General features: G+C 34.0%; 1 protein-coding gene across 1 annotated transcript; it reads right to left on the bottom strand.

The window, feature by feature from the left end:
• Positions 1–19460: 19460 nt before the first annotated feature.
• On the bottom strand, positions 19461–63995 carry MMP20 (matrix metallopeptidase 20). Its single transcript, XM_074304401.1, has 10 exons — positions 63838–63995; positions 56401–56648; positions 51553–51701; positions 50259–50384; positions 47696–47857; positions 46835–46976; positions 35664–35800; positions 33609–33765; positions 22696–22799; positions 19461–20064 (listed from the first exon to the last, which is right to left on the bottom strand). The coding sequence occupies exons 1-10, from the start codon at positions 63961–63963 to the stop codon at positions 19964–19966; spliced, it is 1452 nt and encodes a 483-aa protein (XP_074160502.1). The 5' UTR covers positions 63964–63995; the 3' UTR covers positions 19461–19963.
• Positions 63996–72089: the final 8094 nt, after the last annotated feature.

Below are 72089 nucleotides of genomic sequence, written 5' to 3'. Positions count from 1 at the left end.
AAAATAGATTCAATGGGTTGGTGGGATCATAAAAACTAAAGCATTTGAATAGTTGATATGTGGAAAGGGGACTAAACTCGTTCTGTTTGTTCACAGAAAGAAAAACAGGAGCAACGAATAGAGTTGCAAAGGTGTCATATGATGTTACAAAATTTTTTTTATTGAAACTGTGGATTCCTTCGAAAGGTACTGAAGGGCCACTGGGGGCCTTCAAGATGAGTCTGGATAACTACTTGTCTGATATGTTGCAGAGGGATTTCCTTTTATGCATAGATTGAATTAGAGCTGAGCTTCCTTCTAACTTTCATATTCCATAAGTCTCCATTTCTTTGGATATATTCCTCATTGCATTTTCTACTTTTTTCTACTTTATTATTTGTCCTCTTTAATTCTTTGTTGAGAGCTCTGATTTCTGACCTAATTTCATTCTATTTTATTAAAAAAAAATATTTGTCTTTTAAAATATTCCTGAGTCTTTCTATTGTTCTACAATATCTTTGTAGTCTACACAATTCTCTTTTATCCAAGAGTTTTTGGTTCATTTTTCTATAATAATTGCTCAATGTGTTCTGGCCTTTCTTTGTCTTTTTTTTTTTCTCACTAATATTGTTTTGTTTTTATGAGTCTCTCTCTATTGGCTTATTTTCTAATTTATTCTCAAGTTTTCTTCTCAAAACTTGTGGTTTTCTACCTTTTCTCATCTATTTTCCAAATTACTTTTAAAATCTTTCTAGCTGGATGGATCTTCAATGTATCTTTATCCTTTGGCATCCTGTACTGTGGGCATCAGGTTATAGCCTAGGACCCTTCCTAGGATTGATTTCAGGTGGGTTCCTAATCCCCTTTTCTTCATTTTAAGAAGTTTTAAGCAGCTCTGTACTTCCCTGTCCTCTGTCCTTTAAAGGGGTTTCTCTTTACTTCAAGTGGTTGGGTGAATTAGGATCTGTTGTTTAAGGACCAAGAAGTAACCTCTTAGTCAGAAGTAACCTGTCAGTCAGATCCTGAAGCAAAAACTTGCAAGTTTGATTACATGGCTGTTCCCATTGTGGTTGAAGGCTGGGAGTGTTGAGTGGTAAATATTATTACATTGTGAGGTTTTTGCCTCATGAGGATTTTCTTTCTTCCTAACTTTTAGATTCTGCTCCAGTAAATCTAGTCTGTATTTGGTGCCTGATTACTTTTTTCCTGAAGTATTTACTTTTGAGGAAGTTTGTGGAAAACAGCTATTAGATCATCATGTGATCTGCAAATCAGTTTTTAGATTACAACCTGTTTGTATGTTGGATACTGATTAAATTTGATTTAATTAACATAGTTGTGGTCTGGTGTCCTTTGTCTCTTAAGGTCTATTGAGTTTTAATTGCCTCAAGCATCTTGGCACAATAAAATGGAAGTTAGTCATAAGGTTATGTTGTGAAACTTCAGACACATTCTGAAGGGGGTGATTCTGTCTTTGGCAGGGTTGTTCAAAAACATATAAGAATAGAGAGAACTTCCTATGATGCCACGTGACTAAGCAGAATTCTTGGTACAATAAATACATTACAAAAACAGTTAACAATTATTTAAGAAGGAAAGTGACAAGTTTAACCTAACTTCATAAATTAAACAATTTATTTATTTATTTATTTTTCTTTTCTGGCCCTAGGAGAATTTTTCAGTCCCTCACATTTAAAACACACATACAATTATATGTAAAAATATGTTTAAAAAACTTTTTTTTATCATTGTGAGTTCCTTACATATGCAATCATGTAAAACATTTCTATATTATTTATTTAGTCTAAAAAGATTTGAAAAAAAGAAAAATAACAAAAATAAGAAAGTGAAAAATAGCAGGCTTTTGTCTATTTTCAACTGATATCAATTCTTTCTCATCATTTGTCCTTTGGGATTGTTTTGGATTGTTGTATTACTGAGATAAGCCAAGACATTCATATTTCTTCAATGAATAATACTACTTTCAGCGTGAACAATATTCTCCTTGTTCTGTTAACTTCTCTTTCCATCAGTTCATGTGAATCTTTCCAGGTTTTTCTGAAATCATCCTGCTTGTCATTTGGTATAGCATAATAACATTCAATTACAGTCATATACCACAACTTGTTTAGGCATTTCTTAATTGACGGACATTTCTTTGATGTCCAATTCTTAGTCATCACAAAAAGAGCTGCTATAAATATTTTTGTACAAATAAGTCCTTTTTTTGTCTAAAAACTGCCTGCTCATATCCTTTGACTATCCTAGTTGAAGAATGACTTGTATTTTTATAAATTTGATTCAGTTCTCTAATATTTGAGAAAAGAGGCTTTTATCATAGATACTTATAAAAAAATTCCCCTCCCCAGTTTTCTGCAAAAACTTTTTAATTTTATGTAATCAAAATGTCTTACATTTTGTAATGCTCTTTATATTTTCTTCAGTTTTGAATCCTTCCCTTTCTCATTTATCTGATAAATAAACTATTTTATATTTTTCTAATTTGTTTATGGTATTATTCTTTATATGTAATACATGTATCCATTTTGACTTTATTTTGGTATACAGTATGAGATATTGTTCTATAGATTTTGCTGTTTTCTAGTTTTCCCAGTAGTTTTTGCAAATAAAGAGTTTTTGTTCCAAAGCGTGGATCTTTTGGCTATCATCTATTAGTTATTATAGCCATTTAGTATAATATAATATATACCTAATCTATTCCACTGTTCCATCACTCTGTTTCTTAGCTAATACCAGATGGTTTCGGTAAGAATCATTTCATTATATAGTTTGAAATCTGGTATGGCTGGACCATTTTCCTTCACATTCTCCTCCCCACCATTAATTCCCCTAATATCCTTGATTTTATTCTTCCAGATGAATTTTGTTACTATTTTTTCTAGCCCTATACAATTTTTTTTGAAAGTTTGTTATGGCACTAAATTAATAGATTAATTTAGGCAGAATGGTATTTTTATGATATTGGCTTGGCCTATCCATGAGTAATTCATATTTTTCCAGTTGTTTCATCTGACTTTATTTGTATAAAAACTGTTTTTTAATTGTATTCATATTTGTCTTGGCAGTATTTTATATTATCTACAATTATTTTAAATTTTTAAAATTTTTAAAAATTAAATTATTTTAAATAAAATTTCTTTGTATCTTTTTGCTGGAACTCACATTTATTTTTAAGTGGCTTTAAAAAAAATCTGGAGATGATCCAAAGAAGGATTATCAGGGTAGCAAAAGGCCTTCAGATCATGCCATATGAGAATCAGTGGAAAGAACTAGTCAGGTTTATCTTGGATATGAGAAGAGATATGAGTGCTGTATTGAAATGTACAAAAGGGTTTCATCCCCTTCTGGATCATTGCTTTATTGTAACAGAGGGTATTTCATAACTCAATGAAACTATGAACTATGTCATGCAGAGTTAGCCAAGATAGGTCATATTAGAGAGTTCAGATAAATAGTCAGATCTTTGGAGAAGAGAGGAATTTATGTTCAAAGAAGAACTAGAAAATATTATGAAAGGTAAAATGGATAACTTTGATTATATTAAATTAAAAGTTTTTGCACAAACAAATCCAACAGGGACAAGATTAAAAGAGAAATACAAAGCTGGGAAAAAATCTTTACAGCCAGTATTTCTAATAAAGGTCTCATTTCTAAAATATATAAAGAACTGTTTCAAATTTATAAGAATACAAGTCATTCCACAACTGATATTTGATCAAAGGGCATGAACAGACAATTTTCAGATTATAAAATTAAAGCCCTTTATATTTATATGAAAAAATGCTCTAAATCACTATTGATGAGAGAAATACAAATTAAAACAACTCTGAGGCACCACCTCACACCTCTCAGATTACCTAAAATGACAGGAAAAGATAATGATAAATGTTGGAGGGGATGTGGGAAAACTGGGACACTAATGCATTGTTGGTAAAGTTGTAAAATGATTTAATCATTCTGGAGAGCAATTTGGAACTATGTCCAAAGGGTTATAAAACTGGTGCATACTCTTTGATCCAACAGTGCCATTACTGGGTCTATATCCCAAGGAAATCATAAAGGAGGGAAAAGGACCCACATGTGCAAAAAAAGTTTGTAGTAGCAATTTTTGTGATAGCCAAGAATTGGAAAATGAATAGATGCCCATCAATTGGAGAATGGCTGCACATATTGTGGTATATAAAGATAATGGAATATTATGGTTCTATAAAAAATGATGAACAAACTGATTTTAGAAAGGCCTGGAAAAATTACATGAGCTGATGCTGAATGAAACAAGCAGAACCAGGAATACAATGAATTCATTCAGCAATGAATTTGCAATGATAAACTATGAAAGACTTGGTTCTTCTCAGTGGTTCAGTGATCCAAAACAATCCCAATAAACTTTGGACAGAAAATGTCATCTGTATTTAAAAACACAACTAAGAAGACTGAATGTAAATCAACACATGCTATGTTCACTTCTTTTTTCTGTTTTTTTAAAATCGCTTTCATGTTTTTTTCCTTTTGCTTCAATTTTTCTCTCCTAACATGATTCATAAAGCAAAGTGTATTAAAAATGAATAAATTTACTAGAGAATGAAAAAAAAATCACTAGTCATACTAAATATTCTTTTTCAATAATCCAAAAGGCAACTCTACTGATGGACATCACCAGATGCTTAATATCAAATCATAATCAGATTGATTATGAGCTTTTCAGCTAAAGGTGAAAAAGTTGTATATGCTCAGTTAAAATAAGACCTAGAACTAAAAAGGGCTCAGATCATGAGGTTTTTACTGCAAAAATTAGACTTAAATTGAAGAAAGGAAAAACCAACAGATCACATGAATATGACCTAAATAACATCCCTTAAGAATTTGAAATGGAAGTGGGATGAATAGATTTAAGGGATTAGACCTGGTAAAGGGAGAGCTGAAGAACCATAAATAGAAGATTAAAATATTATACAGGTGACAGCAAACAAAAAGAAGAGGAAGAAAACAAAATGATGAGGTCTTTTTCTTTTTATTTGTTTTAAAATTAAATACATTTTTCAATTATTTATACACAATTAATTTTTTAAAAAAGCCTGATTGTCAATTCATATTAAGGGTGTAGGCCACTAAAGCACACAAATAATTTTTCATATAAACCTTTCTTAATTATAGATCTCTTTTCTTTGCTCACACGGTTGAGAGTTTAAACTCAAATATAAGGCTGTATATTTATTCCTTTAAATCTTAATTAAATCATTTCCATGTTCTATCTTAATATTATGTTGCATTCTGAGAATATAATTCAATAACTGTACCATCTATGCCTTATGTAGATCATTGATGAATATTTTAAATAGCACAGGGGACTGGATGAATCAGTCTTCTATTATATTTTCTGAACCTTCTATTATGTTTTACAAGAACATGAAGGGAGATCTAGCTGTATTTTTTAATAGGTTTTTTCATGCCTGGAATGAACTCTTTCTTCATCTGAGGCTAGATGACCTCCTGTAACAGATCATAGGCTCCTAAAGTTAGAACTGAAAAAAACAAAAGGAGGCCACTTAATTCAACTCTTATTTTGTAGCTGAGGAAACTGAGACTTAAAGTAATTAAGTGACTTATCCTCAGCTACATGGGTAATGTCCGAGGTGACATCTAAATGCAGGCATTCCATGTGTTAGTTTCAACACTTTATGTCACTAAAATACTCTATTTCTCTGTTGTGAAAGGCATTTCTAATTAGAAATGGGATGTTTTTTTAAACAGAGGACCTTGGAGCTTCCCTCTAATCCTAAATGTATATAATTCTATCATTCTTTAGAAAGGAGATGAGAAAGATAAGAAAAAAAAAGGGAAGGGTAGACACAAAAGTGGGGTGTATGTCCTAAAGTAGTTTATACATGTGTATTTATTGCCTATTTTGCATCAGCTGACAAAGAAGAATAAGCAGAGGTTTTGCCCATGATGAACTTCCTAGAAGTGTAACAGGGAAAACAATGAACAGTGATCCAGCAGCAGAAAGAATAAGAATGTCATTTTCCTTCTTCCTTGCTATTCCCCATCTGTCCATCTATATTTAGCTTAATTTCAAGCACTACTCCAAACCTTTCCCATTCTTCATCCCTTATAGAGTCAATTAGGTTCACACTGAATAATACCAGACAATTTAAAGAAGGATTCAGATAAAGAAATTGAAAGGCTTGGTGTCTGGTACAGGGGGCATCTACTACCAAAATATGCTGATAAGGCTGAAATAAAGGAATAAAAAAAACCTGATCCCTGATCTTATCCAAGTCAAAGTAGATTGTTTAAAAAACAAAAACTAACAAACAATAACAACAGTAAAATTTTGCAGCTAGATAGATTTGAGTTCAAATCTAGCCTCAAGCACTTATTGTGTAACCCTGAGCAAGTTACTTAACCTCTAATTATCATAGTTTCCTCATGTATAAAATACAGTACCAACTTCTCAAGGTTGTTGTGAGAATCAAATAAGATAATTATAAAGCTCTTAGAACAGCGCCTGGCACATATCATGTTCTATATAAATATTAGTTACATTATATTATAGCTGTTTGAGTCATCCTAAAAAGATTACAGTTCAGCTGTATAGTTGGATTAAGCCTGAGGATAAAGGAATTACACTGGTTGGGCAAGAAGGATCAGGGAAGGGATTTCAGGAATAGAATTTCATTGAGCTCCTGAGCCTCATAGATATTGGGGGCAGGGTTCCTCCCTTGGGAAAACAATGCCTGTTGAAATTTGCCTTGAGCTTTTTATTTACAAAATATATGCATGGGTAATTTTTTAACATTGATCCTTGCAAAACCTTCTGTTCCAAATTTTCCCCTCCTCCCCCCCACCCCTTCCCCTAGATGGCAGGTAGTCCAATACATGTTAAACATGTTAAAATATATGCTAAATCTAATATATGTATATATATAGTTATACAATTATCTTGCTGCACAAGAAAAATTGGATCAAGAAGGAAAAAAAAACTGAGAAAGAAAACAAAATTTTGTAATGCTGAAGAAACTGAGCAAGATAGAAATTAGAGAATATTTATAATTTATTAAATGGGAGAGATTTACTGAGACCAAATGGATCCATGGTTTGGTCCTAGGGCTGAAAGAGACTATCGTCTCCAAGAATCCAGCAGTGAATGTGAAATACAAGATTCTTTTATAGTATTACAAGAACAATGACATAATGGGGGAGGTACCTGGATGGAGATGACCTAATGGGGGGAGGAATCTAGAATGAGGATGACATAATGGAGGCAGCCATAATGGAAGGAGGTATTGGGGAGGCTGATATTCTAATGATGTCTAAAATGGATAAAGACCTTTATCCCATCAAACATTAAGAGGGAATGAGTATAGCCTAAGGTCTAAGATATAAGATTTTTATCCTATCAAACATTAAGAGAGAACAGTTATAACCTAAGGCAGAGTAACTAAATGGGACAATTAGAGAAACTGGGTCAGGACATTAAAAGAGAACTGTGGCACAAAAATGCAAACTAACAACAACAGAGAGAGTGAAAATGCTATGTTGTGATCCATATTCAGTTCCCACCGTTCTCTCTCTGGGTGTTGATGGCTCTCTTCATCACTGAATAATTGGAACTAGTTTGAATCATCTCACTATTGAAGAGAGCCATGCCCATCAAAATTGATCATCATATAGTCTTGTTGTTGTTGTGTATAATGAACTCCTGGTTCTACTCATTTCACTCAGCATCAGTTCATGTAAGTCTCTTCAGGTCTCTCTGAAATCATCCTGCTGGTCGTTTCTTAAAGAACAATAATATTTCATAACATTCAGATACCGTAGTTTATTTAACCATTCTCCAATTGATGAGCATCCATTCAATTTCCAGTTCCTTACCACTACAAAAAGGGCTGCCTTTCTCTCTTTGGGATATAAGCTCAGTAGAAACACTGCTGGCTTAAAAGGTATGCAGTTTGATAACTTTGTGAGCATAGTTCCAAATTATGAGCTTGTTTCTTATAGCCCTTAGGTTATAGCCCTTAGCCCTTTCACTCATCTGTCATGTTACATCAAAAGAAAGAGATAAGCAAGCATGGAATGGTGAAAAGAGAAAAGGACTTGGAATCAAATGATACAGACTTCAAGTTCTGTCCCTTACTGGTAATATAGCAATAGGCAGGTTCTTTATTTATTAGCTTGGGACAACTATGCTTATACTTCCTTTACTTCTAGTCCCACACAAATTCTTATTCTCTCCCTCTCCCTCTCCTTCTCCCTTTCCGTTTCCCTCTTCTTCTCCTTCTCCCTCTCCCTCTTCCTTTTCCCTCTTTGGCATAGCTGCCTGTCAGGACCTCCTACCTGCTGAGAAGACATCCTTTTCTCAGAGTTAACCCCTCTTTATCTCTCTGCCAGGATTTCTCTTCTAGACCTTTACTTTTCTGTCAGGACCTTGCCATTGAGGAAATTAGCTTCCTAGCAAAAACTGATTTCTCAGTGCCAATAAACTTCTTTTTGCCAGTCTAACTTTTTGGGTTTGTAAATTTTTTTTGCAAAGGACCTGCACTGACCAGAAGGGGTTCCCACAACTCTCTGCCCTGTGCCAAACCTCATCATTTGGATCCCTGACTGGAAATCTGAAGGGATCTGAACCTCATCAGTCATATCTATTCAGTGAGGTTTGTCCTGAGACCTTTTGGCAGTCAATCAATGAGAATCAGGGTAGTTTTGGTTTATAGTCTAACCTATTTGTCCAACTTTTTGGTGCTATTACATTTTCTTTCTATCAACTCAATTGGCTCAGGGTCAACAATTCTCAAACAAACCATGTTCATTCTGTAATGCCAGAGAAACTGAGCAAGATAGAGATTAAAGAACAATTTAATAATTTATTTAATGGAGAGATTTACTGGGACCAAGTGGATTCATGTTTGGTCCCCGGGCTGAATGAGACTATTGTCTCCAAGAATCCAGCTGTGAATGACCCACCAGAGTACCTTTGACCACTGTGCTTAGCAGTGTGAACTCTACCCGGCTCGCCTCCTCTGAGGCCTTCAAAGGTCTCTGGCCACAATCTCTTGAATCTATAGCTTAATAACCGGTAGCGCACTCAAGAACAACCACGTGTAATCTTAAAAGCCTTTATTATACCTACTCACATAATGCCCTAACTGATGCCCTGACTTGTTGGTTCCCGAGTGAACACCTGGTCAGAAGACCCACGTGTTCACTACCAAAACCCTTACCTCTTTTGGCTATCCATCTTGGCTTGGCCACCCAGGCTAGGAAGCCAGGGTGAAGAACGCCAGGTTAAAGAGTATAAAAAAATACAAGATTCTTTTATAGAGTAACAAGAACGATGACCTAATGATTTATGTACTTAGATGGGGATGACCTAATGGGTGAGGCACCTGGGATAACATAATTGAGGGAGGTACTGGAGAGGCTCCTAATATTCTAATGATGTCTAAAATGGATAGACCTTTTCCCATCAAACTTTAAGAGGGAATGATTATAGACTAAGGTCTAAGATATAAGACCTTTATCGATTAAGAGGGAATGGTTATAACCTGAGGCAGAGTAACTGAATAGGACAATTAGGGAAATTGGGTCAGGACATTAAAAGAAAACTGTGGCACAACAATTCTTTCCTCCATACTCTTTCTGTTCCTGCATGTTCCTCCTAGGAAGGTCTTCTCTACCTCTTAGCCTAATCTTCAATGCCTAAGTCAAGACCCACTTCTTCTAGAGGGCCTTTTCCAATCCTTTCAATTAAAATCAACCTCTTTCTGGAGCATTTGAGGCTTTCTGGTACCCAACAGGTTGCTAACAGGCCTTGAGTCTATATTATATGAGGAATTATTGAAGGAAATAGGGATTTTTATCCTAGATTAAAAAAAAAAAGTTAAAGGTGGTTCATGATAGCTGTCTTCAAGTATATAAAGGCATAAAATGTAAAAGAGGGGTCAAACTTTTCTGTTTTTGTTCCAAAGGCTAGAGTCAGGAAAAAAGTGTGGAAGGTACAAAGAAGAATCAGGAGCGACTTTCGAACAATCAGAACTATCTCAAGGCAGAATAATATGATTTGAGAGATGAAATATTCCTCCTGGTTGGAGATCTCAAAGCAAAAGATGGATGTCTGCTTGTTGGATTTATTAGAATGGCTATTCCTTTTTGAATATAACTTGGACTAGATGGATGACATCCATTCCAACTTCCAAATTCTGTGATTCTGTTGTCATTTAAGAATATATCTAACTTTTTATTTCTATACATTTCTTTTGAAGTATAAAATGCCCTCTCTCTTTCTCTCTTAATCTGAGAACATATAATAGCCAGTAAGAACAAAATAAAATAAAACTTCAGTTAAAGTGATTGGAGGGGTAGGAATAGGATGGATTTCCACTTTTCCCTTGATTGTTTTGGAACTATCCAGTCACAGATCAGACAGGGTGATTTCCCATTGTCTATTTGGGAGTATAAGGTTTAAAGACTGAGAACCTAGTACAGGACAAAGAACTGTATAACACAAATATTCATTAAGTTGAATTGAGAGCTCTGTTTGTAATTGGTAAAAGTCAATAGATCAGTGAGGAGCTGGGTAGTAAACCCCTAGCCTTTGCCCTGAAGCCTGATAGAAGCTGGGAGGGACTGGGGAAATAACTTGTCTCTTTGTAACCAGTCAGTAATTTATATTTTACCAGGACTACTGGAGTAGTAGCTGCCAGCTGCCAAATTTCATCCATAGTTGACCCTAACCCTTTTTCCTAGCAACATACCAGAAGATATTACTCATCCTCAAGAGGCCCAGTTCTTGAAAACCTTACACTTCCCAGATGTCTTTGCTCTAGAAACAACTCAGCAAGCACCTGGCACTATGAAAATGGGTTTGACCTGCTCGGGCAAAGACTGGATACTCCTATTTAAAAGGGCTAGGTTTTCAGCTTATTCTTACTAATAGGCAAAGTACAGATTCAGAATCCTAGATCTAGAGTTGGAAGGGAATTAGGAACCATCTATTATTTTACAAATGAGAAAACTGAGACCCAGAGAAATTGTTATTTATTTTTCTCTTTGATGTTATTTTCAATCTATCATACACCCCCACACACCCCCAATGCTTCCCCCATGAAATTTGTAAAGTTGTTTACACATTTTCTCTCTAGTTAAATGGCAAATTTCTTGAGAGCAGGGGATGTTTTTTAATCTTCCTTGCATCCCTACAGTTTAGCACAATGTCTGGCACATAGTAGGTATTTTAATAAATGCTTGTTATTATTGAAATATCACATATGTGATAGGTAGCACTGGCAGCCATTTTATCTCCATGGGAAAGAATTCTTCAGCCAGTCTCTTTGGCTTCTTCACTTTTTAGAGACTTTTATAACCCCTCACATATTTATAGCCTCAAAGGTAAGCATTAATTTTAGTGCTTGCACTTGGACATTAGAGCTCTCTATGGAAGTAATTCTTTAGATATTCTAAGCACTGAGATGCTGGGAGTATCCCTAAAATCAGAACTCAAACAGAAGAGAATCAGAGAAAAGAAAGAGAAATGAAGCAGCAGGTAAAAATTAAAAATATCAGAAATGAATTTTTTTTCACAAACTTTTTCTAATTTAGGACTTTAATATAGTACTGGAGAAACTGAGGCAAGACAGAGATTAGAGAGGGTTTTTAATATTTAAATAGTGGAGAGTAGGACTGGCAAACTGTATCAGCTAGCTGGATGGATGAGACTTTTGTCTCAAAGCATCCAATGATGAGCAAGGGATTCCAGAAACTCTTATAGGGCTCTAGCGATCAGGGAAACAAAGGCAAGGCAGGGTAGAGTACTGGTGAGCAGAAAGGACCATAACTTTTCAGTTCTGACAGGTTGGGGGTGAAGAAGAAAGAATCATGAATTCTAATAAGTGAAGAAGCTAGAGACAGGATGTCTGAGTCAGAAAGTAACCAAGTGTTTGAGATAAACCACCTGGAGTTTTGTGACTCTTTGGAATGCTAGAGTGGCCAGAACTCCCAGCCCTAATTATCTCAGTCCTAATGGTCAGGAAGTGGGGTGGGATTGCCACCAGGGAAACTGAAGCAGAACAGTTCAGGGAAACTGAGTTAGGACAATTCAGGGAAACTGAAGCAGGGAAACTGAGGCATAAAAAGAGGACCTTAGAGATCCTCTAGTTCAATGTTAGAAATGAGGACATTGAAGCCCAGAAAAATTATTTTGCTTGCTCAAAGTCAGATAAGATAAAAGTGGCAGAAATGGTATTTGAACCCCAGATCTTCTGATGTAGCACACCTAGATCTGTTTTCTCTACTGGAGTAACGCTTGTTTCAAGAACTAAGTGAAACTTTGATTAGGAAACATAAAACTATATGCAACTTATTTTGTTTTAGTTTGCATGCAAAATTTGAGCCAAATGGATGTTATCCCAAATCTTCTGACAATTTTGTGATCAAAATGGGAAGCCTTTTATGTAGCATGTGAACATAGTACATGGAAAGGTTAAAATTTTTAGGCAAATTTTTACCATTTCTTTATTTTAGAGATACCTTTTCAGGAAAGGGTCAGTGTTGTAGTTACCTTAAGACAGTAGTTTCCAATGTTTATATAGCAATGCACTCTTTCCTTTTAATGTAATTAAATTAATTAATTTATTAACAAAATATCATTTTGTGTTTCTTTCCATCATTTTTCCTAAGGCAATTTATGCAACTAACTTTCTTAGCTCATATTTTTTTCAAATATATGTTTACTGTGATTTTTGTAATAACATAAAAAGGAATATAAAATATACATCAAAACAAGCATTCTTATTGTTCTTTTGTATATATACCCTTTTGGAAATCTGATGAAGCTTATGGATTCCTTCTCAGAATAATGTTTTTAAATGGAGAAAATATATAGAATTACAAAGGAAACCTGTATATCAGTGTTTGAGTTAGTCTGGAGTGTATATTTCCCTGGGGAAGATTTCTCCTGTAGGCTATATTGAGTGCTTCCATGGGTCTTGGGAACATAAACCCCAAGGGATTTGAGCAATAATGACTCACCAGGCCAGTGTCAACTGCATTCTTAACAATACTTTTTGTGTTCTTCCCCATTCTTTTGGGAGTGCCAGAGTCATGGGACCATGGTAGTTAGAGGTTGTGGGTCCCATAAATCTTGTGCCTGAGTTTAGGGAGTGGGAGAGGTAGTTGTTAGGTTAGATAAGAATATTATTCCCCTATCTGTGCCAAATGTTTGACTGGAAAAGGGCACCAGTTTCTAGTGGCCATTTGTATGGATTTTTAATCATTGTATATCCTATGAGAAATAGTTGGTGTAGGTGTAATTTTCATTTTATAAAAGAGGAAAATGAGACACATAGACTAAATAATTTTCCCATAATTTTACATAGAATTAGCTACAGAATGAAGGCTAGGATTATGGCTTTTGGATTTTTGCAGCAGTGCTCTGGCATTCTAGGAAGGATCCAGTTCTCTTCAGTCTTGCTGACTGGTCATTATTGAAGGAATCTGTCTCATTTTTGATCTGACCTAGGGGCTTTTATTTTTGGCATCAGTCTTTCACCATCTTCTAAACTTTCACTGAGATTTAAAACCCAAAGTAGAAGTACAAAATCTCTTTTACTCCATCTTCTTGAATCTAAACACCTCCTTACTATTGGAAAACTGTTTCATCCAATTGCTCCTTGTTTTTTCTCTCCATGTTACTGTCACCATTACTGTCACCACATTTAGATGCTTTATTTTGGCCTATTATGGCATTTTCAATTTTTTTGTCTTTTCATCCCTGCCATCAAGCACAAGAGAATATTTCCTAAAATTTGCATATAAATTGAGAAATAATACATTATGGTATGGCAGTTAGAAGTATATAGAAAGAAATCAATTTAATCTATTTAGCAAAGGTATTCTCAAACTATGCTAGCTTTTTTCTTTTCTTTGCAAGAGAATGGAGAATTCCAGTCTTTGTTTTAATATATAGTGTTTGATAACTAGGATATTCTAGATTAAATTCAGTAGGCTATTCTATGATCTGTACCACATTTTCATATAATTAGGAAGTTGAAGGGAGGACAGGTTGGGGTAACAGGCTGATTAAAGTCTTCCTTTTCTCTTCCTTAATCATTGACTCATTTTCCCTATCATTCAAGAAAGTTAAGGAAATAGTTAAAATGAAACATCAATAAGTCAAAGTAAGATAGCACCAGTCATCTGGAACTCCCCAAAGACAATTTTCTTTGTGCAATAGAGTCAGCAGAGTACTTGTGGCCTATTTGTTACTGTATATTGAAAACACTAGTGCAACCTCCACTACTCTCATCTTAAGAAGAAACATTTGTGTTAAATGAAATGTATTTTAACTTTGCTACATTTGCTCATTTTTACTTAATAGTTTCTTTTGAAATAAGGAAGCTGAGTAGGTTAGTGAATAGATTGCTGCACATGTAGTCATGTTCAAATCCAGCTTTAGATACTTAATAGCTGTGTAAAACTGGGCAAGTATTTAACCTCTCAGATTTAGTTTCCTCATCTCTAAAATGAGGATAATAATAGCACCTACTGCTCAGTGTTTTAAAGATAAAATATTGTTAAAACCATTTTTCAAGCCTTGAAGTACTACATGAATGCTAGTTATTAGTATTACTATGAATCTAATAATAATTATTCTTAATAGTTTATAATTGCTTATAACCTCTTAGCTGGCCTTTCAAAAATTCAAGTTTTGGGTTTTTTCTTTTCTTTTCTTTTTTTTTTTTCTGCTACTTCTTGACTTTTTTTGAAAAGCCTCCTTCCTCCCCCTCACCTTTCTTTAAGACAATAGTAGTTTCAGGGCAGCTAGGTGGTGCAGTGGATAGAATTCTGGCTATGGAGTTGGGAGGATTTGAATTCAAATCTGACCTTAGACACACTTAACATTTCCTAGCTATGTGATCTTGGGCAGGTCACTTAACCCCAATTGCCTCACAAGAGGGGAAAAAAAGGATAATAGTAAAAAACAATAGTTTATTTCGAAGTCATCTTCAGAATAAAATTATTACATTGAACAGGCTTCCCATTCTGAGATAACAGCCACCTCCCACAGTTACTGGATTTGTGTCACCGTTAGGCTAGTCATGAGAAATTTCCCAACATAGGTCTTTCTTCAGATAAGTCACCTGTATTAAGGGTGACTGAGGGTGTTAAATTTGTGCCATTGATGAGATATACAGAAAATTCATCATGAGTTCAGAAACTCTTAATGAGTTCCACCATGTACATCTTGATTAAAACAGAGCATTTCTTTTATGTAACCAAAGGACATTTACCCTCAAATTACACTATGCTGAACATGTATGGTTACCAAAGTTTGCTGGAGTGCTGTTTCCAAAAATTCTTTTCTGCTCACCTGCCTGCCTTTCCTCTACAGACATAAGAGCTAATGAAGTTTCATTGCAGAATCAGAAATATTAGAGGTAGTCCAGTATCTTGGGATCCAAACAACTGTGTTTTGTTCTTCCCTAAATCTCAGTTGGATATCTGATTTTGTATTGGTTTCTGTCTTCACTTTCTAGTGACATTTTGGCAACACATCACCTAGTCATTTAATTGGATATCACTCACTGCTAAATATTAAAGGAAAAACAAAAGAGATGGCTAATCTCTCCATCCTTGGAAATTATCCTCCTATACATGGGATACTGCCCTTGTGTCCACCTCCATGTTGAGGTCATATTATTAAGCCATTTATTGACTTTATTTGAAGGAGTTTTTTTTTTTTAAAGAATTTAATTTCTTTACTATTTACAACATATTGGTATATGCTCTTACTCTTTCTCTTGAGTACTCAAAATGAGATGATAAAGTGTTACTTATAATCATGTTTCTTATTACCCTGGAACCTAGGATAAACTGGCTCTGCTGAATCCATGACTGACATTTCTGAGGAAAATGTATGGGCTATTTTCCCATGAACTTCAGGTTTTTTTGTTTTGTTTTTTTTAATGTGTGTGTTTCTTCTAATTTCATTTACAAAGGTATAATTCAATTTCTCTTAACAGTGTGTGAAATTTGTCATTAATCAGAGATTTCACATTTTAAAGAGTCAGTTATTAAATTAATGTCTATAAATTGTACAAAACCTGCATAACTCTATCTTTTGTTTCCTTTTTTTTTTTGCTATTCTTCTACCACCACTGAAAAAACAGAAAGTGGTCGCAGAGAACTAAGAGGCATTTTTTATTTATATGTATAGGTTGCTGCAGCCAAAAAATTTATGGCTTAGTTGCATACTTTCTGGTGATGAGCTGATTCATATGTAACAAACAAAATCTTCCACTGATCATCTAATTTAAAACCTTTTAGACTTGGTAGAATTTCTCCTCATATGTGCTACATAAACATAGACATGAGCACTCAAGGTAGCCCATGCTCCATCAATAATTAACATGGAAGTAAGACTCTTCTGAATATTTCTCTTTCTTTAGTATATCCTCTAAGATGGCATTATGGTAATACTATTGTCATAGTCTTATTAAATCCTTGTTATCTTCACTTCACCAAACAATTCTTCCAGAATTCAGATTTGCAGTTCCCTTTATTATTTTTTCTATCTTTGAAAAGATATCATTATCAACAAGATAAAATATACAAGTGTGTTATCAGGGACTTGATCATTTCCCTTTTTCCCCAAAATATATTCTATTCAAAAGAAATTACTTTCCAACACTTAGACCATTTCATAAATGTGAATCATTGCTACTATTGGTTGAAATGCCTTTATTTAACTAAACATTTTCTACTTACATTTATATTGAAGCCAAGTGCATATTGTATGTGAATTATTTCTGCCCCTATTTCTCAGCTGGGAAAGGTGATGAAGAAATAATATGACAACCATAATTATATTCTTTCCTTTTGGTTGGTAAATGGCCAGGTGGTGCTGTCAAATGTACATAACATCCATATCTAGGGATTGAGAGCGCTGTGTCATAGCATAGACATGATTATTCTAAAGGATACTTGTGCCTTTAATTTCTGATAAGAAATCACCTGGGAAATAGTACATGGTGTACAGGTTCTTAAACTGTTTTGTCCTGGGATCTAATCAAATCTATAGTCCCCTTCTCAGAATCATGTTTTTAAATGCCCCAAATAAAATACATAGGATTGTGAAGGAAATCAGAAGAAATACAGTTATTTAAGAAAAAAAATAAGCTTAGAGACTCCAGATTTAGAACCTCTGTAGTGGCTAAAGTAAAAGCTTTGAAATAAGCAAGACCTAGTTGTGAGTGGGTCTCTGTTACATATTTACTACGTGACTCTGGGAAAATTGCTTCACTTTTCAGTGACTCAGGTAATTCTCCAGGGCCCAATATACATTGATAGAGGGGATTCCCAAAAAAAGTACAATTTTATAATAATTTTAACTTAGAGGCTTAATATTGTCTAATTTTTCAAAAGTAAAACTCCAAAATCTGCAACCTTCAATACTAGTTAGGTGAAGGGTGAAGTGGACCCTACTTATCTCAAGGGATGTTACAATCTATTCCAAAAAAGTATCCCCTTCACAATGAATTTTAGTTGACAATATACCATTTTAAAGAAAAGGAGAAGGTCATGAATTCAATGAATAATAGGAGAATGACATAGCTTTCAAAGTATTCTATTAGCAGGAGGCCATTTAGCATGTTGTAGACAAACTGCAGCAGTACCAAGAAGAGCTTTTGTTTTGGGCATTTCAATGAAATGCTTTTAAAGGAGGTTGGTTCATCATCTTACAGGAGGCAGTTACACTTCGTTTGCCTTAATCCATTGGAGAAGGAAACAGCAATTATTCTTCTATCCTTACCAAGAAAATCCCATGGATAACATGGCTAATGATGTCTATTATCACTCATTGTATAACTAATGAACTAGCATAATATAAACTAGCTTTTATGCAGATAAAAACATTCCATGTAGGAGGCTTCACATGGGACTAATATCACTTACCTAGTTTTGGCCTGAGAAATTCAATAAAAAGCTTTAAATATCTATTTTCTCAAGCCTTCTCCTCCATTTAAAATAGAAAGTCAGGATGGTACACTGTATTTGCAAGGTACCAATATCACCAGAGAAATGCCTTTATGTACAGGATTGACCCCATATAGAAAATATAGCAAAATATAGACTATAACTACCCAGAGTCAGAATATGTGGAGGGATTATGAGAAGACTGGATGGATGGGGTATTTACAACTCCAATATTAGCAAAAAAAATTTTTTTCCAAAAAATGGTAATCCTATGTAAAGAGATTGCTTTCTTTGCCAAGAAAATAATTTATAAAAAGGAAAATCCCTCATTTAAAAAAAATTTGAAGGAAGATAATCAACTTTGCTCCTCACTATTGAAAAATGGACATTAGAAAACATGCTTAAATTGCAGGAGGAAAACAACTTCAGATTAAGAGTTAGTATGAAGTCTTTTGGGATTGTTTAACATTACAGAATGCAATAGGAAATGACTCAAATAAATAAACAAATATACAGTGTCCTACAAATCTTAATGTGCTAAATAAGTGTTAGTTATTACTTTCTTAGGGACTTTTTTTTTTTTCAGAGATTTAGGAAATTAGATAATGTCATTTAAAGAAGATATCATTTAGTATAATCCTGCCTGATATCAGAAGATGATTATAATTCTGACCTACTAGTTCATAAAGCTATTACTTTAGGGTATCTATTCTAGTCCCATCATTTTATGGAAGAAGTAACAGAAGCCCAATGAGTTTAAATGACTTGCCCAAGATCACATAACTAGTAAACATTTAAGGCAGAACTTGAATCATAACTCTTTGACTTCAGATCAGATTTTTCCATAGCCCTGCTTTCTTCTAGAGTTTTAGCCAGGTTTATATTTCTCTCTAATGTTTTCACAGAATTTCAAAGTTGGCATGTTCTTCATGGGCCGCCTAGGACAACCTATTAGAAGAATCTTTGCCCAATATACCAGAAAGTACCACCTTTTATTTGAAGATCTTCATTGATGGCAATACTTTTCTCCTTCTCCATCCCCAGATAATCTATTTAACTTTTAAGTAGCTTTATTAGCTAGTTGCCCTGATACCAAGTCTAAATTTGTTTCTTTGCAACCTTTACCTCCAAGCAGAAGAAATCTAGCATCTTTCATTTGATAGTTTTTCAAATACTCAAGGAAAGCTTCTGTGTTCCCTCTGAGTCATTTTTTCTCTAGTCTAAACATCTGTAGTTCCTTAAACTGATCTTCTTTTTAAGTATATAATTCACACACTAAAAAAATAGTTTGATAGAAGCCAGTCAATACTAAACAGAAAAGAAAAATGAGGAAATGCCTTAATAAAACATTTTTGTTGGCTTCGGATTTCCTGTTACAAAGTGTCCTTCTTAGTCTTATATGGTAATTCCCAACTTTGCCTGCCCTTATCTATTTCAAAGAGCATTAAGCACTAAATTGGAAAAGCAAACAAACAAAAGCAACCACATTATAATTTGGCTATATGGCTTTTTTAATAGTAACAGGACATTTTAAAAAAATACACAGCAAATTGCAGTAATGCAAATGCCAATTGCCTATGTTGACAATGCAGCCAATAATTTTTGCAGTCAATGAAAACATTTGTCATATGTATCAGGATACCTTTAAGAGGCCTTCCTCCTGATAAGAAATAACAAACCAAAATTTCTTAGTAAAGCCCAAGGGAAGGGAAAATTGAGCTATTAATTTGGGGAATTCATCCTGATTATTAAAATGCTACAATAAATAAACTGAATCTGACACAGATTGAACTCATTGAATTAATGATGGTGATGGAATTGACAAGTTCAATTTTCTTTTTCATTTAGTAGTTTTTTTTGCTACCAGTGTATAAGTCAGTGGTCTCTAAAATGTCAGCCTTTCCAGGATGAATTCTTCCTACATTATGCTTCTATTCTCATGATCCAGTCGTCAGCTCTTTCCAGTAATCTTCATATTTTATGTTCTTATTTAGCAACCAATCCAGGAACTAGATTTCACCACATTAACCACGTCTTCCTTCTCTATATCATATTTATAGGCTTTTGGTCCTGAAAAGAAGTAAACGTAACCTAAAAGAGATAAATTGAAAGTTTGGTAATAACAAAAAAAGTTCTAAAAATGTGTAAATGAGAGAATTAGTAATGTTTCTAAAACTAGTATTGCTTTAATGGGCAACTGAGAATTTGTCAGGTGGCATGTCATATGAACTCTTTTAGGCTGGCTTTTAATGGTTATATAATCTGGTCTTACTCTACTACTCTCTAAAGTGATCCCGGTGATCTAGTAGGGTTGCTCTGTTACAAAGCTTCTTAAACTATGGGTTATGACCCCATATGGGCCATGTAACTGAATGTGGGGTCATGAAATTATTATCAGTGAATATTTGAGTTATAAACCTATATAGCAGGGGTCATGTAAAAATTTCTAGGACAAAAAGGGGTTGCAAGTGGAAAAAAGTTTAAAAAGCCCTGCTCTGTCCAATGTCCCCTTCCCATGTCATAATAGAAATATTATTATAGCCTAATTTGGAATCAGGTGACTCATTTTCCTAAGTTCAAATATGAATTCAGGCTCTTACTGTGGGACCCTGAACAAGTCACTTAACCCTGTTTGCTTCAGTTCTTCATGTGTAAAATGAGCTGGAGAAGGAAATGGCAAATCCATTCTTTGCCAAATATCTTTGCCAAGAAAACCCCAAATGGGTTAACAAAGAGTCATATACAACTGAAAAATGGCTGAAATTAACTACATGTTAGACACTATGCTAGTTGTTGGGAATAAAAATAAAAATCCAAATAATTCTAGAATTATAGAATCACAGAATTTTAGAACTGGATAGCATTCAGTGGCCAAAAGTCCAACCCATAGATGAAAGCAACCACTGCTAAAACATACCTTCTAATTGATCAATTATCCTCTGCTTAAAGACCACTCAGCAGGAGGAACCCATTACCTCTCCAGGCAGGTTATACCATTTTGGGGAAGATTAACTGTTAGGAACATTTTCTGACATCAAACCTAAATTCACCTCTTTGTAGCTTCCATATAATACTCTTGATTTAGCCCCATTTTTTTGATCTAGTCCCTTTTGTCATATATAGATATATAATATGATAAAATAATATATATTTGTGATATATATGATATGATAAATATGGTATATATATATTATAGCTTATACTTCATTCCTTCTGAGCCTTGGTCCATATGACTTCCTCTTGTATATAACTCCAATAAAATCTATTCCACTTTATACATTCCCTAGTCATTATCCTAACTATTCTTTAGGGCCCAGTTCAAGTCTTATCTTCTAAATGAAGACTTCTGCTTCTCCAGCATACATACATTGATCTTTCCAAATGGGAAATTATCTAGTTTAACCCTATCTTTTAAAAGTGAAAAGGACTGAGGGGAATGGAGTGACTAGCCTTAAGTCACTTAGATAATAAGTAACAAACTCAAGATTTGAAACCAAGTTAATGAACTCTGAATCCAGTGGTTCTCTCCTGTTATAGCATGCTGGATTCCCAGTTTCTCATTACTAGGTACTGATTTCCTAGTCTTCTTTCATGTCCCAACTGATTCTTACCTTTTTAAAGAAGCTTTTCCCACCCCCCTTAATATTTGTGTCTTCCTTTATTGATCATCTCCTATTCATTCTGTTTGTATTTTCTTTGTATATAGTTGTTTATAGTCCCAATTAGTTCCTTAAGAGCAGAGAATGTCTTGTACCTTTCTTTATATTCCCAGTCCTTTACATAGTACCTGGCACATAATAGGTGCTTCACAAATGGTAGTGGATTGATTATAGTGTTTTGTGCTATGCTGTTCTTTAACTGTTTACACTTGTGCTAGTTTTTCTCTGGTGGATATTTAATTTTTAAAAAGTTGCTATTTTTTGTTATATCATCTTCATTTTGGGAATCTCAACCTTCTCTTATCAAATAACAATCCTTTATGATTTTTTTAAAAGAGGGGAAATCAAAGCAGTTCTGAGGAATATTTCCAATTAACAGTGGGGTCTATGTCTAATAATAATAACTTGAATTTATATAATGTGAGATTTGATTTGGTGAGGTTTTGTAGGTAACTCAAGTAATATTACATTAATGTTACACATGAGGAAACTGTGACTTAGAGAAGTTAAGTCAGTGACATATAACTATTAAGTGTCTGAAACAGCATTCAAATGCAAGGCTCCTGATTCTCTAAGTCCATTATTCAGCTCTCAACTCTGTTATATTTTCTTATACTTTGGTACCATTGTTCCCACCAATTCAATAGTGGTTGACTTATATATATCTGCCCTTTTTGAATTTTTCCATAAGAAGAGATAGAGCAGTACTGTCAGTTTATGCACAGATCCTAAGTTAGAGTCTAGAATCCTAGGGATCTGGCCAGCTACCTTTAAATAACACGTCAAACAATTTGTATGAACCAGTCTTGTATTGTGCTAAGCAGAGCCTGGAGCCTTAATCTTTTTTGTCATGAACCCTGTGGCAGTTTGGTGAAACCTATGGATCCCTTTTTCAAATAATATTTTTAAATGCATAAAAATACATAGGATTGCAAAAGAAATCAATTATATTGAAATACACATGTATTTTTTCTATACAAACTAATTGAATCCTTGATATCCTACTTTAAATAAATATCTTTTTCTGAAATGGCATCTATCTCAGCTTTGATAAGATACTCACCATTCACTTCAACAGCAGCATCAATTTTGCCAATTATTCCTGAAAATTCTTCTTCAATATTCTTTGGGTAATCTTTTTCCATTTTCCTTTTTACTTCATCATAACTAGACAAATAAGATATTTCACAAATAAAATACATTTAGAGGGCCAATAAAATCAATTCCAAAATAAGACTACTTTGGTCACTTTTGTAGCTCTTCATAGAAGACTTCCATGTATTTAATTAATAACAACCCTTGTTTTCATATTTGTCATTTAAATATAAGGCTAAATTTTGCCAAACACTTTGAAACAATATTTTTGATATCCACAATGCATTAGAAAGGAAGTAGAGGGTGTGTTACTTTACTCACTTTACAAATGATAAAGCTCAGATTCTTAAAGGTTAAATAATCTTTGTAAAGTCATTCAGTGAAGTCTTAGCTACATTTATTATTCCAAATAAATTAGAATTTAAATTGGAAATAAAATTCTTTTTATTTTTTAAGTACCATTGTTTCCTGCCAGTTTTGTAACTGGTAACAGTAGCAAAGAATGGGAAATGAAGATAATCCAGCATAGTTTATTTTTAATGAGCTCATCCAAATGCTTACCAACTACTTCCTTTAGTAATTCTTCCTTAGTTTTAGAATTTTGCTAGGAATCTTCAAGAAGCTAGTGGGTCTTTATAGTTGATTGCATTATTAAGATTGGACAAGATAGGAAAATTCTTATGTTATTCCATGTAGTTTTCATTTCTTTGTTCATGATTTAATTATTTTATTTTTGGTAAAGCATCATATAGGTCCTTTTTATCTTTATATCATAGCTCCCTTGTGGAAAAGGAAAAAAAAAACTACTTTAAATCATCTGATAGTGACTACCTGATAATTTATATTAAAAGGCCCCTACTTTGCTTCTAGTTCTTTAAACACCAAAAGCGTTATTATGAATATTTTTGGCATCTATTGGAACTTTTTTTTTTTTTTTTTTTTTTTTGCTTTCTTGGGAGCATTTGCCCAGTAGTCAAATCATTGGAGGGAAGTATATGGACTGCTCATAATTTTCTAGCTATAAAAATCACTAATAAATAATGAAGTTAATAAAAATTAACTTCAGAAGCAGGCCAGCTCTGGGCATTTCCATGGCAGAAGTAGGAGACATTAGCAAGCATTGCCCCCATTATTCATTTGTCCTCAAGGAGTTGCTTGTCTTGCTACCTCCTGAAGATTCAATGTTACTTTATTGCACTTAAGCTCATAAAAATATCCCCAAAATATCCAGGAATGGGATTTTAAGATTAGGTAAAGTTTGTTTAGGTTTTGGGGGAAGAACTATAGGGGAGCAGTATATTTAAAATTACTTGAGGAAATTCATTTCCAACAGCTTCCTTGATGTAGTAAGGGAAAAAAAAATAAGCTAAATAATGAGAAGCATAAACAAAAGTGTATATTTAATCTTCACCAAAGATCATGTAGGGAGATAGCGAGGTTTTTGTCATTGGCTAAAATACAACACTGACCCAATGAGGTTTTGCTGCTAACAAATAAGATTGATGGAAGTAGATTTGGGGGGGTTGGATGACTAGAGAAATATTACCTTGCCACTTGAACTTAGCTTATATGAAAATTCATTTTCATCCTACTCCAGAGATTTTAGGCATATTTAAACCTATTAGATAGTTATCTGTAACAGAAGGCTGCCAATACCTACACATAGGATAACCTTATCCTGGAGGCATTCTATATTTTGTTAGCTGGATATAGTACATATGATTAAAGAACTGTTCACCTTTCCTTAGGGGAAGAGGATCATCTATTTGGAGTCATTTTTTTGAATGTAAAGAGATAATCTCAGAAACTGGCAGCAGGGAGCCATGTCCAACAGAGTTTATGTATTTTAGTAACTAATAGCTACCAAGAGATTTATCTGAAACTGAGAGAGCTGCTCCCACATTAACTAATCTGAGGCCAGAGAAGCAATATCTAGTAGAAACAAAATATCTAGTAGTTATCAGTAGATAATTCGAGCCTACTGGGAACAAGTAGAATAACTCACCTAGAACAGGTATCACACTCAATAGGGTGTCCCATTGAGAGTAGTTTAATAAAATAGACAAAATATCATAGTAGTCTGGTGACTTCTATCATGGAGCCATGACTTGACATGTGTCCTGGCTACAAGTGTTTTCTCTAATATAAAGTATATAATATAAATACATATTTATTATATACATTATAAATGTATAGATAAATATAAAATAATATAAAATATAAAGATGGGAATGTACCTCATTCATGCTCCATATATATATATCTATTATCCTCACAGGTGATGATGAAGTTCATATTTTGTGGTATAGTGTGGCTCAAGCCTATGGGGGGAATGTTTTATTTTGATTTTTGTTTCTATGCTGTTTCATTTAGAATATTTTAAAAATTAACTATGAGGAATAACAAAGATAGTGAGTTGATCCATAGGCATGTCAATTGAGATGTCTTTTTGAGAAACAAATACTAATATGATATCATTGATTTGATTGCAAAACACAGAGGAAGATAGAAGGGTGTGTGTGTGTGGGGTAGGTTGGGGAAGAGAGTTGCAGCCACAGAGCAGATGATCAATATGATAGGAATTGCTGAATAAATGTGAAATACAGTCTGATCTAGTAGTTTGGGACCAATAAAATGCAGTGTGTTAGTTGACTTTGCATTCACTTACTAATCAATCAAGATAGCTTACCCAAATCAGGAATTTAAAAGCTGAGTAGATTAACTCTCCTAAAAGACTTGGGTACAGTTTTTTATGGCCATCTGGTGTGGAGATGCTATAATGGTTGGGGAGAAATTGCAAGGAAGATGGCAAGATGATTGTGATAGTTAATGGATGGGATATGAAGCACTGTTTGGGTTAGTTTTCTGGGGCCAAATAAGTATAGAAGTCTAATTTAATCAAAATAATTTTAAGCTCTTTGAAAGCAGGTAAGGTATAGTTAATTTTTTTTTAATCTCTAGCCTATGAGGCTGTCTTGCTCATAATAAATATTTCAAAAATGATTCTTGAATGGAGAGTGCTAATAGATGACAAAGAAATTCAGGAAGAAAGCAGGAGGATGCTAAAGACAAAAACCTTATTTCCTGATTTCATCTGGGGAATTCATTCAGGATACAGAAATGGTCCTAAATTGAAGAACTTGAGTTTATGTTTTTATTACTGTAATTCAGGCACATTATAAATGAAATGGGATTTTATGGTATCTCCTAGGAACCTATCACATAGCAATTTATTCTGGGGGGAAAAGGTCCCACAATAGCTGGTGACTACTGGGTACATAGTCTCTCTTGGGTATTACTTTCTTATGTGTACTAGTTTCTAGGTCCGTATCTTCAGGGAAATCTGCTGGCCTTCTTAGCACCACTTTGCTAGGTCAGATTGGCTAGAACATCTCTCAGGAAGGGCATGATTATATCTTTTCAGTTATAGAGATCATAGAGCAAAAGCTATGCACAATATAGGATAAAAGTAACTTCTTTTTAACCTTTATGTAATGACATTGTATCCCTATATGACTAGCCTTAAATAATGAGCTCATGTGTGAATTATTTGGGACAAACAATTTTTTTTCAACATCAAGGATCATGTCTGTGTTCAATTGACATTAGTCTATTTCAGGATAAATGATCTTGACCTTCAAGGAGAAACCATGATGAACTGGTTTCCTATTCTCTAGTTCTGTTGGTCAAGAGCTGGATTTTGTCCTTTGCATTGGTGTTTCATTGCTCTCTGTTGCCATATTTTAAATTCTGCAATATTAAAGAATGAATATTATTCCAAGGAAGTGTACTTGAACTTCTTAATGCACTTTCTTCATTGACTAATAGAGGTATTATAGCAATGGTTGGTGTAAGGAAGGCAAGTGTTCAAGATTAACTAAAAAAAAGCACTTTCCATGGGTAAGAAAAATAGAAAGATGGAAATGTACAAGACTGGAAACAGAATTTTTACTGATGAAACTCACTTAACTCCTCTGTGCCTTGAATTACCTCAATTGTGAAATAACTATTGGACTAGTTCTCTAAAGACCTTCTAGCCTTAATCTATAATTTTATAATCTTATGACTAAAAATCATGTAAAAAAATGATTGATCTGTGGTGTGTATAAATATCCTCTGGGTGGTGGTAGAGTAGGTAAAGGGGACATTTTATTTATTTTTTAATATGGATAAACCTACAGCAATTGGATTAATTTCTATTAACGAGTACAATTTGACTGTCTGTAATCTATTACTATAGTAGCTGGGATGATTTTCAGAAATTCATGGTATCACACATCCATGGTTTACAGTTTAATGGATAAAATGACTTCCTTTTGTCAGTGGTCTTCATTTTGAATGGATTTAATTATGTTTTTAGAATGCAGTTTCCCTTTTTAATTTCTAGAGTTTTAGTCTTCTTTATTCCTGTAAATTAAGGGTATAAATTCACCTTCTCAGGAAGCTGGGGATAGCAGTGAAGGTATGCTTATGTATAACTTAGGTTTGCCTTATGAAGATATGCGAAGGTTGGGAAAGGAAGAATCCCTTTATCAGACATTTATAGTCAGCTCTTCTTGAAAAATACAGCAGCAAATGGGGGCTATTTTCTGGTGGGCTTCATTGCTCTGCTGTATCTATCTACTCTTTCTGAAGTTGCTTCTGGGACTTCTTATCTTTGGGTTCCTGGTGTTACCAATAGTAGATCTCTAATTAGAAACTTCAGATATACCAGGCACATTGATAATGGGAAACTTCTCAAGGGTGTATTAATCATTGAAGTAACTCAGATTAGAAGTTCACCAGAAGTTTTATAAGGACAAGCCAAATAATTTATAGTATTTCATTTCTTAGATTTCTATTTTCTTGAATTATTATTTGTTCCAGAGACTATATTTACATGGAAACTTACAAAGGAAGCTAGAGAAAGAAAAAGAAGGTCCTAGAGTAATAAACTATGGGTCATAAAATTGAATCATTCCTGATTATTTAATCTGGGTTTGTTCAATTAAAGATGATATCTAGAGATCATAGGATGTGTCTGTGTTTCTGGTGAGGCCACATTAAAAATGATATTCCAAATGCAGATATTGCAATAACTTATTCTGTATTTCAAGTCTCAGGTCAATGTCCTGACATTTCTCTCTATTATTCACTTTTTCTTCAGTAGATAACATTTGAGTAATTGGAAGTATGTGTAAAGCAGAAAAACGAGAAGTATGTATGAAGCAGAAGCAGTATGAACATTGCTATATGTGGAGTTGAAGATCTAGGGCTGAGTTCTTTTATCGACATTGATTATCTATGTGTCCCTAAGCAACTCATTTATCTTTTCAATTTCCTCATTTGTAAAAGGAGTTTGAGAATATTGGTATTATCTAGCTCCTTAAAGCACTATCTAAATGTGAGGTGTGAGTGGTATTAATTGTATGACATTGGGGCCCAGTCACTAACCACAAATTTAAACCCAGAAGGGATTGTAGATTCTCATTTATTTTTTCAGTTTAGGAAGTTGAGGCCTACATAAGTAACTTGCCCAAGGTCACATCAATAGCAGTGACTCAGACTATGTACGTCTTTTCGTCTTTTGTGAAAAAAGGCACTCTGTATATACCACACTTTCTATAAATGGGAGAATGAGTTTTAGTTATATGATATTGGGAAAGTCACTAATCTGTTTAAGCTTCAGTTATCTCATCTCTAAGATAGGGATAATAATACTTTCATTCCCTCCCTCCTCCTTCTTTGTTTTTCTCCTGCTCCTCCTTCTTTGTTTTTCTCCTGCTCCTCCTCCTGCTCCTTCTCTTCTTCCTTGTCTTCTTCTTCCTCCTCAGCTTTATCTCCTCCTCATTCTCTTTCTCTTTCCTTCCTTCCTCCTTCTCTTCCTCCTCCCTTCTCTTCCTTCTCTTCTTTTTCTTCTTTTCTTCTTCTTTCTTTTTCTCCTCCTCTTCTTCTGCTCTTCCTTCTCCTCCATCTTTTCTTCCTTGTCCTCTTCCTCTTTCTCCTCTTCCTCTTCCTTCCTTCCATCCTTCTTCTTTTCCTCCTTCTTTTTCCTTCTTTGCCTTCTCCTTCCTTTCTTCTCCTCCTTCCTTTCTTCTCTTCTCCCTCCTCCTCTTTCTTTTCTCCTTCTCCTTCTTGTCTTTCTTCTTTTCCTTCTTTTTTGTTCTTATTCATGTTCTCCTCCTCCTCATCATCATCATAACTGCCTTCCATGCAATAGGAATTTCCCTCCAAGGTATCAAAGGCAACAAATGGTTCCATTCAATGACTGGCTGAGTCAAAAAAAATTGTGTGTCTGATATCTGCCCTATCTATCTATCTATCTATCTATCTATCTATCTATCTATCTATCTATCTCTATTTTTCTATGTCCCCAATAAGCTTTTTGATTCTAATGAATAATTTAGCCAAAACTGAGGACCCACTGATTCTAGACATGTCTAGAGGGAAGTGTGAGGTTTCCTTGGCTACCTAGGTTGCTTTCATTGTGTACAGATTGCTCAAGCTTCATTAAGATGCTTCTTGTTAAATAAGGCCAACTAAAAAGTCACAACATTATCTTTGGCAAGAAGGAGAGTGTACTGATTGTTCTGTGAGTAAATTTAATGTGTCTTCCAACAGGGGAAATAGGAAGAGCACAGATAATTAAAATCCAATGAGAATCCTTAAACTTCCTTTTAGCAGAGGATTCTAGCATCTCTTTAAACTTAGTTTCTTAGGTAATTCCAATAGACTTGTGATGGAAAATGCTATCTGCATACAGAGAACTATGGAGACTGAATGTGGATCAAAGCATAGTATTTTCACTTGTTTTTTTTTTTTTTTTTTTTTTTTTGCTTGCTTGTTTTTTTTTTTCCCTTTTGATCTGATTTTTTTTTTTTGTGCAGTATGGCAAATATGAAAATATGTTCAGAAGAATTGCACATGTTCAACCTATATTAGATTACTTGCTACCTTGGGAAGAGGGGAAGGGAGGGAAAGGGAGAAAAATTAGGAATGCAACGTTGTGCCAAAGTGAATGTTGAAAATCATCTTTCTATATATTTGGAAAAATAAAATGCTATTAAAAACAAAAATAACAAGCAAGAAAACAAACCTTAGCCTTTTACTTGAAAAGTTGACAAGTCACAGCAACACGTGAATAGAAGTAGGGCAGTATGGATAGAGGACTTTTGGATTTGGAGGCAGGTGACCTTGATTTGAGTTCTACTTCAGAATGTATTAGATTCATAATCATAGGTTAGTCATTTAATATCTTAGTTCTTCATTGAAATGGGGAAATTTGAATGCTCTACTTCATGAAGCTCTTATGAGGAAAGCACTTTACCATCCTTCAAGTGCTATACAAATGTTAACACTGAAGTGATTTCTCAGGACTTTGGTGTAGGAGGGGAGCTGACTCAAAAGCCTGGATCCTCAAGAAAAAAGAGTGGAGTTAATCTATTAGAATCAGACCCTTTATAATAAAACATTATTTTTGGCTCCACTTGCTCTTTGAAATGACTAACAAAGAATGGACCTGTTCCTTTGTCTGCTTCTGGGTAAAGTCCACAGTAAAGGAAGAATTGCTTAAGGTTTGTGACGCATTGAATGTCAACATTGTGGTTTATACCCCCTTTCCCATGGAAATCCATTCTGAGCTCAAAGCCTGGCTTTATTTTTCAAAAAGGAAAGTCTGAGAAAGAAATGGTGTGGTTTTGAGGTTTAGAAACAAAATTAGAAGTCACAGCTCATGCTTCCCCAGAGTACTGCTGATGGGCTTTTCTGTTCTTTGAGTGTTATAGTTCATTGTGCTCTAGCAACTTTGAAATGGGGAAAACAATCACTCTCTAAGGGAAAGGATGGGAAGTATGGATTTATAGAGGATTTGTAGGCTGCATAACAAGTAATAGATGATGGAAGGCTGTGTCATTCTTGGAAAGAGCATCAGAGTTGGAAAAATGGATCATGACCTTGGCTCTGTGATTAAGCAGATGTTTAATCTGGGAAAAACCATTTATATTTTCAGGGCCTCAGTTCCTTCAGTGGTAAAATGAGGAGATTGAACTGATTATTTCCAAGTTTTTTTTTTTAGCTTTAACACCTCAGGGTTTTTCTTTGGTCCTTTATGGATTAATGATTTCTTCATGTGTTTGCTTCCTCTAGTGTCATAGATTGAAAGTTCTGATAATTTTGAGAGTTGTAGTGGCCAAAAATTCCATTGCCCAATGGCTAACCTGATAACAAGTCTCTTTATATTTAATTACATTTGTCCTGTGATGACAAGCAAACTAATCATCATGATGTCTATTTTGGAAGCCTTTCCAGCTCATTAACTTACTAGAGTTTGTACTTTATTGACACAGCTTTTTAATACAGAATCATGTATGTCCATGAGGCATCAAAAAAAACTTTAGTTGAGATTTATAGTTTTATGATTTATAAATATATCAGGGCTATAATTTTGGCCTCTCTTTATTATCTGGCCTGCTATTATCCCTCCTTTCCCTGAAGTCCTTAGTGCTCCCTTATCCTTAGGATCTAACATTTGGCTCTTGTTTGAAGGCAATGAAAAGGGTTGGAGGAGAATTATCATTTTTGAGAAACTTAATAAGAATATTAAGTTACGAATAACCTCCATGTGCATTCTGTCTGGGCCTCAAGGCACAGGAGAAACTTGGAATGTCCAGTGTGGCCTTGGTATATAGGTCATAGATTTAGAGTTGGAAAGCACCTTGGGATCCATCAGACACAACCCCCTTATTTTATAGATGAAGAAAATGAGGCACACAGTTATCTTCAATGTTTTGCCCAGAGTAAAAATGCTAATAAGCATCTGAAGTGGGATTTGAACTCAGGTCTTCAATCTAATGATCCCTTCATCTATGCAAGGAATGAATGGATGAAAAATAATTTGATAGTGAAGCATCTGTTATGACCATAAAATTAATTTGTACCTCTTAGAAATATAATAATTCATTGTTCTAGCTAAGATTTTGGAAATTAATAGTCTTGGTTTATTAACAATAGTTATAACTATATGTATAAGTATTTGAAAGGCTTCCTAGTAGAAAAGAGGCCAGACATTCTGCTTGACTTCAGAGGGAATAATGAATAGAAGGTGTAAAGAATTTGGGCTTGATATATGGAAGGGAAAAAAATTGCTAACAATTATAGTGAACCAAAAGAAGAGGCTGTCTAGGGAGATAGTGAGTTCTCCATAGCTGGAGGTCTTCAAGCAAAGACTGGATGGTTTTTTTATATACCATTTGAGGATGTTGTAGAAAAGATTCTTATTTAAATATTGGTAGATCTGGATGGCCTATGAGATTTCTTTCAACTCTAAAATTCTGTAATTTTATTTTATTAATTTTAGGAGGATGGAAATTTGGACCTATGATTTCTCCTCCATGAAAAACAATATGTTCGTCAAGAGGCTGATGGGCAACTGCCTCCCCTTCCTCTCTTTCATTAGAGCATGAGATTTTTGAGTTCATGTTATATGCCCTTCTTTGTATCCTTAGCCTTTAATACTATGACAGCTAGGTGGCACAGTGGATAGAGTACTGGCTCCTGTATTAGGGAGACCTGAATTCAAATCCAGTCTCAAATAATCGGCTGTGTGATTTTGGACAAATCACTTAAATCTGTTTGCCTCAAGTTTCTCTCATCCATAAGATGAACTAGAGAAGAAAATGGCAAACCGTTCTAGTAGCTTTGCCAAGAAAACCCTCAAATGGCAGACATTACTACAATGATTAAACAACAAGTGCTTAGTAGAGTGCCGGGCACATAGTAGATACTTAATTATTACTTTATTGAATTGGTTTGTGATTTATATTGAGAGAATTGCCTGGGGCTCTAAGACATTAAGTAACTTGCTACTGGACACTCAGCTAGATAGTATTAGAGGAAGCATTTGAAACTAGGTTTTCCTGTCCTCATCAGTTTTCAGTTTTTATTGTCATATTACCTCATTTCTGCCAATTAGCAAAAAAGTCCATTTAATTTTAGGTAGCACATTTCCTCCATAGAACTCTGCAGCTAATTAATGTTCCCCCAAATACAAGGAGTTGGATTTACTATATTTGACATTATTGCTGAACCAAAAAGTCTTGCTTGTAGATAGATAGAAACAAAGTTGGATCTGGAGTCAGATACCTGAATTTGAATCCAATTCTTCCACTCACCTTTGTGACCTTATCACTTATCCTCTTTGGCCTGAGATATTCTTTTATAAAATGAGGTAATGGGATTATACCAATTCAGTGGATTCCAGAGCCTGCTCCTGCTTTGCTAGGATTGGCGTAGTACTGTAGTGGCCTGCACTGGACTGTGCTCTACTCCCACCCAGGTGAAACAACCTTTCTTGCCAACCTTCTGAATTCTCTTTAGCTGGGATATTTTTTTACCCCATCCTTTTATGGATTTTGCTGCTCCTGACATTATTTTATGGCATTATTTAAAGATGTTTCAAGGGGTTTTGGATAGAGCTTGGTCTAGTCAATGCCTTTTGTCCACCATCGTGGCTTTACCTCCCTAGCAGGATTTTAAAATCTGGTTGGATTATAATTCCTTCCCTAGCTCTTAACTCTTATGATTTCTGTTTCCATGCTATTCCCCAATGGTAATTTCTGAATTTTTGCACTCATTATTTTAGATTTAGTTAGCACATTGAAACATCTGGTACATTGGTCTCCTAGATACCGAACAATGGCATTACTGAGTGAATTTTTCACTTCTCAGTTGTGTCGTTCAGCCCCAGACACAGTCAGGGGAAGCAATAAATGATGCATAAGTGGTCTGGATGATCAATCAGTTGACTCACCAAATATTCTACATTCTTCTCCACAATAGGATTTTCAATACAGTGAAACAAAATTCTATTCACTAGGTTAAAAAAATAAGCAGTAGTAAAAGTACCTGTAGTAATCCTCCCCAACAAAGAAGAGAGTCTTCCGTGGCTCCCTTAAGTAGACAGCTGCATCTATTTGCTGCACATGCCTGGGGAACCCAAAGTCATAGATGGTTCTGGGAGGACCCTGCATTTGGAATCCTCTTGTTATCCAGTAGTGAGGACCTAAGCACAGAACAAAGAATGTTAAAAAGAAATGAAGCAATGTATCATTTCACAGTGCTTTCCTCTGAGGAAGCACTATTTCCTATTCCTATGAAATCCTATGAGTTCCCTTTTTGATTCCCTCTCACAAACAGCATCTTCCTTTTTGGCTAGAGTGACAATATAGCATACACACATTGTCCTTCTGTCATTCAGATTACTCTGAGAAATCCCACTTCTTTTCTGAAAACAAAGGTCAATATCCTAGGGCTGACTGCCTGGGCAGTTTTCCAGGCTATAACCCTAACAGTAACTGTAACTTTAGCTTTAGCAAGGCTCTTGACTAGCAAGTATAGGTCTGGGAATGTGGAAAGATGCTTAGCTATGCTTGTAAGTGGGGACTTTCCCTCAGCAATACTAACAATAGCTTAATCTGTCGGTTGGTTATTCTTTGTTTTTGAAGAATTCCAAAAATGACATCACTGTGTTAGAGTCAAATTGTGGTGTGTCTAATTGTGGCTGATCAGACCAGTACAAGCTTGGAATACTCTACTACAGGCCAGGCACAAATAGTCTGTGTGAACCAATATTTCAGGTGGTTCCCTAAATTTGCACATTTCACATTTATTTTCACATGCTCCAATTCTGCTTTGTGCACAGAGTACAGTGTGGTCTTTAATATAGACAAGACAAGCAGGTGATTCTTTGCCAGAATTTCCCACATCACAGAGTCAATTCCTATAGATCTTTAACTGGTAAGAAGATATATGGCATTTCTAGTCATTTTTCATTCTCAAAATTTTGTGATAGCCATTTTGTTTAGTCATTTTTCAGTCATGTCTGACTTTCTGTGACCCTATTTGATATTTTCTTAACAAAGACACTGGAATGCTTTGCTTTTCCTTTTCCAACTCATTTTGCAGATAAGGAAACTGAGGCAAGCAGAATTAAATGACTTATCCAGGGTCGCATAATGAGTAAGTATTTGAGGTCATATCTGAACACAAGATGAGTCTTCCTCACTCCAGGCCTAGCATTCTATCTATTGTATCACCTAGGTGTCCTCTGTGGGAGCCATAGAGTAGGTAAAATATAAACACCATAAAATTATAGGATATAATACTTAACCAAACCCAAGAGTGGTGAGTGACTTGTTCAGGATACCACATATAGTGTCAGAGCTGAAATTTTAATCTAGGTCCAGATCCTTTCCCATTCTCTCTCTTTTGTTACTACCAAATGTGGGCATTGTGGCAAAAAGCCTTAAGGAACTGCTGTGCCTTACCTTTCTAATCTGTAAAATGGAAATAATAATAATTACAGCATGAATGTCACAGAGTTATGAGAAAAGCAACAGTCTATAAATAGAAGTTATTATTTTATATTAATTTCTATGGGGATCCAATATTAGTTTATTTAGTTTATTTAAAAGAACTCTTGGCCATATTGCAAGAGCACAGATTTAGGTCTGAAAGATTCCTACTAGTCACCATCTGTTCCAATCCCCTCATTTTACAGATGAGGAAACTTGGAACTTGAACATTTAAATGACTTGTTAAAGATCACATGAGTGTCAAACTGGTGGAACTGAGATTTGAATCAAGGGCCTTCAACTCCAAACTCAGGATTATTGTCTGCTCGATGTGCTTTTTTTCTCTGGGCCAGGGACCAAGTCTAAATTATGATATTAATATAGTGTTATAGGTAGTTATGGGCATCTCTTTTTGATGGTCATTATTATCTTTATCTCAATAATATAGTTAAGAAATTTAACCAATAGTTGAAAAGGCAGAGAGCAACAAAAATCCTTTCTTCTCCATCAATGGACAAACATCTCTGGCACTTGACACTCCAAGTACATGGGTTCCTTCACAATTGTCACTGAATTTTTCAAAATGGTAGGGGATTTGGTTAGGTACCTTTGAAAAAAAATGCTATGCCCTTCTCAGTCACTTCATAAGCTGCATCCACATTTGACATGAGCTGGGGAAAGGAGCTGGTGATGGTACTAGGCCTGATTCCAGCTGCCACGTGAACTTGCCGTCTCCAGAAAATCCTATTGGTTACCCACAACAGGGTCAAAAAGAAAGATAGCTGATAAGAGACATGATTTGAACCTGGAATAAATCGGTTTTAAAACACTGTGGAATCTCTTCCAGCTAGACAGCCTGGGATGTCCTGAGTTCATAATGACTTTGCTGAGATTTTTTTTGGTCATATTTAATAAGTTAATAAAATCATGCATTTAGATCGACAATTTATCCTAGAGTCTATTTTACCCACCCCATTTTAAAACTCAGAAGCATTAGTGATTCTTTCTCTTAATTATGAACAATTTGTTGTGTATATAAAACTTGCTTTATTAGTTAGCTTGCTTGTTTCTCACATTAGACTATGAGCTTTTTCCAAATAGGGACTGCTTTTTGTCTTTTTTTAATTCTCAGTACTTAGCACAGTGTTAAGCACATAGTAGGCACTTAACAAATGTTTGTTGACTGATTTATAACTATTTTCTTGATACAATTTGCCACCTGTCCCCATTGTTTCTTTTTCTCTCTTTCCTTATTTAATTTTAATTATAGCACAAAACAATGGAATAAAAATAAATCTCTGGAAAGTGTTTTGGAAATCTTAAATCACTCTATAAATGGTAGGTGTGATGATGAAGACAATGATGGTGATAATGATGATGCAGATCAATAACCAGACATTAATTATTATATCTGGGGCAAAACCAGATGGAGCATGGGAAATATTGATAGTAATGGTATAGAAGAGAATATAATCTTTGCTGTAATTGTGTTGGTAGAAAGGGTAGTCCATTCCTCAGAGAATGTCACACACTCCCATGAGATTTTAGAGATAAGGGAAGTCTTGGGGAAGGTCAATATGATGTCAGAATCCTGAGAATGGGAAGTGTGGTGTAGACTTGGGCTAAAGAGCATGAGTCATGGTGGGGTAGTGGTATTTATTCTGCTGAAGTGAGAAGACATACCTCTGGATATTGGTATCCTGGGACTAAGTATTGATCATTCCATACTAGTTTAAGTTCCTACTTATTCATATTCAAGGAATAGGAACCCATTATCCTATTATTCAATTCAATTAGTCAGTTTTCATTACTTTGTTACTCCCTGTAATGTGCTTTCCTCAGATTTAAACTCCTTAAGGGTAAGGAATCATTTCACTTTGTTTTTGCATCTGAAATGGTGAGAAAGTTCCTTCACATAATAGGTACTTAATAAATCTTAATTGATGGATTAGAACCAAGATTCCTCTTTCTTGTTTTTTATTTCTTTGTAACATTTCTAAAAGCAAAATTGACCCAGATACTAAAAATGTATTATAGAGGCAGAATAGCATGGCTAGAGTGCTGGAAGTAAGGAAGAACCATATTTAAATACCACTTTTAAGATGTACTACTTGTTTAACCATGGACAAGTCACTTAATCTCAGTGAAACAGGTTTCCTTATCTATAAAATGAATAGAATTTAAAGATTAATTGTAATATTCCTTTTATTACTAAATCTATAATCCTTCCATTTAAAAAGAATTATTATTTATAATGTGTTTAATTAAAGAAAACTAACTTGAGGGAAGGTGTTGATTATTACATACAATAATGACAATTACAACAATAGTAAATCAAGTTGTAATTTATATAATTATTCACAAAAATATGATCTCATTTTCATACCACTTAACCTTGAGCATTTAGACATGGAATTCAACATGGAATTAAAAATTGATTAAATAACATGTTCATACTTGAAAAGTAAAGAAAAAATCATGGTAAATAGTCATCCATTTGGAATCATAAGACCTGGAGGTGGAAGGGACTTTAGGAATTATCCAGTTCAACATAATCCTCTTATAGTGGAGGAATCTGAGGCCTCATGGATGAAGTGACTTGTTCTAGGTCACACAAACCAAGATTTTCTGGCTCTACCCCAGTGATATTCCCATTATACCATCCTGCCAAAATTAAATAGATAAAATAACAATGGATCCAAAACGAACCACTAACTAAATTTATTCAGAATATAAAGTTTTCAATTTGGTACGTGTGTGTATGTGTGTGTGTGTGTATGTTTGTAATGAATGAATGGGCATAAAGGACTGATTCAGTGTGAATGCTTGCTTAATCTTCTGATTAAATTGCAGGAATGGCAATTTCTATTTTTGCTTCCAGTTCCAGTTGGAACCAGACTCTGATTTCTGCAATGTTAGCAGTGGAACACTGAATTCTCCCTTTTGCTGTTGAAATACCAACAAGAAGAATGCTAGAAAATGAAGTAGACCAAAGATTAGACATACATACTATTTGGAGGGCCTCAGTTTTAACAATCTTTTTATTCTGTCTACTAATGAATCTAGAAGACCAAAAGAAATTGAATGGAAAGATGGATCAAAGGTTCTTGTTGGGAACACACAGAAAAAGATCACAGAAGGGATCTTAGGGCTTATAAAAATAATCTGTTCATTTTAATCCATGAGAAAAGATATCCAGTCTAGTATTCACTGCCACTGAGTTGAACAAAGTTGATTTTTTATCACAGCTGTCCAAAAGCAACAAAAATCAGTTAATGGGTCACTAAGTTATCTTATATTGAAGTGTGCATTATAGTTATTTACAAAAATACTATAATTAAAATAAATGTATCCTCTATGACAATATCTCTTGAAGAATTTGAGAAAGAAATATAATCTTATGAAGTACATGATAAGACTCCAAATTAAATTAATAAATACTCTAATATTAAATAATTTCACTGAAAATGTGAGTATATGGGAGCACAGTGAAAAATATGTTGGAAAAAATGATCCTGGAGTATAAAATGAGAAAGAACAAAAGCCACAGACTGCCCTGAAACATGATTATCATATATTATGAATATATTCTTTAAGAAGATAATAAGGAAGTGCTAAATTTAACAAATGTCAAATAACATCACAAAAGATCAACCATTCTAATTTAACAAATAGGAAATGACTGGAGAGTAATATAGTAGTAATTTCTAGATCAGTTGTTTATACACAGTCAGGTAATTAATTTGTTAGTGAAAAGATAAAAATGAATGCCAGAGAAAAATTAATTGATACATTTTCAACTGTTGACAACATAACTTAGGAAATGAATAAAATAATAGATATTGACACAAAAGAAAGATATGGAGAAAAGTTGTACTAGATAGAGTGTTCACAAGATGTTTATATTGGAGGTAGCATAATTTGGAGATCACTGAATGATCTCAAGATACCTCAAAAAAAAAACAAAACCATAAAACACTTGGAAAAATTTTAAAAAATTTCATTGTTACAAAAAAGCTGAGGAAATATCAACAAACGTTCAACAATATATCTATTTTCCCATTTCTATATAATGTTTATGAAAATAATTTCTGCATACATGGAAGATATTATTTATGATGATATGAGAGAACATATATAAACTTTCACAAATGGTCTATAGGTTCTATATCTTTACTGTCATACAACTAAGTGAAATATAAAGAGGGTGCAGAAATTCTCTGTGCTTACTTGTTGACTCTAAAATAAGCATCTGATGATGTAATTAACCAAAAAATAGAAAGTGAATACAATTTTAGATAAGCTATATGATAGATATGTGGAAGGAATTGAATGGAAATAAAAAGGAATACACCTTTTCTCTGAGTGATTATGCTACTTTTACAAAGATTGATTATATATCAGTACATAAAATTTTTGTACTAAAAAGCAGAAATATTAAAAGTATCCTTTCCATATCACAATAAAATAAAATTATATTTCACAAGGAACCATGGAAATAGATTAAAAACTAACTGGAGATTAAGCATCTAATTTTAAAAAATGAGTGTTCTAAAAAAACAAATAACAGAAATGAATTTCATTGAAGAGAATGACAATAATAAGACAACATATATAGCAAAAGCAGCAGAGGAAAATTTATATCTCTAATTGCTTACATCAATAAAATTGAAAAAGACTAACAAATAGAGTATGCAATTAAGAAATTAGAAGAAAAAAACAACTAAAAGCCCCCTCAATTAAGCACTAAATTGGAAATCCTAAAAATTAAATTGTAACATTAATAAAAAGTTGACTAAAAACCTATTGAATTAATAAATAAAACTGAATTGGTTTTATGAGAAAACCAATGAAATAGATAAACCATTGGTTTAAGCCCTTATGAAACAAACATGATACTGATACCTAAACTAGAAAGAGAAAGACAGAGAAAAAAATTATAGATAATTTCTTTAATGAATATGGATGCAAAAATCCTAAATAAAATACTAGCTACAAGATTATAATGTATATTACACAGATTATAGAGTATGATCAAATGGGATTTATACCAAGAATGATGGATGACAACATAAGGAAAGCTATTATATCAATTATTATTATTATTTATTATAATATCAAACTAAAAGCAAAAAATATACAACAGATTCAAAAACATCTATTAATGCTTTTTGATTGTATTGACAAAATGTAATGCTCATTTCTATGAAAACACTTGAAAGTAGAGGTATATATGGTTTTTCTTTTAAATTGATAGAAAGTATTTATATAAAACCATCAGCAAGTCTTATTTGTGAGGGGATAGAAGCCTTCACTATTTTCCCAGTAAGAGTAGGTATGAAATAAGGATGCTCAGTGTCACCAAAATTTTTATAAACAGTTTCTCAGATATCATTTAAATTATTAAGTTTATTATCATATGATTGGGCAAAATAAGCCCTTCTAACTACTTTAATTTTACCTCCATTAGTAGTATATTCATCCTTTTTGTTTGTTATACTTGTGATTTGGTTTTTCTTCTCTTTTTTAAAAAATAAATTAACCAAATGTTTATTTATTTTATTTGTTGGAGATCAAATTATGTAATCTTAAAGAATTAGTGAGTTAAAGAACAAACATAGAAACAAATGATCGAAGGAGAAAGCAGCAAATGTTGAAAGGGACATGGAAAAATTGAGACATTAAGTATTGTTGGTGGAATTGTGAACTGATCCAACTATTTTGGAGAATAATCTTGATTTATGACCAAAGAATTTCCTTTGATTCAGCAATAGCATTGCTGGATTTATTTCCAAAGACAATTAGGAAAAAAGGAAAAAACCTACATGTTCTAAAATAGTTATACCTACTCTCTTTGTGGTGACAAAAAATGGAAATTGTGGGGATGCCCATCAATTGCAGAATGGCTGAACAAATTGTGGCATAAAATTGTGATAACACTACTGTGCTATAAGAAAGGATAATCTCGATGATCTCAGGAAAACATGGAGAGACTTGCACAAAATAATGAAGAGTGAAATGAGTAGAGCCAAGAGAACATTGTATAAAGTAATAGCAATATTGTTTTAAAAACAACTTTGAACAATAAGTCATTTTGACTATTATAAATAACAAAGTTAACTACAAAATATTTAAGTTGACTATTGAAGGAAAACACTATCTATGTCTTCAGAGAAAAAAAACCTATAATTACATATGCATAGAATGATTTTACATACATATATACACATATTTTTGTTTAATTATAGCCATCTCTAAGGCATAGTAAGAGAAGGGGAAAAAAGAAATTTACATAATAACTATTACATATTTAAAAGGATAATAGATTTAAAATAGATTTATAGTTTAATATTCAATCTTTTTTTATTATACTATTATAGAGATGCTTCTTTTATTCTACAAATTAAAAATAAAATTTCATTTAACTAAAAAAATCATCTGATTTTGTAGAGAAAAAGGCAACTTTAAAGCTACACTTTTAATAAGGTGTTACCCATTACACAAAATGTTTTGAAATATATAAGAACAGAGATAATTTTGTTGACCTTGATTATAAATATCAAAGTAGACATGAATTATAGAATAAATATTGCAGTGTCCCATATGGGTCCATAACTTTAAAAGCATTTGACCTAACCATCCCACAAAAGAAAAAAAAACAGATAAATAATTCTATCTTTCCAGATTATACAGTGTACTTGGATGGATGACACATAGAATGATTCATCAGTACACATATTTTGTACAGATACTGAAGATGAACAGGATTTAACCAGAACTGAATGGAAGGAGGAGAGTAAGATAGATTAACTTTGAAAAATGACTGGTTATTTTAATATCCACAAGTTTTCCCTCAAACAAAAGTCCATTTAAAAAAAATAGCAGTATTCGTAATGTAATGCCTTATGCCTGGGTATTTTAGAATATCATAGTCTGTGAAGAATTAATTTTTGAAGTTCACCCAAAAGGCAATGGACAGTGCATAGTAGGTATAGTCATGAGACACATATTCCTATATCGTATTGCCATTGAATAAAATACATAATATATACATATATATGTAACATATATATTATGAGAGAGAGAATGAAAAAGAGGAGAGACAGACTGAGAGAGAAAGAGACAGACAGAGAGACAGAGAGAGACAGACAGACCAAGAGATTACAATAGTATATTAAGGATGTCATATGAGAACTATATTATTAGAAAAGGAAGTTGACTAAATAGCATGACCAAGAAATAAGTGATTAATGACCTGTGTGTAAAAATATCCTTTGCTAAGTTTCACTCCTTACTTTGGTCTTGAAAGTTTAGTTCCCAACTCTACATTCCTTTTTTCATCGAATTCTTCCCATAGAATAATCATTCAATCTCATGATTTCAGCTCCTAGCACTGACCTTTGTTCTGATCACTAGTCCCTTACTTTTAATTTCTTTTGCTGTTTGTTCAGAATTTCATATATTTCACAGGCACTTCAGCTCACTATGTCTAGAACTGCATTTTCAACATGACACAGGAAAGGGCACTGACTCTAAAGTCTATGAACTTGGGGTCTGACCTCAGCATTGACACTTGTTGCCCATGTCCCCTTGGACAAATTCCTTCATCTCCCTAAATCTTGATTTCCTCATTTCTACAATGAAATCTTTGGGTTGGATGATGACCTGGGTGGTCCCTTCTACAATCATTACAAATTAGCTCTTTTCCTGACCTCCTAATTTATGTCAAGGAGACCATTATAATTCCAGCCACTCAGGCAGAAAACTTGGTTTGACCCTTTTCTCTCCTTTGTTGCACATATCTGATCATTAACCACATCCTTTAGATGTTCTTATAATTAGTTGATGATGGGAATTTCCAAGCTGGCAAATGGGGGTGAATTAGTCCTGGGAGTGAGCAAATACTTCTCAACCAGGAAGTCCCCAGGTTATCATTGTTATTGGGCCATGAAAGAATGTTTTGTTCTTGTCCAGTATAGCAGGTAGACTTCACAAGATACAGATATAGCAACCAATAGGCTATTCAAATTATAAAATCATTGAATTCTAGAGCTGGAGGGATCATTTTGATGAGGGGGTGAGATAGGACAGGGATGGGTCTTCTCTCTCCAAAGTTCTATGGGCAGGGTCTGTAGGGAAAGAATTTCGCCTACTCAAAGCTGTGATAAGGTAGCCTTTATTAGTTAGGAAAAGACTCCATGAAGTCTTGGCTGGCAATATCAGCTTCAATAGAGAAGTAATATTGCAAAGAAACATAATCTGAAAACTTTACTTTATACAGAAACAGAATAATAGAACAGGATAGGCAAGACTACTTAAGTTTGTATCTGAAAAGGCCTTCCTGCTTCCAGAGGATGTGGGGCCATTTAAGTTTGTATAAGAAAGGAGTTCTTCAGAGAATGTAAGTCCATTTAAGTTTGTATAACATTTTTGTTGGTGATTATTGAGCTGTCTGGTTTCGCTCCCATCAATTTGTTCTGAACCATTCAATCTATAGGTGAGGAAACTCAGGCGTAGAAAGGAAAGACTTTGCCAAAGGTAAGGAAGTTAGTGACAGAGTTGTATACTCCAGCCACAAATCTCTATCATCTAGTTTTATATTTTCCTCTCCCCAATGTATCTTAGTGTGGCTCATTTATTTGAAATCATCTGTTATATGCAATCATCTCTCACCAAATCTGAAATCTGGGAGAAGTTACAAAAGCAGCTTTCCACTAAAGACAGCCTTCCTCCTCACTCAATTACCAGGGAAACTTCAAGCAACTGAATCATGATCATGCTGCACCAAGAGAATTTTTTAAACCATTGAAACAGTGGTAGGCTATAGCAATCAATGGTTTTAGGTTGTAGAAACCTCATAAAGAAGGAAAAGAATGTCAAAATTTTTCATTCTTCTATCATTATCTCAGTAGCACATTATAACTACATCTTATGCCCAATGGGCAGGTAAAGAGAGAGGTGAGCATGGTATTGAATGATGGACAGGCAGCTAACAGGAAATGTCATCATATTAGAATATACTACTTTCTCTACTTTCCATTTCCATATCAAACATTCCTGTCAGGAAAACTTTCAGATATATGAAATTCAAGAAATCAGAGATGGACCAAATTAAGAAAAGTAACTATCTTCAGGAAAATCTTGTAGCATTAATTACAAATGCCTTCCTGAAATCTCCTTATGAGATAGGATTTCTAAAAAGCTTTATAGTAAAATACTGTTTCAATGGGTTATCAATGGGTTGTGTTATAAACATTTATTTGCATGTCATTTGTTTGAAATTCAGAGCAAATTTTCTTGTAGAAACAATTTCTCTATGGTACATTATAAAGAGCTGTGATACTTAGTGGTTAATTCCCTAAGCTGGCCCATGGAAGACTGTGAGCTAGTTGAACCATATGGCTCAGCTGTAGGATGTTATAATCTATTAGAGGAAAACTGCATGAACACACACAAGTAATTATATGAAATGTAATTAGGAAATAATTTGGGAGATCAGGATGGTCTCAGGTAGGGATAAATCTAAGACTTGATTAGAGGTAGATATTCAGGAAGTAGGAAAGTGGTTTCAACAAGCCTTCTCTTATTAACTCCCAAACTCAACTCCTACCCACTTTCTATGCAGATTAAATCCCTCTGTTCCTTTACTGAGAAGATTAATGTCCCTAGATGCAAGTTTTTTCATATCTCTTTCCTCATACTGCAAAAATCTGCCTTCACCCATGTTTTCCCCTGGGTTCAGGGGAAGTTAAAGCTATACCTTCCCTTGGGTCTGTCTGCAGATTATGGACCCCTATTCAAACTCTAATCAATATTAGGAAGTTTATTATGATTCTACAAGGGGTAATGATTGTAATTATTTTATTAATCTCATTTAGTAATACACATTTAGCCAGTCATCTAATAAGAATATACAATGTATTAATCAATATTTTATATAAATCACATAGGAATATAAATTCTAATAATAGAGTCTCTATGATAGCTCTCAAATCATAAATACTTTAAAAATTATTATTAACTACTTTTATTAATATATTTTATTACATTTTGTATTATATTAATATATTATATTAATATTATTATTAATATTAACTACTTTTAAAAAACCTGGTATGGAGCTTACTTTTTAACTGTAATAATGCTGATATGTTCACCTTGTATTGGTCAAATTTCATGACCAAACCAAGCATGAATGGCATATATTCTTGGAGTATATGGATGATTTTGCCATCTCTTCCTGCTCAACCTCATCCATCTTATGACTATTGAGTCAGTGGAGATACTCCCTGTTTCACTCATTCTGTGACTCTGCTGACATACCATTTTTAGCTTATGCTTCATATATCAACCTTTGTATAGCCTCTTTAGAATGTTCAGGTAATAAATGTGCTATCAAGCCTTATTAAAAAAAAAAAATAAGGCACAGGAAGTAGGAAATATCGCAGGTCATGAGGAAGACCTAAGTTCCACTTCATTATAAATCCCTTTAATAAAGTGCTTTGGCTCAGATCTCTGCCTCAGTTTGTTTCTTAGCCCTTTGGGATGTTTTTTTGTTCTCCCAGAACTCTGATCTATTTATAGTTCCTTTTCTCTTATTTTTTTTTATCTCTTCTTCTCTACCAGCTCCTTCCCTTTGACTATAAATATGCTTATCTCCTCATCATACAAACCCAAACCAGACTCCCTTAAAATGATCTTGCTTCATTATTGATCTTATTATCTCTTCCCTATCATTATAAATTTCTAGAAAATACAGTCTTCACTTACTATTTTCCCTTTCTCATCTCCTTACATCTTAGGCAAAACTTGCAATTTGGCTTCTTCTCCTTCTATTTGCTTAAACTGCTCTCTTATTCACTTCTTAACTGCTTAATTCAACAGCTCTTTTGGGCTCAGTGCTCTGTGAATTATGGTGACACTTATCTGTCTCAAAAGTTGAACTCTTAAGTCCAGAGTTCTTTGCGTTATGTCATGCAGCCTTGGATGTTTGTTAAACCAAATAAACTTGGTGGATTTTTAAAGTAGTTTCATGTAAAGAGAAAATTCAGACAATAAAAGGGAAGATAAAAAGACCAAATCTTCAAAACGTCAGGATCTTTTCAATGCCATGTGAAGCATCAGAGCTGCCTAACTTTTCTTCCTATATAGTGCTATTCAGAGGTACTTAGTAATCAGAAGATCTTTGTTCAAATTTAATCTCTGACATTTAATAGTTTTGTGACTTTTAAGTTTTTTAATGTCCTTAGATATCAATTTTTCTCATCTGTAAAATAAATCATTGACTTGACAACTTGTAATATTCTAGTGTCTGGCACATAGTCGATGATTAATAAATGCTTGTTAAAGGAATAATTCTTTCTTACTCTAAATCTATGCCCTCATGATTCTGGAGTTTTCCCTAAGGAAATCCTCTCCTAAACTATTTTTACTTTTCTCAATTCTTTCCCTTTATGACCCCATGGGTCTTCAAAAGCTCTTTTTTTGTTTGTTTTTTCAAGCAGACTTTCAAAACAAGGATATTTGTGTGTGTGTGTGTGTGTGTGTGTGTGTGTGTGTGTGTGTGTGTGTAGAGGAAAGGATAGGCGGAGAATAGAAAAATAGAAGAGTCCAGAAGTCATTGATGTGTAGCTCCAGGCTACATGAGTCATTTGTCAGTATACAAGCTATTTTTAGGTAGGTATCTGCCTGAAGAAATGATGTTTCTCCCTTTTTCTATTGTTGTGGATCCCTGAAATCACACAGAAGCTTGGTTTGTGGAATATATATGAAGCTCACCTGTCTTTGAAGAACAGTAATTCCTTCCCTAACATTGTAACAGCATCAAAGGATGAGGTGGAGTCACAGATATCAGGGTCTGATGGCTTGTGAGGAGGGATGTGGGGCACATTGGGTCTTTCAGTGACTGCTTTGCGAGGTCCTGGAGATTCAAAAATAAAGTTGGCAAAATTGACTTTTTTAAAAAAAGTCTCCTATATTCTTTGACTGTAGATATTCAGGATACTTGTGTGGTTTCTTGATTCTTTAAGGATCACCTTCCTTTTGGAGCCTTACTTACTTTAGAGATAGAGAAACTGAGGCTCAAAGTCAGAGAGTTAGTTGAGGGCAATTGAGGTCTTGAATCCCAGTCAGAAGCTCTATTTCAATCTAGCATACTGTGGGTCTGTTTTTTCTGCTATGGGGAATCAAAGTTAGAGCTGTTATTAACTGTCCAAAGTCTGCTAATATCCTTATATTGTTCATGGCTCTTGGGCATCATATTTGGAAGAAATGAAAGCCCACTCATATGCAAATAGGTATCTCAACATTGCTATAGCATGTCTCATATAGCATATAGCATATCATGAGGTAAATCCTGACCTAGGATCTAAGAAAAAATAAATCTTCTCCTTTAATCTCTACCCTGTTTGATCTAATATGCTTTGAAGAAAAATTCTAAACCCTAATTCCAAATCTAAGAAGACAAAGATGTTTGCATAATTGGAGAAATTAAAATATGGCTGGAATAAGGTTACTTTTAAGTAATCTCTACTTAAGTAGCCATTGTCAAGGCTTAAATTTTTTTAATTGTTGGAAATAAAATGTTATTCCTGCATCACTTATCTATGCTGAGCTATCAGATGAGTTCAGGGTTTATACCGTATAATGCCTGGATCCCTTTCACATCGTCCTTGGGGAGGCGAAATCCATAGGGATGTTGATACCTGTAAGTGGGATACATCAGTGCTGAGGGGTCACTAGAATGGGCCAATCCCAATGCATGACCAAATTCATGGGCAGCAACAGTGAATAAATTGAATCCTAAACAACATAGAAGGAATAAGATTAGTGTGTAATAGGTTTATAATTTCATTGTCATCATCATTGAATCCTAAACAACACAGAAGGAATAAAATTAGTATGTAATAGATTTATAATTTAATTGTCATCATTATCACAATTATAGGCAATTCTATAACATTTTAAGATTTGTGAAGCACTTTAAGCATTCTCTACATAATTTTCATCATCTCTCTGTGTTGAAGAATTAAAATCAAACATAATGTATCTGTCACCGATAATAGTGCAACTAACTTGTTTACTCTGGTTTGTTATAGATCATGAATTATTCAGAAACTAGACTTTTCCTGTGTCATATATTTTATTCCAATTCTATCAGAAAAAGGGCATAATGTTTGGTCAGTATTTCCCTATATTTGTGCAAATGAGACCATTAAGGGAAGATGCAAATTCTTAAGAAAGAACAATGGGTAGAAATTATGCGATGATGGCTATATGTGGAAAAAAATATAACCCAACTTCTTTACAATTAGAGCTATTCAAAAATATTGGGGTAGCGAGTTCCCTGTCACTGAAATTCATTAGATGATCACTTGTTGGGAGATATAGGAAATTGGTCTAAATGATTCCTGAGATCCCTTTTAAATATGTCTGTCTATGCTGATGATTTGCTTGCTTAATTACTAGACTCTTGTCTCATTCATTGTAACCAAGCCCTATTTTGTATTCCAGTGTCCCAACCATGTCCCTTTGTGTTTCCATATTCAAATTCCCATCTTATTACCCTGTACTATTCCTCATATCTTCCAGAACAGAGATTGGAGAACTTCTAGTTAACCATAGACTGAATTACCTATGGCCATATTCTCTCCATATCAGTTACCTACTTTGTCTGTGCTTTCTCCCATAAGCCTGTTCAGATGCTATGTTCTATCAACTTACTGAGAGGAGCCCCTGTTGTTCTCTATTAGAACTCTCAGATACTGAGTCAACTCATCTAGACCACTGGCTAGATGGACGTTGCCATAATCTCATGATGTTCAACTCATCAGCCAGGATCTCTCCTAAACCCATCAAGACTTTTCTGAATTACTTACCTCACTCTATCAAGACTCTAATTTCCAGATTTCAATCATCCCTCAAATGTTCCAATCTGTCAATGTACAATCCACTATATCCTGTACTGACAGATAAAGGGCAGAGAGAGGAGCTAAGACTCACTTGCCAATTATTTGTTTTCTGAGCAGGGCATATAAGTTCATTTTATTATTTCATCATTTCAACTCCTAGTGTGGAGATTGCCACTACCAATGCCCACTGATAACTATTCTACAATTTATAAATCAAAAGATTTGTTCAGGTCACTAAAAAGTTAAATGACTTGCCCAGGATCACATTGCTAGTAGTTTATTGATTTTAAGAAAAACTTTCTATCCACTAAGCCCCACTCTCTGCACTAAGCTATTCTTTCATGCTGTTAATAATGATGTATTGAAATAGGACACTAAGTCAATAAAAAAGTAAGATGGATAGTGGGGTTTATGAACTTCCTTCATACCTTTTAGTTCCCTTTTTTGAATAAGCACTTAGCCAACTCCTCATTATCTACACACATTCTATTCACCTTATGGGCTATCCAGAAGAGCCACATGCCCTTTCAAAGCCTTCCTTTTCTTCTAGACACTTTCTAAACATTGTGTATTCCCAGCTTAAGGAGTCGAATAGGTATCTTCTCCTTTTCTCCTATTTATCCAGAATAGGAACTTCTTCAAGACAAGGAATAGGTGAAGTGATATATTTTTTTAATTAATTATTTTTTATCTCAGAGCTTAATGGAATGCTTTGCCTTTCTTTTTGGTTTGGTCTTGTGATTTCATGAGTACAGGGAATTCTAGGTGAGGATAGCCCTCTACCAGTGTAGACAAGGAGCTGTTTTTCAACTCTTAGAGAGCTTCCTAGAGCACTGAGTCTTTCAATAACTTGCTCAGCATGACAACCAACTGCAGGAGTGAAACTTGAATCCAGGTCTTTTTTCTTGACTCTCAGACTTGTTCTCTAAATGTTACTTCACACTGCTTTCCTTGCACATAGTAGGCACTGAATAAAGATTTTGTTGATTTGAGTTGAATTGCTTATAGGTGACAATGACTGGAGAAAAAGATATTGCTGCTGCTGCTTCTTTCTAACAGAATATGTGGCTTATGCTAAAGTGAAACAGACCAAACAAGGATTCAGCTGCACAGCTGAGGGCAGAGCTTCCCCCTTATTGGGAAGGACCTTTGTGATTTTTGGCTTACTTGTTTTCCTTAGCCTGGCCCCCTAGTTAAAGGGTGACTTGGACCGTTGAGCCACAGGGATTCATGTTGGAGGCCCAGGAGAAGGTACAATATTTTCCAGGTTATGGTGAATTGTGCATATATACCATTCGTTCCCATAGTCCACTTCTCAGCATTGTCGAAATGGGTGTCTCCTCCCAGGCCTTCTCCAGGAGCAAATGCATGGGCCAGAGTTCCTCGAGGACCATCAAATGGGTATGAATCCCCATGATCTACCAAACATGAAAAAAAAATATCAACACAATTTAGTATGACATTTTTTGGTATCAGTTAAACATATTGTGCCCAAACCATGGACATATCATGATAAAAAAGAACCATTTTATATTGTATAAATTTTACTTCAGTACAAAAGACTCTAGATTGAGTATTAAAGGAGATGATGTCACAAAAGATTGTAATAAGCTTGATTCTCCCTGAAGGGAAAGCTGCTTAAGTATTCTAGGGGAACTAAAAAGTGTTAGGATGGACAATGCACTCTTAGTGAATTAAACCAATATTCCTGGTCAATATTAGGCATTTTAAATGAAGCCAGCTTCTCATTCTATGTCTTAAATTCTCAAATTTCCCCCAAAGCTCAAGTGCCACTTTCTTCATCAGGCTTATCCTGATCCCATCAGCTGCTTTTGCCTCTCCATCTACAATTCACTCTACTTCTCCCCAATTAGAGTTAATTAAAAATGGGTATCAGAAGCAGGCTAATAGACAAAAGAAGTCAGGAAAGGGCTTCTTGAGGGGCATATAAAGAGGGAAGTAGGAAGTCTTGACCTTAATGATGGTGGTAGTGGTGATGGTGAGCCTTGAGGAATCATTCTTTTCAGAGCACTGCTTAGCACAGTATTGTCTTTTTCTTGTTTGCCTGCCTTCCCTAAGCCATTGCCTGGCCGAAGTGTATGGCCCATGGAAATCACATCATTAGTATACACTGGGAATGGCTTTCTTCCATCCTAGAGATGAAAATACTGAAGGACATTCAGTTGAGTCAGCAAGAAAGTGAGAGCAAGAGTATTGGGGAAAAAAAGAAGCAGGAATAAAAAGGAGGTAGAAATTCATTGTTCAAGTATAGTAGTTGCTATGGAAAAAGGAGAATAAAATCAAAGATCTTAATCAGATACAAAGGTCAAAGATAAGCATTAAAATGAGACAATAAATAGTCTATCCTACTTTGATTTGGTGACCTAAAATTTTCTGAGAACTGTTTCAATTGTAACTATTGTCACAACTTGGGCATAGTGGTGCCTTTTGCTTATAATCTGGCTCTCTGTGCATCAAACCCCATTGTGGATAGATTGCACTGATTGATTGTATCCAAAGTCACACAGGGACTGATTGTGACAGCTTTGATGTGCCGGTTATAGATAGAGTAGAAGGATATATTACCTCCAATTTCAAACGAGATCATAATATCTGCTTCTCCTGTGTTTTGTCGAACAAAATTCAGAGGGACAGCATTACTCCAAGCCTGTAAGGCCATGTCTACTGCCTTGTCAACTTCAGCATGGCTCATTGAGGATGTATATTTTGAGACTCTGTACAAGTAAAGAGAATATATTTTCCATTTTGTGAATCATGCTAAGTGAGGAAACAGAATTACTTGTCCAGACCTTATTTTTAAGAGCGCAATCTTTTCTTTCAATTATGGATTAAATAAAATATCCTAGAAGGCCTGCAGACTAAAGTGGAAACCTAAAGCAAAAGTTGAGAAAATTTAGGGCTTAAAAACATTCTTCCCTAATTTGACAAATATGAATACTATTTTCTTGGAAATAAAGGTAAGCAAATTCAAACAAAGAGATAAGGAACTGAAAGCCTTTGATTAAACATTCTAAAGCAAAACAGAGTGGACTTAACATGATAGGATTTAGAGGAGGAAGAGCACTTAGTCCAACTTCCTCATATAGATGAGCAAAAATAAGAGCCAGGGACAATTGTTATTAATACGCTTATGTGTACTGTTTGTTCCTGAAAAGAATCCAAATTAGAGGGATTTTATTTTTTTTGTCTCGAGGCAATGAGGTTAAGTGATTTGACTAGGATCACACAGCTAGTACATGTTGAATGTCTGAGGCTGGAATTGAACTCGGATCCTTCTGATTCCAGGGCCAGCATTATATATACTGTACAATCTAGCTGCCCCAGGGGAATTTGAACTAGATTTTAAAAAGATGGTAAGGATGGAGGGAGGAGAAAGAAAAACAAAGAAATTTACACAATAATTTTATTATGTATTTTAAAAGGAATAGCAAGTTATACATATAGATTTGCAGTTTCATGTACAATCATCTTTTTTATTATACTATGTTATGGGAATGCTTATTTTATTCCATAAATTAAATAAACAAAAAGTAGCCCAGTTGAGCTAATGTTACTGCTAGGTAGAATTGCATAGAATGAAGAGATGTTTCATTTATTCATTTATCTATCATCTATATATCGATGTATCTCTCTATTAAAACAGTAGAATCTGGAGAAAAGAATAAGGCCTTAGAAACCAGAGTGAAAGAATTGCTAGAAGCATTCTTTTTGTTTGCATAATTCTAAATCATTTTCCAAAATGGTTATTTGATGCATACCTCTACCAGCCCTTTACTGATTTGGTATTTTCCCACAACCTAACTACCTGTATTATTTTTACCTTTTGTCATCTTTGCCATTTTGCTGGGGGCAAGATGAAATCTCTTTGTATTTATCTTTCTCTTAGTGATTTGAAACATTTTTTTTTTCAATATGGCTAGTTTGCAATTCTTTTGAATTCTTTTTATTCAAATCCTGACCATTTATTTATGAGTATATCTTATATATACATATGCATATATTAACATAAATATACATATATATCTGTTTATTGTCTACATATCTTGGATACAAAGTTCTTATATGAAAAATTGATATAAAGGTTTTTCCCATTTGACTTTTTTGTTTCTTATCCTAAATATATTAATTCTATTTCTGTAGAAGCTTTTCAGTTTCATGTAATTAAAGTTATCTATTTCATCTTTTGTAATTTCCTCTATTTCTTGTTTGGTTAAGAGTTTATCTTCACATAACTATGAGAGGTATTTGATCTCTTCTTCATTTTAAAGGTATAATCCTTAGTACTTTATTAAAGTCATGTATTTAATTTGAATTTATTGTGGAATATACTGTATGGTATTGATTTAAGCCTAATTTCTAATCAGACTGCTTTTCAGTATTTTTAGCAGTTTTTTAAATTAAATAGGGAGTTTTTTTCCTAAATAATTTATGTTTTCTGGCTTATGAAATGTTGGATTGTTAAATTCCATTATGATTATCTCTTGTCTAGTCTGTTTCACTGATCCACTTCTCCAATTTATAATCTGTATGAATTGGTTTAGATGATGATTGCTTTAAGATCTGGAAGTTCTATTATACCCATCATTGTATCCTTTTTCATTATTTCTCTCAGTATCCTACATCTATTATTATTTAATGAAATCCTATAAAATATCCTTTTTTGATAATTTGATTGGTATAGCATTAAAGTTATGAATTATTATTGGTAGTATTATTTTTATTATATTGATATGGCCTAGCAATGAGCACTGAACAATCCTCCAGCTATTATATTCAGTTCTTTATTTCTTTAAGGAGTGTTTTGTAATCTTTGAATCAATACAAGTACTTTGTATGCTTCAATGGATTGTATGTGCTTCAATAGATTTAGTTAGATTGAACCGCTACTTCTATTACATGTTGTTTATTTATTCTATGTGATGCTTCCTTTTGATTTTATTGATATTTTTATGATATTAAAAAGATCCTCCTATGTTATACTTGCCAAGGATTTTAGCATAAATGAATGGTATACTTTGTCAAAGATTTATTTGCATCTATTGAGACAATTATATAGTTTTGAAAGTTGTTGTTCTTGTTACTATTATTCCTCTATAGCTCCACGTACATCTATTCCTTTCTCCTTCATAGAGCCATTGAACTAGTTCAAATTGTCATCATTTAATTTTTTTTCCAATTTATTCTCAAATCTTTCTCAGTGAAAAAAAAACAGAAAAAAATTTGGAATCATTTCAATAGTCTTCCTGTTGATGTCTCTATTATTGAGTCTTTCCCCTCTCCAATTCCACACAACATCCAAAGTGATATTCCTAAAATATGAGTTTCATCAAGTAACTCCCCTCCTCAAATGAACTCTATTAAACTTGCTATTACCTCTACAATCTAATGCAAGCTGCTCTGTTTGACATTTAATGTCTTTCACAATCTGGCTATAATGTGCTTTTCCAGGATTATTATACAAACTCCTTTTTATACATTCTATGATCTAGAAACTGCATCTCCTCTTCTTTAACACTGCCACCATTCCAGCCCTGGTCCTCATCACTATTGTTATATTGATGGTTGATCTCACTGCTTGTCTCTTCTCACTCTAATCCATCATCTACTCAACTGTCAGATGAGATATGTAGAAGAAATAAGCATTTATATAATATCTATGAATGTCAGTATTGTGTCTTGAAACAGGGGCTAGATGGCTACTTGTCTCACATATTATAGTAAGAATTCCTTTCAGGTATAGATTGGACTAATGACCACAGAGATTACTTCCACTGTTAAATTCTATGATTCTCTGAAATTCAGTAGGGACAAGATGAAGAAATACTGTTAAATTCAGGAAACATTTATTAAGTATCTATTGTGATACTTAATAAATACACAAATAAATCTCATTTTAATTAAATTTTATTTAGTAATTTAATTAATTGTGGCATATAAATTAAGAAAAAAGACAGTTTTTGGCCTCAAGGAGCTCATATCAATATATATGTATGCAAGGAGAGAATCACTTAAATTTAACTAGGTACTGCCCTTTTTGAACTAAATTATCTGTGGCCTAGACCCCTTGCTGTACATTTGTAGTTATAGTCACAGTTTATTCTAAGGAAAAAAAAAAACCCACGGAAAACTCTCCAAAGACTCTTATAAATAACCCTTACTTTCTCTTCATTTGTTATACAGAACCCAGCATTCCTTGCTTCTAATATGTCCCCAAAAGCCATGTAGTCCAACCTGAAAAAAGTTCTCTATAAAATTTCAATGGCATCATCTAGCCTTTGTTTGATTCCCCTCTAGAGAGAGAAAACTCATAATTTCAGAGGCAGACTATCTAAAAAAAGTTTTTTGAATTTATCATTGAAGCAGTGGATATGGCGTTGGAACTTGAGTGCAGAGTTCAAATACAACTTCAAATTCTTAATAGTTCTGTGACCCTGGGCAAGGTACAACCTCAGTATTCTCATCTAATAAAGTGAGGATAATAATAACACCTATCTCCCAGATTTCTTTTGAGGATCAAATGAAACAGTATTTATAAATTGCTTAATATAGTGCCTAGCCCAAAGTAGGCCCTTAATAAATGCTTAAACCTTTCCTTTTGAGTCATACTCTAGTCCTTTTTCCACCCCAAAAACTGGCTAAAATTTTATTCAATGAAATCCTGCATTTACTTTCAGAGCCCCACCTGCTGGGTACAGAGAGTTATAGCATCTTATTGACTGCCTAGAAAAACACTTTGATTTACCCCTATATCACCACATATGTTGAACAGTTATTACAAGGGTTTCTAAAATAGGTACTTTTTATCATATCCTCAAATTATTTTTTAAGCCAAAAGTCATTAAATTTTTAAAAAAATTAAAAATTGGCTTTTAAGCCAAAAGTCATTAAATTATTTTTTAAGCCAAAAGTCATTAAGAAATGATGGCAGGTAGCATAATTTACTCATTTGATTCAGAGATTCCTTTTCCATTTTCCAGATTTATATGTTTTGATACTATGATTATATTGCCTCATATATACAAAATTCCCTAATGCCACAGTCATTTTGAGAATATGTTCTCTTAAAGGCAGGCTATTTTTGATGAAAGTTGGAATGATAGAGAATAAAGAGCAGAGGATTGGGATTCAGTGGACCTGAATCCTGAATCCTGAGTTCTGCTGCTTCTTAAGTATGTCATGATGGACAAGTTACTAACCTCTGAACCTCAGGTTTTTCATCTGTAAAGTGATAAGGGTGAGCCAGATACTTCTAAGACACATGCTGGTTCATTGTCTATGATATCATGATATTTAAAATTTTTCAACCCCTCCCAAACTCTTCTGTACCTTTAAAAATATTGTGTGGCATGTTTGTACCTCAAAAACATCAAAAAGCGTATTGCTGTCTGATTCTTGAAAACTCTGTTTCATTACCTGTAAGTCAAAGTGTTCTTTTTCCACTTGGGTTCACCTGGGAACAGACGGTAATTTGCAATATCAGGAACACCACATCGAGGCCTCTTCATTACCTTCATAGTAGAATAATCCAATTTCCCAGTGACCTGGAGGCCAAAGAATGCTTGCATTTCTTTGATTTTCCTTTCCATGGTATTGCGTCCTTTTACAATCATCTCTCCAATCTGATGTCCTCCTTTCTTTGTGTAGTATCTGTCAAGATATGCCTACAAGAAAGAGACATTCAAATGGCTCTTTAATATGAATATTTATGGCATATGCTTTATGAAATTCTAGAAGTACTTTGAAGTTAGAAGTCATTTTTAGTGAAATACCAATTGACCTTTATAGCTCTTACTATTATACTATGAATTCCTTGAGAATGGGAGCTTTTTTTGTGTAACTTTTTTGCATCCCTAGTACTTACACAGTGCCTGGCCATAATAAATGCTTAATAAGTGCTAGTTGATCCATCACTGTTTGCAAAGCACTTTACATACATTACATCACCACAACCCTTTGAGATATTTATAGATTCATTTTATAGATGAAGCAACTATAACCAATTTTGGAGAGAGAATTTGACTATCTGACTCTAAGCAAGTCTAGCACCCTACCACCATGACACACTCCCTCTTTATGAAATAAAGTATGGATGAATATTTTGCCTTTATATTTTCCATTAATATTGATAGCTCATATTTGATTGGGATTTTACAGCCTGTAAAGTGCTTTCATGTATATTATCTTATTTGGTCTTCTTAGTCCTTGTATGATAGGTAGTACAGCTACAACTGTATCCATTAAATAGATGAAATTCAGCCAGGATTAGTGACTTAATCCAATTGAGATTATTCAACCAGTTAAGTATAAAACTGACTAACAAATCCAGATCTTCAAACCCCCAAACTAGTGTTCTTCTTTTTAAAAAATTATTTTATTTTGAAGTTAAGAAGTACAAACAAGTATTTCCATAACATAATAAAATAGAGGAAAAGATGATAAATATGAAACTGTAAATATATTTCATACAACTTGCTATTTTAAAAAATATATAATGAAGTTATCACATAACTTCCTTTTTTCCCTTTCCCTCCTGAGATGGCTACTATTAAATAGAAATATCTGTGTGTGATTATGTATATATATATATATGTATATATACATATATATATATATATATATATATATATACATAATCACACACAGATATTTCTATATATGTATATAAATGTAAAATAATTCTATAAATCTATTTTTTTCAGTTCCCAAATGATAAATTGTCAAAGGGTAAGAACTAATTTTTTTAATTCACAAAAGGAAGATACCTATATAGTCTTACTGAAGAAGAGAGCTTTTATAACAACAGTGGAATTCTCTAAAGAATTTAAAATGACTATCACACAGAAGGAAATGGAAAGGCTTGTTGTAAGTGTGAATCACTGTAATACATTGAAAATAAGGACTATAAAGAACAAGTAGTACAAAGGATATCATCAAAGAATTATATGTCAAAATGTTCATACATGAAAAAAGAATTTTTAAAAATAGGCTGGTTATGTGGTTAGAGGGAAGAACCTATGGATGACTCATGTGCTCTGTTGATACTATCAAGATAGCAAGATAATGTGAAAAAAAAGTCTCCAGCATATTGAATTGGGCCTTTTGTAATGAATTTATGGGAGAACATAAAAATTCTTACAGGGCAGGCATGTGTAGGTAGGTTGGAAGTTCATCTGGAGGGAATGTTTACACCAAGGATGCAAAGAAGAATTGTTTTTTAAAGTGGAAAAAGTTAAATTTAGGTCTCTTTTATAAAAATCATAGAGTAAAAAAAAAGTCCAAGCAGAGATATTTATGAAATCATAAGTATTAAGTGATCCACCTGGGACTGTTATATTGAATGTCTTCTATTATGCTTGTGATATGCTATTAAGCGATAGTGTTTGGGGTATTATGTTGGGCCTTTCTGGAAACAAGGATATACTTCAGATGTTTTGTTAATATTCAAAGAATCATAAAACTCAAGAGTTGGAAACAAACAAAGAATATAAATAAAAATCTTTTCTAGGATATCCCCAAAGAATGAAGGAAAGGAAATAAGCATTTATTAAGTGACTGCCACGTGCCAAGCACTTTGCAAATATTATTTCATCTGATTTGTTATCCCTCTTCCAATTGCTAACCCTTTGGTAAACGACTTTCATTGCCCCCTCAGTCTTCCAAAATTGATTTTATGAACACAGTTATGAGGTCATATTTATTTTAATTAAATTTATTTCATATTTGATACACTGTTCTATTAAAATCTTTTTGGATCCTTTCTGAAAGGCACCACCTAATGGTGGTGCAGTAGGTAGAATATCTACAGTTAGAATTGCTGATGCTGATCAGTCATTTGGTTGTGTCCAACTCTTTGTGACTCTGTGGCCATAGACTCTGTGTCTATGTGACTCTGTGGTCATTTGTGAGGTTTTCTTGGCAACGAGACTGTAGTGATCTGCCATTTCATTTCCAGTGGATCAGGCAAACAGAGGCAAATGATCCTAATGTCTAGGATCACATAGCTAGTAAATGTCCGAGGCTGGTTTTTTGAACTCAGGTCTTTCCAACTCTAAGCCCAGTGTGCTATCCATTGAAACACCAGGCTGCTGAGAGTCAGGAATATCAGTTCAAATCCATCCTCTGAGTCTTACTAGTTTTATGTGTTTTATTTAACTAGGCAAGTCATTTAACCTCACTTTCCTCCAATGTAAAATGGGAATAATAATACCTAACTCTCAGGGCTGTTGTCAGGATCAGATGGACAACATTTGTAAAGCTCTATATAAATGCTACGTAATACTATTGTCCTGAATTTGCCATTCATGTTGTGTTGAATATTCTTCCCACCTTTGTGTCAAATACAAATTTGATATGCATGCCATCTTTACCTTAATCTAAGTCACCAATAGATCACTATAGACAACCTTCCAATGCACATGGAATCATTGATGACTACTACTAGAGTACTTCCCAGATCTACCACCGAAGTGACTGTATCAGAAAAGGAAGGGTGGTTAATCTGACATTACTTGTCCAACTTGTCCTTGATTTAGTCATATTGTGATACAAAGGAGTACTTCATTCATTGGATTCATTTACCAACTATTCTTCATACTATAAGAAATTGAAGGCAATCTCACACTGGTTTGCAATTTGTAGTCTCATTCTTTTCTTCTTTTGAAAGTTTGGACAATATTTGTTTTTCTTCAGTTCTGCAGTACCACATGATTTAAATTTTTAAAAAGTTTCTTCTTTAATGACGAATTTAACAATTATTCACAAATACAAACATCCCAATATATTTATATATGAACACATGAACTTTTGTTAGATTGTTTTTAAAGATATATATTAAATTTAGTAATGCAATAACAATAGTTTTGTTTATATGCCTTTATGAACTTCTTTTTGTTTTCTTGTATTTTTAAAAAGATCTTATTGATGCTTCTTTTAAAAACCCCACTTTCCACTAAATCTCCATCTCTCTCAAGAAAAAGAAAGAAAGAAAAACCTGTGCTTGTAGGATATATGTAGTGGGGTAGGGTTTGGAGACATGATTTCATTGATTTGAGGAACTTCCAGATGAGGACATTCCCTTGACCAATGGAACTTGGTACTTTCTCCAGAGTAGTCTAAAAAATAGAGAGATTAAAGTAACTTGTCCAGATTAATATAGCTTGTATGTATTTGAGATGGAACATGAACCCTGTTTTATTCTGGCTCTGGAGCCAGTTCTCTGTCTGGATGCTACTCTGCTTTTTTTTTAAACAAATATACAACATATGGACTGTGTCTAAAAATTCATATTTCATTCTGTACTTATATTTCATGTCTTTTCTGACAAGAAGTGAGAAGCATGCTTCTCCCTCAGTCTTCTGAAGTCATGACTGGTTTCCGCATCTCCAGAATCTTTCTTTTCTTTTCTTTCTTTCTTTTTTTTTAATCTTCATGATCTTTCAAAAGACATTCATAATTGGTTAGCAATAACATTTGTCACTCTCTCAGGATGATGCTGAACCATAATTCATCTGGGCTTAGTGACTTAAATTCATTAAAGGTAGTTCGGTACTCTTATCTCTCCTCTTACACTGGATTTTAACCTTTCTACTAGCCATTTTTTTTCACTATTTATGGTTCTATTCTATTGCTAGTTGAGAGATCATTCTTGATGGCAAATAAAACAGAATTGAAATAAAAATTGAATGGCTCTGTTTCTTTGTTTTCATAGAGCTAAAATGGGATTTAGAGGTGTGCTGGAGCCATCTCAAATTATGTAGCAAAGATACATTAGTAAATTTTCAGTGTGATCATTTACAATTTAGAAATTGAATTATGGTACACATCAGGGCTCAATTTATAGTTGTTGATTGTCTATACTTAATAAAATGACTTAATATCTTTACTTAAGTTATGTATATATTTGTATATAAATAAATATATATATATGTATATACATACACACATATATATGCACACATATATACATACATACATATATATGTATACGGATATATATGTACATATATACATATATACATACATATATACATACATACATACATACATACATATATATATACATACATACATACATACATACATATATATATATATATATATATATATATATATATATATATATATATATATATATATATATATATATATATATATATATATATATATCCTTGTACACCCCTGACCTGGAAGGTTCAGAATACCTAGTTCAGCCCTCACATTTTACGTATGAAGAAATGGAATTAAGTGACTTGACCACAGTCACAGAAATAGTGTTAGAAAGGTTTCAGCATACTATCCATCTTAAAAGGTGGTTCTTTCCTTTCTTATGTCTTCTTTTTCCTGATAGGATAGAGAGATTTCTGGAAGACATAGTGTGGTAACTACAACATTGACTTCTGAGAAGATATAGCCACAGTCAGAGTTTATCTTTTGGGAAACATTGAAAGTGCTATATGAATATGATGTATTGTTATTATTTTGATATAATCCAGTGTAATTTTGAAATTTGACAAACATTTATCAAAAACTTCATACATTCAAGGTGCTCTTGTGCTTGAAGTTATAAAGATTAAACTGGTAGCTATTTTCATTTAAGTTTTACAGGTGGTACACATGTATTTCCATAAGTAGTTTTAAAGGAATATTGAGGATGGAAAGATGGCTAAAAACTAGGTGAGGGAGGATCAGGAAAATTTTTTAGGAGTAGGTGACACTTGATCTGATTTTTGAAGGAAAAAAATAACAATAGCAACTACAATAATAATAAGGAATTTGTAGAGAATCTTAGTGCTTACAAAAAGCTTTACAAATATCTACAAATATCTAATTTTAGTCTCACAAGAACCCTGGAAGGCAGGTGCTATTATCATCTCCATTTTTTAGATGAGAAATCTGAGGCAAATAGAGATGAAGTGACTTGCTGAGGATCACAGCTAGTACATTTTTCTTACTTCAAGTCTAGCACTTTAGAAAAGAGAAGAGAATGCATTCCAATCATGAGAGATGGGTTGTATAAATAATGCATGTTGGGGGAATATCAAGTTCTGGGAGCAGTCAAATTTGGCTAGAATGTAGAGTAGAACATGAAAGGGAGTATTATGAAATGAGGCTTGAAATATAGGCGGGAATCAAATTGTTGAGGTTCCTAAATGCCAAAATAAATAGTTGTTTCTTGGAAAACGTTTTTGATGGGTACAAATGTGGAGATTGAATTGGATAGAAAGAAGTTGGTAATCAGAACTAATAGGAGATTATTATAGTAGTATAGAAAAGATATGGTAAGAGCATGAACTTATTAAAAACATAAGAGATGTAAAAGATATGGGGGTATGATAATCAAATTTTAACAAGTGATTGTATCTGGAGTTGGGGGTTAGAGAGAGACAGAGGAATTTAGGCCAACTTTGAGTTTATGAACCTGGATAGAAAGTGGATGGTGAGTCTCTGAACAGAAATAGGAGAGTTTGGAAGTAGGATAGATTTAGGTGGGAAGATAATGAGTTCTGTTTTAGACATGTGGGGTTTGAGATGCTGAGAGGATATCTAGGAGCATATATTCAGGGTCACTTAATGGTATATGATTATAGCCCAGGAGAGCAATTAGGGTTGGATATGTAAATTTATGACTCATTTATGTAGAGATGATTCTTGAAGCCATCAGCACTGTTGAGAATTCCAAAAGAGAGAGTGTAAAAGAGAAAAGAGGGCCCAGAATCCTGGATATGCTAATGTTAAGGTAGCAGCTTTGGGTAATGACCCAGCAAAGAAGACTGGAAAAGATCGGAAGACACTTGGACGAGAGCAATGTCATAGGAGTAAAGAGAAGAGAGCTCCTGGGAGAAGGGAAAGTAGCTGTCAGTATCAAAAGTTGTGGAGATATCAGAGAACATAAACTCATAAATATTTTAAGATGTAGCAGTTAAGAGATTTTCAGTAATTTTACTATTACTATTATACATTGTGTAATCTTTATCTTCTGCTTGTATGATACTGCATAAAGTGTTGAGATACTGAAATGAGTGAAATGTGGCTGTATTTGTGGAGCTTACATCTTAGTAGGAGATATAAAGTAGGCGGTCTCATAATTCAAATTCAAGAGAAAATGTGGAAGTACATTAGGAGAGGAATGGAGTGCTAGAGGAATACAGAGGAGGGAAAGATTGCTACTATCTGGGAGAATTAATGATAGTTTCTTGAAAGAGGGGATATTTGACCAGACTTTGAAGTAAGGGAAGGAGTTAGACAAGCAGAAAAAGGTAAAGGTATTCCACACAGAGAAAAAGTCATGAACAAAGGCAAAGTACATTCAAGTATATCCAATAGTTTGTTCTCCTGTTCTGAAGGGCAAGTGATATATTGGGAAATAATAACAGAATGATAGCTGGGTAAATTATGGAAGGCTTTGAATGCTAAGCAGAATTGAGTGTACAATTTCCAATTAAAAGTATTTTTTTAATAGAATAGGACAAAGAAAGAAGCCTTAAGGTAGTAGAGACATGGAAGTTTTGCTACAGTGAAAAGTGAATAGGATGGAAAGGAAGGTAGTCAGGCATTTGGGGGGAGTACAACAAAACCCAACTTTACTTACTTTGCCATAATATGGAAGAATGGCACTATCTACAAAAAATTGACTCATTCATTCAGTTGTTCATTTGACAGCTATTCATTGAGCATCTGTTTGTAATGCTTTGAGTTTCAACCCCTGAGAAAAAGCAGACTAGGGTTGATAATTTTAAGAAGAGTTGCTCCAAGTCATCTAGAAGTTATGAACAATGAATGCAGATTTTCACCTGTTTTCTTTTATACACTTTCTGGTTTTACAGTTAAAAGAATGTTCAGAGTTCCACTAACCTGTGCAATATAATAGTCCCTCCTTGTTGACCTGGCAGGAGATACAAATAAAGCTGAGGCAACAGTTGACAATTTCAAAGCAGTGATCAGGAGAAAAGAAAGGCCAGATGCCTGTAATATCTTCATCTCTTTAAAGCTGATTTGGAAAACCTTATCAGTCAGTGTGTGAGCAGCAGATAGTACACGTTTGCACTTCGACCTTGTGAAGCTTTTATAAAGGCAAACAGGTCTGTGAACTCCGGGCCAAGATGATTCATGTCTCAGAAGGTAATTATACAGCTGTTTTGTTTATCTTTGATGAAGGGGTATCACAATAGTTCACAAGTTTCAGGAAAAGTTTCATTCTTGGTGATTTGGAAAAGTCATGAAAGAAAACAACTATTCCTTATGATTGATGGAAAACCCAATACAAATGACAAGAACTCAGTTAACTAGTTCTCAATAAATGCTTGTTTGAACCTCAGAATTTTTTTCCCTGTAAAATGAAAGAGTTAAACTACATAGTATTTCCAATCCCTCTATTTTTGTCTGCCTGCATTTTTTATTTCCTTCACAGGTTAAGTGTACATTATTTCAAAGTCTGATTCTTCTTGTGCAACAAAATAACTGTATGGATATGTATACATATATTGTATTTAATATATACTTTAATATATTTAACATGTATTATTAGTCTACCTGCCATCTGGGGGAGAGGGTGGGGAGAACGAGGGGAAAAATTGGAACAAAAGGTTTTGCAATTGTCATGCTGAAAAATTGACTTTGCATATATCTTGTAAATTAAAAGCTATAATAAAAAAATGAAAGGGTTAAATTAAAATACCCAGAATATCTCTCTCTGGCTCGAACATTCTCTCAATCTGTGACTAAACCTAAACTCCATTGGAATTTTTCATCCCCTTTTTTCCTAGAGCAATGACAACAACATTGGAATGACAGTCTTTTGGTCAGGCATGGAGTGGACCTAACAAAGGCTATTAAGAAAGAATGTATTTGTCTTGATTCTTACAAATATAATTAGAAAATCTTTAAATTAAAAAAAATTAAAAAAGAAGAGATACAACTGTTTAATTATTTATCATGCTAAGTACCATAGCTACAAGATAGGAAGAAGCATGGTGGAGAAGCCAGAACTTCACAGGAGATGGGATTTACAAAAAGAACTAGTAATAAAATCTGTGAAAAGAGAAATCTATACACATAGGTTAAAAGGATAGGTGGTAAAGGAGTTGAACTAAAGAGCTAATTACAAAGAGGCAAAATTGACTTTGTAGATACCGCTAAGTTTGGTGAGATGAGATCTATGATTGTATGTTGGTTTTGGCTTCAAAAGAAACCCAATAGTTCCATAGAAGAAGGAGTGAGAGAGTTATATTATGTATTAAGAAAATATACTCAAAAGAGGAAATTCAGGAAGTTTTGATAGTGAATATATAGATGAAAATTAACAGAAGCTGAAATATTACATTGTCATTGGTGCATATGAGACAATACCTACACGGGGAGAAGAATTGGAGATAAGGAGTTTGGAAAATACAAATGAAGAACAGAGAAATAGCTTAACTATGATAGGAGAGTGTAATTATTTAAATATTTGATTGAAATATTTTTCTTCCAAAAGCACAACTAATAATTTCTTGATAATGCTTTAATGATAATTCTTACTTTTCAAAGGGTAGAAAACAATAAAGAGAAATTCTATTTTGGATCTGAGTCCCAACAACAGGGAGGAAGTAGTTTCTAGATGGATCATTCTATCTTAAAAGTAAGAAGATACAGGAGGAGAGGAAAGCTATGTCTAGTTTGACATACGCCCTACATTTTGGGAAAACAAATTTCAAGATGTTCAAAGAAAGAATAAGTAGAATGCCACAGTTAAAATTTTAAAGAAATTAATTCTGGAGAAAATGAAAACTCTCAAAAATAAAAATTTGAAGATACAAAGAAAAATAACTTCTATGAGTATGGAAAAGAGAAGTTGTCTAAAGACTCTACTATGTATACATAGGAAACTCGTATCTAATTAGATTTTAGAAAAAAATGTGCATAAGAGAAAGCAACAGAAAGTAACAGAGGATGAATGTAAAATTTATGGGAATAGTGTCAGTACCCCCACTAAATAAGTGGTCAAATTATCTAAGTAAGCATCTTTCAAAAGAAGATTCAAATTATCAATGATCAAATAATGGTATTATATGAAAAAAAAAGTTCCAAACACTAATAAGAAAAATATAAATTAGAATGAACTAAAAGTTCACAATATAGTAAATTTCCAAAGATTGAGCAAAAAGGAAATTGTCAGTAATGGAGGAGATATGGGAAACTAGATACACTAATAAATTTTTGGTGAATCTGACTTGGTCTGACAATCAGGAAAATGATTTGAAATTATTTGAGAAAGGATAATAAACTATGACTTATTTTTCTACTATTAGATATATGCTAAAAAAGTTAAAATCAGAATGAAAAGTCTAATGAATGTCAAACTATTCATAACAACATTCTAATGACATGTAAAACCTGTAAATGTGAGTACTCAAAAATTAGAGAGTGAACAAGTTGTGGTATCTGAATGGAATATAATGTTATTATTCAGAAACAAATGCCAAATATTAAGAATTAAGATTTTTTTTTTTTTTTTTTTGGCTGAGGCAGTTGGGGTTAAGTGACTTGCCCAGGGTCACACAGCTAGGAAGTCTTAAGTGTCTGAGGCCAGATTTGAACTCAGGTCTTCCTGAATTCAAGGCTGGTGCTCTATCCACTGCGCCACCTAGCCATCCCCAGAATTAAGATTTTTAAAGAGAAAAAATCATATTGACTAATGTAGAATGAAACAAATGAAGAATGATATAAATAGTAACTACAATAATGTGAATGAACAACAAAAGGAAGTTGAATTCTGACTAGTGTAAATTTTTTTTTTTTTTTAATCTTCTTTCCTCAGAAGAATTAATTAAATATATCTCCCTTTTCTTTGCAGAGAGATGGGAAGCCTTGGAGACAGAATATGACATGTATTCTTACATGTGGTCACTGCCAATGTGTTTTTTGTTTGTCTGTTTGTTTTTTAATAAGGGAAGAGTTCAAGTCTATGAGTAAGGAAGAGAAATTTTATATATATATATATATATATATATATATATATATATATATATATATATATATATATATATATATAAGTATGCTTTAAAAACAATCATCAATGAAACATTATTTTAAAATGATGCTATAAGATCCCTGCCAACCCTCAACCCCTCCAGTGAAGAGAAACAAATCACCATACTCCCAAAATGGATTAATCAGGATAGAGTTTAGTAGAACAATCAAGTCCTAGGGTTTTTAGTTTTGTGTCTGTCTGACGCCTAAGCTTTTTAGAGAGCTTTGAGGCTGTCATTTCACATTGTGGGGAAATAATTATGCTTAGTGAGCAAATTCAAATTCTTGTTCAAGTCTTGATTGGATCAGAAGGCTTCTGGGCTTCTATAATTCTGGGAAAGAAGCAAATAATTAAGAAAACAAATCAAATCAAGAAAAAAAGAAGAAAACTGGATGGTTGAATGGATAGAGTACTGGATCTGGCATCAGGAACACCAGAGCTTGAATCCAGTCTCACACATTAAGTAGTTGTGTGATCTTGGGCAAGTCATTTAACCTCTGCCTTAATTCATTGAAGAAGGAAATAGCAAAGCATTTTGGTATCTTTGTTAAGAAAACCCTATGGACACCATTGGTGTGCTATAGTCCCCAGAATCTTGAAGCATCACACATGATTGAATAACGACAATAGAAAAAAAATTTCATTGTATTGTATCAGTACATGGGCTTTTTTTTCTAACTATGAATTAATTCCAGTATATATAATTTGCCATTGATTCTTAGTTCTGCTATGCATACCTATTCATAGAATCACAGAATTTGAAACTTAAAGGATCTCACTAGCATCAAATCCAGCTTATTTTCTCATTTTTGTTATGTCTAGTGCTATTTTTTTACTTCTTTCATTATTTATACCGATTGTTTTATTTCTTCCTTCAGTTCCACCTGAGCTTTGGAAAGTGGGGAGGGGAGACTGGAGAAGCTTATGCAGTTTTTCATTTCTTTTCAGGTAAATACAAATCAAATTTTTCAATGAAATCCTGATGCCTGATAGTGGTATGAGAGTGACTTTGGAGTCTCAAAATCTATGCCAATGTAGCACAAGTTTTTACAGTTTCTGATAAAATGGAAAGGTTCCTAGTGATGGATTATATCTGTTGGGTAAATCAATACTTTCCAAACTTTTTAGAAAAGCACCAATGATGTAGATATTATTTACTTATTTATAAATTATAGCAATCAATTAGTCAGCAATATATTAAAATAACTACTATATAACAGGGGTATATACTAGGGATACAACTACAAAGAAGGAAACTCACAAAAAGTATACATTCTGTCAGGGGAAAAATGAATATGCATGGATGTACTGATACATTATATAAATATATATTATTCTGTATATTTATATGATATAGACATATCATATAAATATACAGAATAATTAAAAAAATTAAATGCATGTTTAGCTAAAAAGAGGGAGAAAGAGGTACAGATGAAGCAGAAGTGTATGTATTTGAGAAATGGGTAAGCAGACAGAAGAGATGGAATACATGTTTGAATTACAAAGAAAAGACCATTTTCATAGGTTTGTAAGGGATGAGAAGGGGAGTAATATATATCAAAATATTATATAAATAATATAACAAAATATTTTTTTATATATACATAAAAGAGAGAAAGAGAGAGAGAGCCAGAGAAAGACAGAGACACACATACACACACACAGAGACAGAGAGAGAGAGGGAGACAAAGAGGGAGAGAGAGAGACACACACACACAGAGGAGGGGGAGAGAGAGAGAGAAAGAGAGAGAGAGAGAGAGAGAGAGAGAGAGAGAGAGAGAGAGAGAGAGAGAGAGAGAGAGAGAGAGAGAGAGAGAGAGAGAGAGAGAGAGAGAACAGACACAGAGAGACAGAGAGAGGGAGCGGGGAAGGGAAGGAGGGAAAGAGGAAGAGAGGGAGGGAGGGAGGCGGAGGGAGAGAGATTGAGGCAAGCGGTGAAGGTCTTTAAAAGCCAAACAGAGGAAACAATGCAAAACAATGGGGAGTTAGTGGCATTTATATAGCAAAGGAATAATATAGTCAAGCCTGTATTTTGTAAATATCATTGCCAGACTAAAGGAGGATGGAGTAGAGAGAAAAAAGGCTGAGCAGGAAGAACATTTGAAAGCTATTACAATTACTCAGGCAAGAGGTGATAGATAGGTGCCTGAATTAAAGCAGTGGCTGCAGAGGGAAAGGGACAGATTCAATCATTGTTATTGAGATTTGGCAACTGATTGAATCTGTATGGTGAGAGGGAGTCAACAATCAGAGATGATACCAAGATGGTGAACCTGGGGGATTGGGAGAATGTAATATCTTCAAAGAAATGGGAAAATTTGGAAGAAAAGAGAATCTTTGGGGAAAGAAGGAATAGTGAGTTCAGTATATAGATTGCATCCCTCCATACATGCACACCCTTTTTTCATTCAAAATGAAAAGGAATAGAAGAAATATTACTGACTTGTTTACTGCCCTGAAACAGAGACCATCCTTCTTAGGGTGCCTGCTGAAAGCATAAGGTCTTTTAGAAAACAGGAAGTAGATGTGGGCTTGAGTGTGAATTTTTCTAATGGCACTCACATAGCTACTGCTGTAATGCCTAGATGACAGCTAGTTTTTAAATGGCTAGAGGGACCAACACATAGCTCAGAAGAAGAAAGTTTGGACATTTACACAGTAGATTGGAGAATAAGGATAGATGTGATTTTCTTAGAGAGAAGCCCCGTGATTGGCTATCATAGGGAGGTTGGGCCCACTTAGGTAACCAATGGTGCAAGAAATAGGCTATAAAAGTTCAAAATGGGTCATTTCCAGAAGTTTGAAAGCCAGATAATGATTTTTTTTTTTTTTTTTTTTTTTTTTGGTCACAGAAACTCATGAAAGCCATTTGTTATGGCAGTGTATGTTGATATCTTCATTAGTCAAGGAGTTTACACATCAATGAAATCACAAATTCTTGAAGCATAAAAGCAAAAAAAAACTATATTGAATTAATCTTGCCCTTCATGATTTTTTTTTCTTTCTTTTTTCTTTTAGTATCCTTTTTAGGAGACATTTCTACCATGGTCTTATATTATTGTGGTTCTTTTTTGATAGTACAGAATTTTTTTGTACCAACCTGTTTTCAATTTATTTGTATTCCAGATTTAAAATAAATTGTTTTCTTATTGACATTAGTTTTGTTATGATTATTATGATGAACTTGATTTCACCACTATAGTTTATCCTACACACAACTGCCAAAGCAATTTTCCTGAAACAATCTGATTATGCCAATTATCCTACTTAAGGAATTCCAATAATTCTTTAAGACAAAATATAAACTTTTCTGTTTAGCTTTTAAAGTCTTTCAAAAACCTTACCTTAACCTTTCTTTCCAGTCTCTCTGAACATTTTGTATTCTGTAATCCAGCCAAACTGGCCCTCTCCTTGTACCTCACATGTGACATTTCTCTAATCTCTAGGACCATGCTCTGGCCATCCCTATGCCTGTATCACATTTCCTTCTTTCTTTTGTATCTTATAATCCCCCATGGTTTTCAAGATTCAGCCTTAAAAAAAAAAAAAAAAAAAAAGATTCAACCTTCTACATAGAAGACCATCTCCAGTTGTCCTGATCTATATCTATCTAGCCCCTGGATCCAGATGGATCTGGAGGAGAAAGTAAGAGTCCTGACACAGTCCTCCCTCACTTAAATCCAATTCACTTGCATGTCATAGCAGCATCTCCTTGAGGTCGTGGTCCTCTTCAAGAACAAAGGACAAACAACAACAGCCTCTTCTACAGAAAGCTTTTTTTTATTTCTCCCAAAAGATGGTGCCTTACCTCCCAAGCTATGCATTATTTAAATTCTTTGCATTTTTCCTCTTTATATTTGTTCTGCATATACTTGTATGTGCACTTATATTCCCTCTTAGAGGGTAAACTCTGTGACTAGGGGGTGTTTCAATCTTTGTGATTGCACCTACAGTACCTGCCAAGGTACCTGGCATATTGTAGGCCTTGATAAATGCTTGTTGATTGATGGATACCATTCTTGCCTTCCAGCTCCTAATTGAATTCTCCTCCAGTCTCTGTTCCTGACTTTTCTAGCAGGTAGAAGATGAAAGTAGACTTGAAGGTTCTGAATGAGTTCATTGCCAGAATAGGGTGATCTGCTGTTATCTCCCAGACCAAGAAGAGAACAAAAGGAAACAGATCTATTTAGCCTGCAGCAATCAATCATTCAATGAAAATTGATTAAATGTTGGAAATAGTACTGAGGGAGAGATTGAATATTAAAAAGAAAGGAGGAAAAAGAGAAAAGATAAACTGCTATAGATGACATGAAGGGGTGGAACCAATGGTGTAAGCGTAAAAGGATTGGCCCTCATAAGAATATGAACCTCCTCCTTATCGGATCCTTTAGTAAAGGACAAGATAGTGGAAATATGTCTGGAGGATACAAGTGAAAGGGGCTTTTCCTACTTGTCAGTATGTTACTGGGAAAGTCGTACCCACCTGTAAGTCTCACTTTTCTTATATGTCAAGAGAGGCGATTTGAACAAGATTAGATTCAGAACTGGAAGGTGAGGCTCAGAAAAGATAAGTGATTTGCCCATAGTTACATGATGACAAGTGCTTGAGGCATAAGTCAAACCCAAGCCTTCCTAATTCAGAGTCCAGTCTTTTCTAACTTTAAAATTCTAGGATCTAACACAGTGGAGGGGTGGCTTAATTGATTTTCCTTATTAGTATATGTAATTTTACAGAAAAGCCCATATATAGTTTTTCAGTCTGGTTGCAAAGTGGTCTGAGATTGAATGTCAATCTTTGTTGCGAAAATTTGTCCTTAGGTTTTGCATTAGAAGAAATGACAGATGGTAAGGAATCTAGAATATTAGTCAGCTGGGCTATTGCTATGCATACACACTAGGGTGTCCTTCAAATAACATTCAGATTCATCTAGGATCCTGGATAATGAAAAGAGAACATGTTTCTGCATAAATATTTAGCACTTCTGTTTATTCTTGTAAATCACCAGCCTTCAAACACACAGAAATGTAGGTTGTAAATATGTTTACAGAGTAGAGGGGAAGGAATGGCAAAAGCAGATTGGAACACATTCCT

The sequence above is a fragment of the Sminthopsis crassicaudata genome, chromosome 3 (genome assembly GCF_048593235.1).
Source record: "Sminthopsis crassicaudata isolate SCR6 chromosome 3, ASM4859323v1, whole genome shotgun sequence".
Classification (NCBI taxonomy): Eukaryota; Metazoa; Chordata; class Mammalia; order Dasyuromorphia; family Dasyuridae; genus Sminthopsis; species Sminthopsis crassicaudata.
Note: the sequence above shows the minus strand (reverse complement) of the source record. Positions and strands in the feature narration are given on the sequence as shown.

Bases quoted from the DNA above. Each gene is read 5' to 3' on its own strand.
- MMP20 (XM_074304401.1), bottom strand. From the start codon at position 63,963: ATGAAGATATTACAGGCATCTGGCCTTTCTTTTCTCCTGATCACTGCT. The intron at 56,649-63,837 runs GTTAGTGGAACT...TCTTTCTTGTAG, and splicing joins GGGACTATTATATTGCACAG to GCATATCTTGACAGATACTA. The intron at 47,858-50,258 runs GTATATATGCAC...TATGTTGTTTAG, and splicing joins GTGGACTATGGGAACGAATG to GATTCAATTTATTCACTGTT.